The 72,089-nt window shown below is 44.7% G+C and overlaps 1 protein-coding gene across 1 annotated transcript; it reads left to right on the top strand.

Annotated features, from left to right (window-relative positions):
- The first annotated feature begins 21,687 nt into the window (after positions 1-21,687).
- On the top strand, positions 21,688-71,644 carry LOC148502735 (EP-cadherin-like). Its single transcript, XM_088449406.1, has 16 exons — positions 21,688-21,858; positions 22,265-22,379; positions 43,473-43,681; positions 44,373-44,516; positions 44,668-44,817; positions 45,382-45,526; positions 45,631-45,803; positions 45,886-46,014; positions 48,939-49,121; positions 52,123-52,367; positions 52,607-52,749; positions 53,169-53,393; positions 53,590-53,805; positions 69,257-69,387; positions 69,870-70,013; positions 70,410-71,644. The coding sequence occupies exons 1-16, from the start codon at positions 21,796-21,798 to the stop codon at positions 70,614-70,616; spliced, it is 2,622 nt and encodes an 873-aa protein (XP_088305532.1). The 5' UTR covers positions 21,688-21,795; the 3' UTR covers positions 70,617-71,644.
- The last annotated feature ends 445 nt before the right edge of the window (positions 71,645-72,089 follow it).

Below are 72,089 nucleotides of genomic sequence, written 5' to 3'. Positions count from 1 at the left end.
ATTTAAAAATTGGTGAAGAAAGTTTTAATGGCCTATTCATCAACACTAAAATAACGTTTTTAAGGACATTTTCCTTAATTACCGTTATTTTAGTATTCATGGAGAGACTTAACACAGGAGATATCACTGATCTCTCCTGGTTAAGTTCCCCTGCGTTAATTTCCACACTCCTCATACATTAGTACATTAGTATGGGGATATGGAAATTATGGTATTCATCAAATTCCAAAAAGTATGTATTTTCGGAATTTGATGGAGTTACTATCCGCCACTGTGAGGTGGCGAATAGCAGGTGACACTTTCAGCTGGGCAGGTCCCCCGGCGTCTTCCTCTGGCGCTCTGGTCCATCCTCTGGCTCCGGTGGCTGCTCGGTCACTGTGTTCTCCCAGCAGAACACAATAAGGTTTAGAAAAAAAAAAGGGGGGAAGGTATGCGGAAGGGGGGTTTGGGGGACACATAAAATTACCGCAGCTGTAGGCAGTGCTGCGCATGGGCTGGTTTTACAAATGTAACAGCGCATGCGCATCACAGATTCCAACTGCGGTAATGCAGTGTAGTGAGGGAAAAGTATCTATTTCCTGAAAAGCTGTCATCGCAAAAATGACAGCTTTTCTAAATAGTTATGGAGAGGAGGAATGATGAATTCCTCCGGTAATTAGGTAGAACTCCGTGCCAGTTCTAAACCTAATTACCTCCATCTAATTTTAAGTTATGATGAATAGGCCCCTAAATAAGCAGATGGGGCCTATTCATCATCACTTAATTTTCACAAAAGCAGGTAAAAATGCACATTATCACCTGCAATTATAAAAATTAAGTTATCTGGCCATTCATCAAGAAGGTTAAGCAGGAGATATCATAGATATCAATGGCCCATTGTCCCCATACACTAGTATCACAGATATCTCCTACTTACCTTCCTCTGGCGGAATTGCCCGCTGTCCCCATACACTAGTATCACAGATATCTCCTACTTACCTTCCTCTCCCGGAATGGCCGCTGTCCCCATACACTAGTATCACAGATATCTCCTACTTACCTTCCTCTCCGGGAATGGCCCGCTGTCCCCATACACTAGTATCACAGATATCTCCTACTTACCTTACTCTCCCGAAATGGCCGCTGTCCCTATACACTAGTATCACATATATCTCATACTTACCTTCCTTTTGCAGAAAGGCCCGCTGTCCCCATACATTAGTATCACAGATATCTCCTACAGTACTTACCTTCCCCTGGTGGAATGGCCCGCTATCCCCATACACTAGTATCACAGATATCTCCTACTTACCTTCCGTTTGCGGAATGGCCGCTGTCCCCATACACTAGTATCACAGATATCTCCTACTAACCTTCCTCTGGTGGAATGGCCCGCTGTCCCCGTACACTAGTATCACAGATATCTCCAACTTACCTTCCTCTGGTGGAATGGCCCACTGTCCCCATACACTAGTATTACAGATATCTCCTACTTACCTTCCTCTGGTGGAATGGCCCACTGTCCCCATAATACACTAGTATATATATTATGTGGGGCACACCGTGAGAAATTTAAAGTGTAGATTCATGGAACACAGGAGGAATATTCTTAATAAGTGCACAAACCACAGTGTTCCCAGGCATTTCTTGGAAAGCCATGAAAGTGATCCTTCTGGTTTGAGAGTGGTTGGGTTAGAACATACCTATTACCAATCGGGGTGGCGACAGATTTAGAACATTATGTCGCCAAGAGGCATCTTGGATATTGAAACTTCAATCATTAAAGCCACAAGGATTGAATGAAACGATTGACCTTGAATTCATTTAGAAACTATTGGGAGGTTCTCCCTCTTTCTTTTTCTGCTCTTTCCATTAAATCATCTCCTAGTATATAGAGTATATATGGTGTACTTTAGCCTTTTCTCCTTTTTTTGTTTATTGAGGTTGTTTCTCTGTTCTCTATTTTGGAAATACTTAGGTAATATAACACGTCAAGTTCTTGTTTGTTCATATTTGTGATTATTTATATATTTTTATATTTTATTTTTATATTTTTTATTAATATATTGTCCATTAATACATATATTTTTTGCATTGTAATTATTAATCATTAATTTATGTGCTGTAATGGATTGTATTTTATTACTTCATTAAGTTTGGGTGAATATGAACAATGAATTTAATCTTGCTTAATTGTCTATGTTTTCCTCCCTATTGGTGATATCATTAGATTTGAAGGGAGTAGTGGTGTTTGTTCTAACTGATTATTTAAATTCACCTGAATTTTTTGATTGGCAGCACTATAAGGTTGGGTTAAGATTGACCCTCTGAACACATCCGCCTCTTGAAAAAGCCGCCCAGTGCGGAGAAACGCGTTGAGGCCACGGTTGTGCTTGCCGGTGGTGTGACTCCATCCCCCATTGTTTGTTGCAGTACGAGACATTCGCCTGCCTTTTCCCCTCTCCAGCAGCAACATCGCTGGTCTATATACAGCCGTCTGCCGGGATACACGTGAGGGAGGCAGCTGATTTGAGCCATGAGATTATCAGTGCCAAGAAGGGCAGTCCCAATTTTATCTCTGGAGGAAGTTACAGCAGCCACTGACGCCGCATACTGTTAACCGCCGGAGCGGTACAGAGAGCAGGAGACCTTGGTGGGTTATTCGCTTCGTTTCCATCTCTGAGAGGCACTGTTGGCAGCCACGGAGGCTGTAGATTGATCACTGCCGGAGTGGCTCGTACCATTAGAGGATTGTGAGTACTGTTGAGCCTTTATACACACTGTTGCTCCAGTACTGCTCTGTTACCAGCGCTTCTTTCACTTGAAGTTCAGCTCATATGTACTGTGGTCCGACACAAGTGTTGCCATTACTGTCAATTTGTGGCTTGTCTGTAACACAGTGTTACAACCACTGGGAACATCATCCATTATACTATTGCATGCACAGTTACCATTGTGCACAGTTTCTTATCATCTGATTTGGAAAAGGACTTTGGCACCCTTTATTATAGGGGACTGGAGATCACTATCCACCGGCTGCTTTATTGATATTTACAGTCAGGTGCATAAATATTGGGATATTGACAGAATTTTCATATTTTGGCCTCTATTCACCACCACAATGGCTTTGAAATGAATCAAACAAGATGTGCTTTAACTGCAGACTTTCAGATTTAATTTGAGGGTAATTACATCCACATCAGGTGAACGGTGTAGGAATTACAATGGTTTCTATATGTGCCTCCCACTTTTTAAGGGGCCAAAAGTAATGGGACTATCAACTCAAAAGCTATTTCATGGACAGGTGTGGGCTATTCCCTCGTTATTTCATTATCAATTAAGCAGGTAAAAGGTCTGGAGTTGATTCTAGGTGTGACATTTGCATTTGGAATCAGTTGCTGTCGACTCTCAATATGAGATCCAAAGAGCTGTCACTATCAGTGAAGCAAGACATCATTAGGCTGAAAAATCAAAACAAACCCATCAGAGAGATAGCAAAAACATTAGGTGTGGCCAAATCAACTGTTTGGAACATTCTTAAAAAGAAAGAACGCATCGGAGAGCTCAGCAACACCAACATACCCGGAAGACCACGGAAAACAACTGTGGTGGATGACAAAAGAATTATTTCCCTGGTGAAGAAAAACCCCTTCACAACAGTTGGCCAAATCAAGAACACTCTCCAGGAGGTAGATGTATATGTGTCAAAGTCAACAATCAAGAGAAGACTTCACAAGAGTGAATATAGAGGGTTCACCACAAGATGTAAACTATTGGTGAGCCACAAAACAGGAAGACCAGATTAGAGTTTGCCAAACAACATCTAAAAAAGCCATTACAGTTCTGGAACAACATCCTATGGACAGATGAGACAAAGATCAACTTGTACCAGAGTGATGGGAAGAGAAGAGTATGGAGAAGGAAAGGAACTGCTCATGATCCAAAACATACCACCTCATCAGTGAAGCATGGTGGTGGTAGTGTCATGGCGTGGGCATGTATGGCTGCCAATGGAACTGATTCCCTTGTATTTATTGATGATGTGACTGCTGACAAAAGCAGCAGAATGAATTCTGAAGTGTTTCGGGCAATATTATATGCTCATATTCAGTCAAATGCTTCAGAACTCATTGGACGGCACTTCACAGTGCAGATGGACAATGACCCGAAGTATACTGCAAAAGCAACCAAAGTGTTTTTTAAGGCTAAGAAGTGGAATGTTATGCAACGGCCAAGTCAATCCCCTGACCTGAATCCGATTGAGCATGCATTTCACTTGATGAAGATAAAACCGAAGGGAAAATGCCCCAAGAACAAGCAGGAACTGAAGACATTTGCAGTAGAGGCCTGGCAGAGCATCACCAGGGATGAAACCCAGCGTCTGGTGATGTCTATGCGTTCCAGACTTCAGGCTGTAATTGCCTGCAAAGGATTTGCAACAAAGTATTAAAAAGTGAAAGTTAGATTTAGGATTGTTTAGTTTGTCCCATTATTTTTGGCCTCTTAAAAAGTGGGAGGCACATATAGAAACCGTTGTAATTCCTACACCGTTCACCTGATTTGGATGTAATTACCCTCAAATTAAATCTGAAAGTCTACAGTTAAAGCACATCTTGTTTGTCTCATTTCAAAGCCATTGTGGTGGTGACTAGAGGCCAAAATATGAAAATTCTGTCAATGTCCCAATATTTATGCACCTGACTGTATATGCATTATTGTTATTCTGTACATTATATGTGTTTTAGGATTGTATTTCTTTTTAGGAATCCCACTTAGGGATAATCTATTTATTATATTCATTATATGTGCATATTATACAATTAAAAACATTTTTATTCTCTATCTGGTGTGAGATATTAGCGCCATCTATCAATTGTTTGTGTGTAGTTCAGATTGTTGGTGGTGTGGCAGACCCCTATGTGTGCAGCTTTTTGGAACAGCAGATATAGCACACGTTGTACCCACACTGGCGTTAGCTACTATATCAGTTACTAGTATCACAGATATCTCCTACTTACCTTCCTCTGGCGGAATGGCCAGCTGTCCCCATACACTAGTATAAGGACAAAATTGATCAAGCCCTGAAAATATAATATTTTCGGAGCTTAACTGCGGGAGCATTTCGCCATCTCCAGATGGCGAATGCTCCTGCCCCGGCATCGCAGCCTGCTCTTTCCCTATGGGAAGGAGGTCCGCTGGATGTGGGGGCTCTTGTGCGCATGCGTGACCTGTAGGTCACACATGCGCAGTCCCATCACTAGTGAAGCGGCTTGCGGGGACAGCTGATTTTGCATCAGCGGTCACCGCGCCGGAGCGATGATGAATTGCTCCAGTAGTCGCGGCGAGTCAGAATGTCAATTATCGGGGCCTGTTCGAACCCCGATAATTAACATCATGAATAGGCCCCTTATACCTGAATGTATTCTGTGTTCTTATATTATTTATGTGGCACAATTAGGGTGATCTGAGATAGATAGGGGGACAGTAAGAGGAGTAGCTGCAGGTGATGAAAGGACTAATGAAATCATGTCGGCAACATCGTCTATGGTGTACTCTTAATGTCACTGACGATGCACACTCCTGTCATAGTCAGCGACCTCGCCCATCGCTTCCTGCATCGGTAACTGTGTCCTAATCACCGCACTCTTCAGCTGGGAGGTTGTTGCGTGTTGCAAAGTTTTTTTTTATGAGGGGCAACTTGCAAACACCCAATGCAACTGGTAATTGTCATCTGTACATATAACCTATCCCTTACTGGTGCTGCTGGCTGCAGTTCCTGCTTTTGTCCGTAGCTCCAAGACTCAGAGCATCTCTGGTAAAAACGTGTTCTCTCTCATCAGGGGAACTGTACAGTCCGCTCTGATTGACTGGGCAGTGGCCAGCCAAAGACCCTGCTACCATTGGCTCTACTGAGTGGCTAGGGACCTGGGACCTCATTCAGAGCTGGTCGCACAGAGCGTGCGGTCGGTCTGAATGAGGGGAGGACGTCTTGAATTTTCAAGACGTCCTCCTTTGAGGTGGTAAGGCTGTGGGTTAACACCCACAGCCTTACGACCGCCTAAGGTGATGGTCGCGATGGTCAAGACCATCGCGACGATCGGGGCTTACGACGAGACCCTAGGGTAGGGTCTCCCTTGTCGTAAGCCCCGGAGAGCTTTCGGCTCTGTCTGAGCCGGAAGCTCTCCACTGACATCACTAGTGATGTCAGTGGGGCCGCCCCCAAACGGTAGGCGTTCCCGTGGGAACGCCTCCGTTTGGGCTGCCACCCCCCCGGCCCGCCTTCCAAACGGGGCGAGCTGTCAATCAACATCGACAGCTCGCCCCCTTTGGTTCGAGACCCGCTATGACCGGCGCTGTCGGTCGTAGCGGGTCTCACGCATGCGCACGACGGCACTGGCGCCGTCGTGCGCATGCTCTGTGGGGGGCCATCGACCCGGTCCGAGCGCATCGGCGCTAACGACCGGGTCTGAATGACCCCCCTGGTGCTTTCAGCATGAGCCTGTCTTTTCCTAGGAGTGGTAGCAAGCATTTTTCTCTGCAGGTCTGATACTCCTAGGGAATTGGGACCTATGCTGACCTGCAAGGGTTGGTTGCCAATACTGGTGGAAAACCCCACCCTGTGTGTCTCTGCTATAATGCCACCAGCCCTGGCATCTGCATTTTTGGGAGAACCCAATGCTTTTCATCTCCTAAAATTTATTTATAACAGCTTTGATAGCTGCACTTTTTGGATTTTCATTGCAGGCAAATCTGATTGATCCCGAAATCCTATAAAAGGGGATAACCCGCGTCATATACCACAGAATGCTGAAAAACTGCAGCCAGAAGCTGGAAAGACCTAGGAGCCTATTTGTCAAGACTTGTCTGGACTTAAAATATATGAGGACTGCCGTTACCACATGTTTAGGGGCAGGATTGTGTCGCTGGAATGTAACGAGATGGATATCGGAAACATCTTGTGCTTTCTGGTCAACATCAGCCATCTCCATAGTTTTCTATGGGGACGGTATGTAATAAGATCTGCAAAGCCTGACTTTCCAAATCTTGCATACATGAGCTAACGCCATCCAGAGCCATAACTAGGGTAGTGCGACCAGTGCCATGGCACAGGGCACCGCAGGACAGGGGGCGCTGTTTGGGCCTGTCAATTTTCCTGTTTTTTATCATTCTCACTTGTAGCTTCCTCTTCTTTTATCCCCAGCATCTCCTGGCCTCCCCTATCTCTTCCCTGGCCCTTGCCCATGATGCCATGGCCCTAACCCTCCCCTAGTGACTGAGGTACTATTTAAGTCACCTGTGCTTAAGCATGGATATCCTTAAAACCTGAACTGTTAGGGTGCCTTGAGGACCGAGTTTGGGAACCACTGTACTAGGGGATCCACTGATAATCCTTAAAGCATTTTTGACACAGGACAAACTATACTGGTTTCTCTCAGATATGTCAGTCATTAAGCAGCTATAGAGCATTGTGTACTTAGGAGTCATTTCCAGTAGCCACCAGCAGGGGCATATTAAGAGGAGGGGGCCCGTGTGCATTCTCAGTCCAGGGACCCTCCTCTCTCCCAGGCAGTTGGCAGCAGACTAGTCTTTGTTCAGAGTCTACTGCGCATGCGCAGGCCATCGGGAAAATGGCGCAGTATCCCCACTGTGCATGCGAAAAACACCAGGAAAAATGGCCAACGTGGCCATTTTTCAGGAATTATGTTCAGCGCTGCGACACCCGACGCCAGACTTCCGAGAGGGAAGCATTAGAAAATATGGGTGCAGGGTGTGTGGTGCGGGCCCCCCCTTGACCCAGGGACCCGTGTGCACCGCACACCCTGCACCCATTATAGATACACCCCTGGCCACCCACCAGCCAGCTCACAGTGCGGCCATATGCCACATTTACGGTAGCGCCAGACTCAGAATTTTTTTTCTTCGGGGCCCCATAGGGCTACATACAAGGATCCGTGAGAGCAGCGTGAGATGGGATGAGATGACTATCGCACTGTTGCACTTCACCCCACTCAACGCTAATTTAATTGACCCCTTTATTATTTTTTTCAACTCTGCAGTGAAACTTTTTTAACAGACCCTGCACAACATTATCTGCTCATTTACCATTGCACATACCTGTGTAGAGCCAAGTTATTGATCACAAGTGTGGTTTGTTAAATGTTAATTCAGGCAAATAACAGGTGTAATGGGTCAGGTTGCAGGGTCTGTAATAACCGGATTTACTGGTGAGAAATGTATACCCCAGCCTGATACTGGTGACTTATATTTCATCACTTGTTTAGTAATACTTCATATGAACACTTTTCATGCCAGCTTCCTCCAGCGAATATTATGTTGTAATTTAAATACATCTCTATTCTAAAATGCAAATAACTTTGTGTGACTGATCAACTTGTGACTAACAATGCAAGTCATTAAATCCCATGTGTGCAGAGTCTTTCCCTCCATACTGCTTGTGCAACCGGGGGAGTACAGACCTGTGTGATTATACAATATATTGCACAGATCATAATAGCACAGGGTGATTCTTAGCTGCTATTGGGGTACCCCGGGTGTTGGTATGGGCACTGATAAGTTAGGTTTGAATGGTAACTTACAGCTGAGACACAGCTCCAGCAGACCTTCCCAGAGATGGATTAAAGCTTTGGGGGGCCCGGGGCACCCCTAAAGATCACAACTTGGGACGCAGGAATTGGGTCCTCGTGTGCTAGCCTTTGGTACGTACATGAAAAGAAGCGTGATCACACATCATGTCATGCAGGGTGCGTGTATAGCGCTTCTCCACCTGCTGGGCTGCCCCCTCCCTTGGGCACACATACAGTCACACACATATACACATACTGTACATATATACACAGATATATACACATACAGTCACACACATATACACATACTGTACATATATACACATAGATATATACACATACAGTCACACACATATACACATACAGCCACACACATATACACATACTGTAACATGTATACATATACAGTCACACACATACATAGTCATATATATATATATATATATATACACATAGTCACACACACACACATATATATATATATATATGACTATATATACACATACATAGTCATAACTATACACATATACACACACATACAGTCACACACATACATGCATACATAGTCATAACTATACACAATACACATACATAGTTATAACTACACAATACACATACAGTCACACACATATACACATCAGGCTTGCCTACCCTCCCGATTCGGGCAGGAGCCTCCCGATAAATGGGTGCAGCTCCCGCCCCCCCCGGAAAGGCAGGCAAGCCTCCCACCTGCCTCCAATCCCCCCGGCACCACCGCCAATATCTATTAAACGCCCGCAGCGGGGGGGGGGGGCGCTGACGCGATTCACGCTGAGTCATGTCATTTTGGCCCCGCCCCCTGCTTCACAATGCCAGTTTTTTCGGCATTGTGTAGCGAGGCCATAATGATGCGATGGCATGGCCCCGCCCCCTGTCACGCCCGCAAATCATCTGCTCATCTGGCCACACCCCCTTTTGCCGCCTGCGCCCCCTGTCCTGCTGATCTGGTTGCTCCCTCCCAGAAGGAGCAGTCAGATAGTCGGCAAATATGATACACATACATAGTCATAACTGTACACAGTATACATACATAGTCATAACTATACACATACATACATATACACATACAGTTACACACATATACACATACATAGTCATAACTATACACAATACACATAGTCACACACATATACACATACAGTCATAACTATACACAATACACCTACATATATACACATAGTCACACACATACATTCATAGTTATACATACATACAGTGCCCCCTCCCTAAGCTAGCTTACCATTATAAACTTGCTGTTAGATATTCAAGTCTCCTCCCCTCCTTTCTCCCATGCTGCAGGCACTGAAAGTACAATGCTGTGTAGCCCCGCCCCCTGCTCAGACTCCTCCTCCCTCCTGCTCCACAGCTGCCAGTATACTCCTACGTTGCACTGCAGTTGATTAAAGTATTGTGGGGGAGGGGGCTGGTTTAACTTGCCCCCCTCTTAATCTGGCTCTGGGTCTTCCTTCTTCTCTGACAATGACCCCACAAGATTATCCACCTCAGGCTGTAGCAGAGAGGCCAGCCCCATATACACAGTAAAATGACATAACGTGACAGCCCTGATAAGTTGAATAATCAAGTAGAATTATTAAAGAGGGTGTAAGAGTATAAAAGTTCAGGGCAAGTCACTGCATGAAGAGAATTATAATCACCATACAAATGACAGGCGATGCAGCACAAATGGAATGTAGCAAATCTAAAGCGGTAGTTTGCAATAGGCAAAAACTCTATGGAATAGTGAAATAGGCTTCTTTAACTAAAATGCTGCAGCATCTCTGTGGTTATAGCTAGGGAAAATCAGTTTCTCAATTGTTTCAATGCACTAGATCAGGCCTAGTCAACCTGTGGCTCTCCAGCTGTTGTGAAAGTACAAGTCCCAGCATGCCCTGCTACAGTTTTGCTATTAGGGAATGCTAAAATTGTTGCAGGGCATGCTGGGACTTGTAGTTTCACAACAGCTGGAGAGCCACAGGTTGGCCAGGCCTGCACTAGATCATAGAAACATGACGGCAGATAAGAACCACTTGGCCCATCTAGTCTGCCCCATTTTTAAACATATTGTTACCTCAACCCTTATTGACCCTTACTTCTTCTGAAGGATATCCTTATGTCTATCCCATGCATGTTTAACTTGCTCTACTGTCTTAGCCTCTACCACCTCTGATGGGGTTATTCCACTTGTCCACTACCCGTTCTGTGAAGTAATTTTTCCTCAAATTTCCCCTGAACCTACCACCCTCCAGTTTCAGAACATGTCCTCTTGTTCTAATACTTCTCTTCCTATGAAGAATGTCTCCTTCTTTTACCTAGTTATAAAACCCTTTATATATTTGAACGTTCTATCATGTCCCCCCTGTCCCTTCTCTGCTCCAAACTGTACATATTAAGATCTGTTAGTCTTTCCTGGTACGTTTTGTGGTGTAGACCTTGCACCATGTTAGTTGCCCTTCTTTGTACAGTCTCTAATGTATTAATATCCTTCTGGAGATATGGCCTCCAGAACTGAACACAGTATTGGAGATGTGGAAGTACCAATGACCTATACAGTGGTATTATCACTTCTTTCTTTCTGCTACTGATTCCTCTCCCTATGCAACCAAGCATCTGACTTGCCTTCCTCATTGCTTTGTTACACTGTTTGCTTGCCTTTAAGTCACCTGAAATAGTGATAGAAAATCAGTGGTTCTCAAACTCAGTCCTCAGGACCCCACACAGGTCATGTTTTCCAGGTCGCCCAGCAGGTGCACCGGTGTAGTCATTACTCATGCTGGGCATACACTATACAATTATCTGCCAGATCATAGGCAAAAGCAGGGGGGGGGGGTCCATCTGCCTGGAAACCCCCCTCCCCAGCACACACATTACCACAGTAGAAATAATAATATAATTGAAATTTGCTAGTGTTGCATGTTCTTCTCAGTATGACAAAATAAATAATTTTAACATGTATCAGACTGTAATAAATAACCTGTGCACCAACTAGGAAATCTGGAAAACATGCACTATTAGGGATGCACTGCTATAGAGCCCAATATGTACATATATGTCCAGGGCAGTGCTAGGTTCTTCTGCTGCTCCTCCAAGCTCCCGGACTAGCTCCAATAGTCTGGAATGGTGCCCACATCTAACATAAAAACATCCAGCTCAGGAAGGATGGCCCTACTGCCGCATCTAATGGCTTATTGTGATCGCTGGTCCTGTATATGCTGGGATTATGCTACACAATACACTTTGTATGACGCATAATAAAACTGATTGAGTATTAATTCTGCCCTATTCATGGACTGGCCACATTCGCTCTAAAATCGAGCATTTGGAAACCCCCCTCTAGAAATCCTGTGTTTGCTACTGCAGATATCTGTCCAATCTGGCTGGTTGGAATGAAAACCTGGTAATGTATGGGAGCAAATGACAGTCGCTCATATGGTATTAAACACTGGTAAACGGACAAAAAAAAATTGTTCAAATTGGTTACATTTGTGTTTAACCAATTTGTCTGAACAACCATTTTTGGCTGTTTTCCAGTGTTTGTGAGCAAAAGGTCGATTGTCATTGGCACCCATACATTACCAGGTTTTCATTCCAACCAGCCAGATTGGACAGATATCTGACAGGTAATTGTGTAGTGTATACCCAGCGTGAGTAATGACTACAACGGTGCACCTGCTGGGCGACCTGGAAAATATGACCTGTGTATGATCCTGAGGACCGAGTTTGAGATCCTGTGCGCTAGATCATAAACACACAATAACCTTCACAAAGCACACATATAAGGACATAGCAAAACAGATTATTACTCAGCAAACTAGCAAAACCCCAGTCTGATCAGTCACTTAGTGAACACAAAGTTCTGTCATTGGAGCATTCTCTTTCGTGCAAATTACGTCATTAAATCACGCAGAGGGGGCGTGACCGGCAGCTTCGATAAGTGCAGGACTGACCCGGTGTTCTGAGCTGCCGGTCCAATTGGAGCCCTCTCAGGGAACAATGTAGAGAAAAGCCCATAGGCTTCTCTTATGCAACACCATCAATAGAGGGCGTTGCCTTTCGGGACCAAGCTACGGGAAAGTTTTGCTTTTAGGCTTTCCACTTACTTTCAAAAACTTTCAATATGTTCTCAATTTGCTCTCAATAGGGACATATCCAGAGGCGTATTAAGAGAGGAGGGGGCCCATGGTCACTCCCTGTCTGGAGCCCCCTCCTCTCTCCCAGGCGGCCGTCAGCGAACTGACAGCAGAAGTAGACATCAGGCACTAGAGTGTGCCCGGAGTCTACTATGCATGCTCAGGTCTCCGGAAAAATGGTGCGGCAGCCATTTTCCTGGTGATTTCCAATTGCGCATGCGGAAAATGCAGGGAAATGGCAGCGGTGGCCATTTTCTAGGTGTTTTCTGTATCGCTACTCAATGGGACTTCGGGGAGGTAAGTATACAAAAAAAAAGTATGGGTGCAGGGCATCCATTATAAATATGCCCCTGGACATATCCCTTTAACAACTTGAACTTGATCTCTGCTGCGGCTCCCAGCGCTGTCACACTATCTCCAGATGTCAGACTCACTCTGCTGGTGTTTCTGCAGCTGTCCCCAGTGCATCATCAGCGGGTATTCAGTGGTCCTTGGCACCGCCCGACTAGTCTCACTCCTCTTACCTGCGGCATCTCACCCTGCTCTGCTTCTCTGCGTCTCTCAGACTCAACTGCGCATGTGCAACCACTGAATTCATTTTTGTTGCTGGCTTGTCCCTTTTTTGGCGCATTGTGGCACCCCCTAGTGGTTTGTCCATGTCCTTGCTAGCGATGTTAGAGTACATTTTACACATATGGTTTACAGGACATTGCCCGCCAAGAGCCGCCACAGGCCTGGGTACTGATGGGGGGGCTAATTGCAGGAGGCACAGCCACACCCCCTTAGGAAAAAAACCCTATTTGCAACATCGCGGAGGGGGGCACTGTGAGCCTCTCAGCTCGATGCAAATCCAGGGGAGGCACGATCAGTGTGATCGCTCCCCCCCCCCACAGGCAGAGGAGAGGAGACTGCTGCTCAGCGGCAGCAAGCAATCTCCCTGCTCCCAGATAAGAGGGAGGGGGGAGGCAGCGTCGGACCCAGGCCGCTGCCAAGGCCCCTTCAGCAAGCCCTCTCGGCAGGTGGATTAAGGGGCTGCTTCATGGTATGTTATTTGTGCAATTCGTATGTACATAAAATGAAGCCGGTTTTCCCTCATGATTTGCACGTTGTCTGTTACGTAACCAGTTGGTTTGGGTTGGGAGGGTATAAATATAAGTTATCAGTACTCTATATCAACGTTTCCATAACCAGACCTCACCCTCAGCTCATATTATCAGGATTTCTTTCTGTCTGTGGAACAGCTATGACAATTACTGACCCAAGTAGACTAAAGCTGGGTACACACCAATGACATGGGGTGAGGTGAGGCAGAGCCTTTCCTGTCATACTTGGGTATACTCCAAAGTTTTGATTATAAAAATTATAAGAAAAATGTAAAGAAAATATTATAAATATCTTCTTTGTATTATTCTAATCATTTTTATAATCAAAACTCTGGAGTAAAAAGTGTATGGCAGGTGAGGCACTGATTCCCCTGTCTACCTTTTCCACACTTCCGTGTTCAAAACTCACCAAATTTCCGGCACTATATACTGTTGCACCTTTGTATAATGCCCACATGTACCCTCGGGTTCATATATTTATGTGTAAATCTGGCCCTGATACTAGCCAGTGCCTCCCCAGCCATTTACCTCACCACACGTCACTGGTACACACCATACCACGGTGCGACCCAGCAATGCGATGTATCAATACAAAGCGACGCTGCACACACTGCACGAACTGCCGTATGATGGCGCTATGTAACACCGCGTCACACAGCCAATGGGACGATTCGATGAACGTCGGATATGGTGCACACACTGGGCCTGATTCAGAGCCGGACGCTCTGACAGAGCGCTCGCTCTGAATTAGGGGCTGGCCTTCTGTTTTTTTAGAGCGGCCTCCTGGCCGCTCGCATAGTTGTGGGCGACCACCCACAGCTATAGCGAGCGGCCAAGAAGATGGTCGCGATGGTCAAGACCATCACGACCATCGGGCTTGCGACAAGACCCTTGTAGTAGGGTCTCGTTGCCGCAAGCCCTAGAGTGCTTTCGGCTCTACCAGAGCTGAAAGCACTCCCACTGACATCACTTGTGATGTCAGTGGGGCCGGTCCCAGACGGTAGGCGTTCCCATGGGAACGCCTCCGTCTGGGCAGCCTCACCCCCTGCCCACCCACCAAAGGGGGCGTGCTGTCACTCAACATCGACAGCACGCCCCCTTTGGTACGAGACCCGGGGCAACGGCTTGCCCGTCTCTATCCGGGTCACGCGCATGCACACGACGGAGCCGGCTCCGTCGTGTGCATGCGCACTGGGCCACCATCGACCCGCTTGCGAGCGCTCGCGAGCGGGTCTGAATCAGGCCCACTATACGATGAACAACATCGTACGATGCATCATATACATATTTGCCTACCCTCCCGATTTGGTCGGGAGCCTCCCGAAAATCGGGTGCCGCTCCCGACCTCCCGGGAAGGCAGGCAATCCTCCCGGCTGCCGGCCACCCCTCCTATCCCCTCCGCAATAACACCGGCAAAACCCGCAGCGGGGGGGGGGCGGTGACGCGATTCGCATCCTTTTGGCCGCGTCCCCTGCTTCACAATACCAATATTATCGGCATTGTGTAGCGGGGGTGGGGCCAAACTGACGTGATAATGTGGCCCCGCCCCCATCACGCCCACCAGTGCCTGTCACCCTCCCAGCCACTCCCCTTTGTCCCAGCCACGCCCCCCCGTCCTGCCGATCTGGATGCTCCCTCCCGGAAGGAGCAGCCAGAAATTCGGCAGGTATGATCATATAGTGTGTGCACAGCTTTAGCTGCCTATTTAACATTGGTTGTTCCATAACTGCGTTCAAGGCGCTATTCTGCATTGTGCCGGCCCCACCCCACAAAATAGTGACATCACGATAATGCTCTGCGGCAGAGACCGGTAGTGTGCATAGGCAAACGCAGGGGGGGTTTCCGTCTGCCTGGAAACCCCCCTCCCGGGCACACACCATGACCACAATAGAAATAGTAATATAATAGAAGGTTACTAGTGTTGCATGTTCTTCTCAGTATCACAAATGAAATGATTAGCAACACCTGTGGATCTTTTAAAATGTGTCAGCCAATAATAAATACACTTCTGCACCAACTAGGAGATGTGGAAAACATGCACTGTTAGGGGTGCACTGCTATAGACCATCAATAGGGTTAATTATTAATACTGTATAATAATACACTATCCAGTACATAAGGAGACCAATATGTACATATATGTCCAGGGCAGTGCTGGGTTCTTCTGCTGCTCCCTCAGACTCCCGGACTTGCTCCAATGCTCTGTAATGTTGCCACATCTGATAAAAAAACATTTATCTCAGACAGGATGGCCCTACTGCTGCATCTAATGGCTTACTGTGATTGCTAGTCCTGCATATGCTGGGATTATGCAACACAATATATTAAAGCTGGATAAGTGCTAATTATGCCCTCCTCATGGACTGGTCACACTCGCTCTAAAATCAAGCATTTGGAAACCCCCCTCTAGAAATCCTGCGTTTGCCACTGGTGTGGCTCACAACATTGCCACACCCTGCGACTTGGGTGGTTGGTAACCACCCTTAGTGACGGCCCTGGCTGCAATAATAATCATTAGCGGGCAGCAAAAAATAAAAAATTATATAGGGCTGAAATTTCATATTTCGGGCCTCTTCTTGGAGCTTTGGTGATAAACCTGCACCATACTTGCCGACTCTCCCAGAATGATCAGGAGGCTCCCGAATATCGTGTGGGGCTCCCAGCCGCCCAGAAGAGTGGGCAAGTCTCAATAAACCTACTGCTAGACTAATTGGACTGATAAATTGGACCCTAATGTTAATGCGTGTTGACTGTAAGCTCAACTGGGGCACAGACTGATGTTAATGACTAAATATTACTTGTAATATGCGAGTACTGTATAACAACACCCCCTGATTTTATTATTAATATGTGGCTTACGTGGATGCGTGGCTAATGTCCACGTATGTGCATTGTTATATGCCCTGGATGGGAGCCAGCAAAACTCCAGCGAACGCCAATCTGAGATCACGTTGGAAAGCAGCAAACAGCTTGGATTTTAGCTGCTTATTACAGTGGCAAACACAGGATTTCTAGAGGGGGGTTTCCAAATGCTTGATTTTAGAGTGAGTGTGGCCAGTCCATGAAGAGGGTATAATTAGCACTTAACCAGCTTTAATATGCATCATACAAAGTGTATTGTGTGTCATAATTCCAGCATATACAGGACCAGTGATCACAGTAAGCCATTAGATGCGTCAGTAGGCCATCCTCCCTGAGCTGAATGTATTTAGTTTAGATGTGGGCACCATTCCAGAGCAAGTCTAGGATACCGGAGAAGCAGCAGAAGAACCTAGCACTGCGCTGGACATATATGTACATATTGTACTCTATAGCAGTGCATCCCTAACAGTGCATGTTTTCCAGATCCCCTAGTTGGTGCACTATTTATCACTGGCTGATACATGTTAAAAGATCCACAGGTGGTGCTAATTAGTTCCTTTGTGATACTGAGAAGAACATGCAGCACTAGTAAAATTCTATTACATTACTATTTCTACTGTGGTCACGGTGTGGGCTGGAGAGGGGGGTTTCCAGGCAGCCGGAAACCCCTCTTGCGTTTGCCTATGTGTTAAATGGAACAAGGCCGTCGTCCTCATAGAGAACTGTGGGGACGGCGGTAAGGGGTACAAAATAATCTTTCACAAGAAAGAAGACAAATATCTGATGAAAATACCAGAAATTTGCCTTATCTCCGCTCCTGAAGACTCGACTCACCTGTGCACAGCTGAAGAAACCCTGCAACCATGAACTGATGGGGGTGCATGAGGAATGGATTTGAGAACCATCGTTCTGTATTGTGGAATGGTGCTATTATCAGACACTAACCCACTAGTATAGTGCAGGGGTTTAAAGTTCCAACCCTCATATACCCCCCCCCCCCCCCCTAACAGGATTCCCCTATGTGGAAACAGGTGGGATAATTACTGATAGCACACAAAGAAAAGCCAACTCCACGTGACGCACTGATCATTATATATATAACAGCATATTTTTTTACTTATACGTTTCAACAAACAGGAGTGATAATCCAAATATTTTATGGGACAAAATACATTAAAAGTTTTTTTATAAACAATACACATCACACCGGGTGTAATTTACAAGCAGCTTTCAAGTTTCTTTCTGCTTTGTGTACTAATAGCTGATGAGCTGTTAGGACTGCATCTCCCGCAGATAATTAAATCATTGGGGGGAATTCAATTCAACGTGCTATTGAATAGCGATGGGAGGGACTCCCGAAGCTATTCAATACACCGCGCTGTTTGGGCGCGCTAAGGATTTCTTCTTGCACCCCCCTTAGGATGCAAAGAGAAATCAGACCTAAGTGCCGGGTGCGCGGCTGTTTTTCTACATAGCGCGGCACTAACAGCCGCGCGGCCGGCACTTTGGTCAAAGAATGGCGGTTACCGCGCCTTAACACCCTTGTTAAGGCACGATGACCGCGATAACCGGCATTCTCCGACCACACAGCGCACTGATTTGAAAAGCTCTGGGAGCTCACTCCCGGCGCTATTCAATTCGCGTTCAATTGAATCGCCCCCATTATGTTGGATTGGTTGCCTTCTCTCCACTAATCGGGGACAAGGGGAGAGTGCTGTATATCACCAAGTCAGAATTGCAAGCAGTGTCAGAGCCGTAACTAGACATTTTGGTGCCCTGTGCCAGAGAGAGCACTGGCACCCTACATTTTTCAAACATGGACATAAGATAGTGCCCCGAAAAAGTGCCATGGCCTCATCGGGAAGGGCCAGGGAGGAGATAGAGGAGGCCAGGAAATGCTGGGGATAAAAGAAGAGGAAGCTACAAGTGAGAGTGATAATAAACAGGAAAATGGACACGCCCAAACAGCGCCCCCTGCCCTGCGGTGCCCTAGTTACGGTCCTGAGCAGTGTCGTAGCAGTTAGGCTGTGTGCCCTGGTTCGGTGCTACCTGCGCACATGGGGGGTCATTCAGACCCGCTCGCGAGCGAAGGACGCTCGGTAGCGGGTTGATGTTACCCCAATGTGCATGCGCATGACGGAGGGAGCTCCATCGTAAGCATGCGCGAGACGCGGACTGCCACAGCCAAGCTGTCGCTTCGGGTCTCGCACCAAAGGGGGAGTGCTGTCGATGGTGACTGACAGCGCGCCTCCTTTGGTGGGCGTGCCGGGGGTGTGGCTGCCAGACGGAGGCGTTCCCATGGGAACGCCTACCGTCTGAAGCCGGCTCCACTGACATCAGTAATGATGTCAGTGGGAGTGATTTTGGCTCTGATAGAGCCAAAATCACTCCTGGGTTTGCGGCAGCAAGACCCTACCGCAGGGTCTCGTCGCAAGCCTGATGGTCGCGATGGTCAAAGACCATCGTGACCATCTTTTTGGCCGCTCGCATATGCTGTGGGTGGTCACCCACAGCGATATACGAGCGGCCAGGAGGCCGCTCCATTTTCAGGTAGGAGGGCACTGATTCAGAGCGAGCGCTCTGGTCAGAGCGTTCAGCTCTGAATCAGGCCCATGGTGTTAGAAAGTCACACAGTAAGTGCCGGGGGAGCAGGAGGGTGGCTTCTGGGCATGTCCTAATGAGGCACCCTACGTCTTTCTTTGCAGAGCGGTGCCTCTCCAGGAACCCCGCAAAGTAAAATAGTGTGCCATTGGGTTAGTGACCACGCTGCACTCTCTGCCGTGCGGTTTTTCGGGCCCCAGGTTTTTTAGGGTGTGGCCTAATGGCAGTAGGCATGGCCTAGCCACTTTAAAAAATATATAAAAAGGGCGCCGTTTGCCCCTTAGCCACGAGTAAAAAATCAGGGGGGGGGTGTGTGCAATAAATGTGATCTTTCCCCCACACATCAGCGTGTGCTAGGCTGAGGAGTGAGACTGCCGGCCGCTGACAGGTAAGAGGGGGGAGGGGGCAGCAGACTCATGTCCCCACTGGACCACTCCATCAAGCCCGGGCAATTAGTACCCACACCCTCCTCTAATTGTGAGTATAGCGCTGTTCCACTCACTATCTTTTGGGATAAATACTGACCCAGTAAATTAGATTAGCTCATCTGAGTGTGATTAAAGAAAGCTCAGATATATGACCGGATACTGGTGCTTGCAGATTGCAGTTGAGAACCCCAGATATAGTGGCAGAGCTCTCTGGGCGGCACTATTGCTGCCCAGCGGCCTTTGCTCTTCTTTATCAGGGTTCCTGGAACAGTAGGTGAAAAGCGCTGCTCAAACATACATAAAATCAAGCAAGTAATAGATAAATAAATAAATCACTTTTTAATACACAATAAAACACAATGATGTGTCTCCAACATACTGATGCTATAAGGTAAATGTACAGGATAACATGATAAGCCACTAGTAAAAATATGTATGGTATCACATGAGTAGGTCACCTCAAAGGAATGGATTGACCGGCTGTTCACAGCTAAAGAGGCTTGTATGTGCGGCTCCACGCGGGATCCTGCCTTTATGATAAAGCCGCTGCTGGCGGTGAAACGCGTTCAAGGGAACACGATTGCTCCACCTGTGCACTCCCACATCTCTGGAGCCATTACCTGCTGCCCCGTGGAGCCGCACATACAAGCCTCTTTAGCTATGAACAGCCGGTCAATCCATTTTTTTGAGGTGACCTACTCGCCCCGTGTGGTGCAGGATTTCCCCTCCACAACTCACCAGACTTCAGTTGCGAGGACACGGCTCACATTGGTGCGGCACGGGCACATCCATGGCAGAGGACGGGCTCTACAGATGACCGCAAGGTCACTTTTCAGCTGGTGCGAACAGCGATCCCACTGTGCTGCCGGAGGATGCACCAAGCGCGGCAGTGGCAGACCTGTCCACCTGGGGAAGTGTTGCGGGTGTGTGCATTACATGCGGACACTGTATCAGCCAACAATTAGCCAACATTTTTGTTTTGGCATATCCATCTAGCAGAGCTATTATACGCTTTAGTTACACAGCATTTATAAAAAAAATTCCTATGGACAGACTCAACGGTCCCAATAGTGACTTTATTCTTGTGTAGGAGGGATTAACGAGTCATCTTATTAACCACAGTGGTATTGTGATACCATACATATTTTTACTAGTGGCTTATCATGTTATCCTGGGCATTTACCTTATAGCATCAGTATGCTGGAGACACATCATTGTGTTTTATTGCGTATTAAAAAATAATTTATCTATCTATTACTTGCTTGATTTTATGTATGTTTGAGCAGCGCTTTTCACCTACTTTTTGTAATTTTTACTGTTGGGAAGATTGGCATTATTCCCAGGTGGCAAGCAGCGACCTACATTACATATATATTTTCACCTGATTAGTGACTGTTTGGCGCCTGATATATCGTATTTGTTTATCATTCCTGGAACAGTACCATGTAGCCAGTAGCGCCTGGCGTGTACAGCTGTCAGCCTTCCGGGTGCTGGCAGTCTACATGTGTGCGTGATGTGATGAATCACGCACAAAGGAGGCGGGGCAGGCAGAGGGCGCTGTTAAGCCCTGATTCGGCTCTGTTAGTAATGTAGATTACTTGACACAAAACCTGACCTGTTGGGAGTACTTGAGGACTGGAGTTGAAAACCCCTGTGTAAAACACAAACACATACATAAAATGGGTTCATGAAGTTCAGCAAGAAAATCAAATAATAGTCAATTGATAAATTACAGAACCACAAAAACCAACACATGATCAGAGAAGACATAAAAAAAAACATGAGTCAGTGACTACACTCTTCATCTTGCAACATCTGACATGAAACTATAACACATCCCACAGTCATCATGGGTCCCTTGGACGTCACGTGGTCCTCACACCCAGGGGCGGGACCACGCCGGACGAGGTGAGTGACACGCCTCCCGGCCAATAGCAGCAGGTACCTGACTACGTCACGCTGTGCCGGGCTCACCTGGGCTCAGTCAGTGCAAACAGAGTTTCTGAGAGCAGCGGACTGTGTGCTACTTACTGCGGGCTGAGGATCGGGCCTGACTACAGCACCCACACTCATGGGGAGTCTCAAGCTTATACTGCCCACCCTGTGGCTGTGCGGAGTACTGTGCATTTTACAGGTGAGGGCTCTTTATATGCATAATCCTAGCGGGGGCTGTTGCAGTTTTATATCTGCAGAATTTGTTACTTGGTCTTAGTTTCTTCATGTGCAGCTAGTTTTCTTTCATTAGAGTGTAACTTTGTGTGCATGGTGTCACTTTGCCCACCACATGGGTAGTGCAGTTTGTGCCCTATGCAAGGTTTGGGGGGTGCCCAACCCTCATCTCTCTACTAAGAAAATACCAATGGAATTTGACTAATTCTGTATATGGAGTAAATATGTGCTATTTACCATGTTTGATTAAAGTTCTCTAAATGTGGGTTCCTCTTGTAATATGGATGCATATGTAACATCAGTATCTAATCTCCTGGGGTATTCTAGTGTACCCCTTGGCCCCCTTTGTAATTCTACAACTCTCTTTCTAGGTGGTGCCCTCTGTAAGTGAGGATCCATCAGCATGTCGCCCTGGCTTCTCTTCCAACGAATATATCTTGGCTGTAGACCGCAGGGAGATAAAGAAAGACAAGAAGCTGGGAAAAAGTATGTTTTTTTTATTTTTTGTTGTATTAACTGTATACTGTGCATTCTATTCTGTGGTCACCCATGCCTGTAGCTTCCTATGTTGTTTCTAATGGGTTAATGTGTACTCATGCCTTTGGCTCTTCTGGCTTAATTGCACAATTCTACCTGGCAGCTTTGATGTTAATATTTGTTTGGATTTAACCTTTTATGTGCCAGAGCAATTCCAAACCTGTTGCTTTGTACTTTTATCAAGGTGACAGGTTTGCTAATTATTGTTTAGTACTTTTTTTATTTTTTATTTTTTGCCTTTTAATCATGTTCAGGCTGGTATGCCCTTCATGGTTCAATGAGGTTGGGATAGCTACACTCTCCTCCTAACTTGCATTGCTGTTCCATCAGTGTGATGCTTGTAGAGATCCCATTATAAAATATCCATATACATTGTTGCTATATGTAATGTGTGGTTGAAGGGCAATGAACTATGACCATTTATTTATATGCATCCTGGTTGTAGTTTTTAGTACACAGACGTCCATTTGTCATGTCCTCAATCTATAATTATTTCCGTCCATATTCCATAAACTAACGTAGCAAGCACGCATGCTGTATCAGATGTTACTTGTAGACCAGTTGTGGTTGTGCAAGGTAAACTAGTTGCTGTACTTGTGATGTGAACTTCTTATGGTGCGTACACACTGGGCGATTAAAGTGGACGACTGAACGATAACGTTATCGTTCAGTCGTCCACTTTATCGTCCATTTTTAACACAAAAAAGATGAACGATGACGACGACGCGCGTTCCCGCGGGTCGTTCGTCATCCTCGTTCATCGGGCTGACATGCAGGCCAACCTGACGACCTCGTCAGGTTGCTGCATGTCAGGGAATGGGTGAGAGAGCCCGGCGCTGAACGATATCGCTAATGATATCGTTCAGCGGCTGTGCTCAATGTCATGAACGACATTGAGCACAGCCTGCCGGGGACACACTAGACGATATCGCTCAGGGAGCATATCGTCTAGTGTGTATGCACCTTTACATTGTCTTGTGTATAATCACACGTTAGTGTCTTCTGTGCTCCAAAAGATGCCTTTCCCCCCTCCCCCTTCCCAGCGCTTCTAGGTATAGTGTGGGTTTTTTTTACATTTAAAAATCCACAATGCAATGTTCCTCTGTGAGAATAAAGGATCCCAACCTGCATGGGTCTCTCCCCACCCCCAATCTCGCATTCCAAGGCTCAGGTTACCTGTGAGGTTTTTCTCTCTCCTAAACAGATGTCTTGTCACCTAGTTTCTGTTGTGTCTTATTCCCTGGTGTGATACTCTATCCCAGGGCTGCGGTCTACCATCCAGGTTGTGACATTTTGCTCTCTGGGGGTGTCTTACCTCTGTAAACTTGATTATTTTTAAATAAAAAGCTTCCACTGTATGTATTGCTGGCTGTATGTGTGGGACGACCGGGAAGGGGGGCCTGGACTGTCCTTGTGAGTGTTTGCAGAGTCTTCCTTATCATCGTTTGGGAATGTCCTCCAACTTATTTGAACTGCCAGACTTCTGCTTGTAACATGGCTTCATTCAACACATTAAAAATGTGTAACGAATGCAGGTCTAATGTGGGAACCGGTTTGTCAAAATGTATTGCACTGCGACATGCCATGTGCTCTTCCTGGTTGTTATAAACTGATTATGCTAAAATTGTGACCCTGTTTGACACCCTCACCCCGGCTAACGCTGTTATGAATCTCATTACTGGTCAGGGCTGCCCTGTAAATCCATTGAATGAGCCTGTTCTTTGAAGTGTTAATATGGGAGCGGTGTGGACAGTTCCAGGCAATCTTTATAGGTGGTATTGTCTTGTACTCCTGCCCCTTTCCCTGGCTACAGGATCTCCTGGTGTGAATAGTCTGCAGTGGCCAATACCCTGATATTCTAGGCTCTCCTTTGTGTTTGTACAGGGATCTTGTGCTGGTAATGGGTCCTGGTGTAATTGAAACTTGACTGAAACTCCTTCAGATTTTTTTTGTTGTCTCTAGTACTTGACTCTTCAATGTGGCCTAACAAAAGGGTAATTGTATATTTTGCTCCAGGTGCATGCTGAGAGCAGTGTAAACCACACCTATTGCCCGTATAGGCTGCGTCGTATTAGAATGTCTATTTCCTGACATCAAACTATATGCTCTCAAGGTTTTTCAGTTTCGCCCAACTGACTGCTGATGGCTACAAAATAAAAATAATGAAAGCTGCAGTATATTAAATAGTTGTGTCCATTTGAAGTCTCTGGAGTTTTGTTATGAAAAGTTCTCGAACTGCACACAGCAAAGCATCACTTGCATTAGTCAAACATCAATCATCGTATTGACAGTAGTCCTAGATAGGAAATAATGGTTATCGGAATTCTGTACTGGACTCTTCCGTTTCCAATGTTTAGCTCGTATGTCTGTAACTACTTTGTTACTGAAAGGTGAAGTGTACTTTAATTGGCTTTTAAAAAAAAAAAAAAGAATTCTGCCCTTGGTTATTAAAAAGCCTTGTTGTCTAATTGCAGCTAGGGGTTACTGGAGTATTGTGGTTGTGTGTTGCTAATTTACCATACATCTTTCTCTGGTATCTTAAGTGTTCCGCACAATCCCTGAGCTGGCTTAATGACCCGTGAGTACACATTTCCTTATCTAACAAACATTTATTTAGAAATATTGCTGGCTAGGAACAATGGTAAGTGTTATCTGCACCGATATTGTGCATATGTACAATCTCTGCGGCTTTAAGCTGCAGGTTTCCCATGCATCCAGGAGCGCAGGCCTTTTGCTGTGCTTGGTCTGCTGCTGGGATCCGAGGTGCTTGTTACTCCATATTGTGTTGTTCCTCCTCCCTTCCCTGCAGACTCACCTGTTCAGATAGGCCTCTGCCCTCAAGGGGGGAGTCCTATATTGAATATCGGTTTACATGCACAAGAGAAAAAAGTGTCCGCACAGACCTACAGGTTATTCGTATCTTAAATGCTCATCCAATCCATTTAATGTCGAGTTACAAAGGACTCATTCCGTCCAATTCTAAATCAGGTGGAGGTACACCCAGGAATATAATCAGTCAATACATATAGAAAAAAGTATTCCTATAAGGGGCACTTAATGGATGAGTTTATATTTATGATTCACTTGGTTATATTAGAGGTCCAGATACATAAAATATAACCTTTTTAAATCACTTTATTTCACACAGACACAATCAACACATTGGATTACGATACTTCGCTGGCTTTTTTTTTTTTTTTTTTAAATTTAAAACGAATAAAACTAAATATAAAAAAAACCAAATTAAATAACAAATATAAAAAAAAAAACCTGAATATGAATGAATAGTGTTTACTGATAATAATAAAGGTTATATTTTGTGTATCTGGATCTCCTAATATAACCAAGTGAATCATAAATAAAACTCATGAGTGCCCCTTATAGGAATACTTCTTTTTTTTCTATATGTATTGAATATGTTAACAGCTCATGTCACTAGTTGTTTATCAGGGTATAGTAGATTGATTGGTCCTCTCTTCACTGTATATTGTCAGATAATCCCTGATTTTATAGTTGATAGATTTGTTACATAATTATTAAACAATCAATCAAAATAGCCAAACCCATTAATAATCCCTTTTTAATCCGGAACAATTTTCCCTTCATTCTGAATAAGTGTAATAATCTTACATATGTGCCACTAATTATTTTTCACTGTCGGATCATTTTAAGTGTGTCCATTTAATATAGCTAATTATACAAAAGTATATTTCACAAACAAGTAAAGTGAAGCTCACGGCCATTTTTATGGTTCACTATCTGTTCTGGGCATGCTAGTATTTGCAGTTCACATTGGCTGGGAGTCTAGTCTACTTCATGCAAGGTGCTGGAGTTGATCCTCTCCTCTGCTGGCTAATGTAACACTCGTCAACCAAATGTGTTTTAACAGTTGCCATTTGTTACCCATAAACAATCGTGGAGTCCCTCGTTACAGCTGGTGACCCCCGATCTTTGCCCACTTAAAAGAAGCTTAGCGTTGACAACCGATCAAAACAGACTATCTGTGGCATCTCTCTTCCTGCGGGATGCAAATGATTCTAGTCAAGGAAATGATTCTCTGCTTAAAACAAATGCCATGGCACTAAGGCTATCCAGCTTTTCACACACTGCGTTAACGTCTGTTTCGTGTGGCCGGGATATGTGGATTTGAGAGCTGGAATTTGTTTCAGTGGAAATTACACCATGATTATCAAAATGGTGATTAGGAAGCCATAACTAGCCTCAATATGCCACATAGGTCAACTTGCCTGGCGTGAGTGAGCCGACAGGTCTCGTACTACTCTGCTAGCGTCGGGCGTTTATTTATTTCTATTTTGTTGCCGAAACTGCATCTAATTGCGATGTGACTAGGATGTACCAGCAGACTGTGCTGATTAATCCCGTATGTGACAGTCTGTATATGAAACACAACAGAATTTGAAATTGAAAAAAGCCGCAGTATTTATACAGACTCAATCACACACAGATATACAAGTGTCGCATATCAATGAGTCTGCAGTGTCTGCTGGTGCGTCCTAGTCACATCGTATCGCAACTTGGACGCATCTTCTGCAAAGAAAGACGCCTGGCGCTAGCAGAGTCTCGTGGACCTCGCGTTGCCGAGAGGGGCTTTTTAGCGTGACCGCAGCAGAGATGTAAGGACACATCTGTATATGCGATGCTACATATACATAGTGTTGCCTTACAATGCTCAAAAGACCGCCACGGTAATGGCACACATGACTTGTCTTGCGTATCCATGAATACAATTTATATGTACATGTATAAATTGTGTGCATGCTGGCAATCGCTGGGTTATGTTTCTTAGGGCCATATTCAATTAGGCTGCGAAAACAGGTTATTGGCGATAATTTATCGCCGATGTCATTTTCACTTATCCCCATATTCAATTTCAAAGACTTTGTCAAAAACCGGGGATAAGTTTCCACCAATGAATAGGTTTGCGCAAAAAAAAGTGCAGAATTGGGGTTTTGGGGTGCAGACTTTAAAAAAAAAAAAAAGTACCCTGCACCACTTGGAATGTCCCCTAAAAAAATTTTTTTTTTATTTTTTTTAAAAAGGTCATTAGTGCACCCCAAAAGTGGTTTCGTTTTGGGAGCGAAAAAAAAGTTGGGGGACAAACTAAAAAACTAGCGAAATACTCAGGGGTGGTCACCAAGTAGGCGGCAGGTGTTTTTTAGAATGCGCTTGGTTGTGGCAGGTGGATTTTTAAATTTTAAAAAAAAAATCACTTTCTGGACTTAAATATGCTTGCACCCATTTTCATGTACCCCAAATTTGATGGGACTAGTTATTTAAATAAAAACAAAATGAAGCTAAATACTATTCTTCACCACTTCTTTCAAGACTCATTAAAGCACCCGTTTAAAAACCCCAAATACCTTTTTTAGCAGGCTAATTTGGGGGAACCCATAGTGATCCCCCGTGTCAGACCATCTTTTGGGGGGTGACAGGCTGATTTCCCCAAAAGTGACAGGAGTTTGATACTTGCCTTTCCGCCGGGTCCCGTTTTTGCTGAATCCTAAATGAATATGGGCATACGCGGGCACGTGCCCGATACTTTATCCCCAGGAAAACCTCCGATGATTGCGAAAAGTCCGGCAACTGACTTTTCGCTTCTAATTGAGTATGGCCCAAAGGCTACAAGCAAACTTTGTCCTGGTGTTAAACGTTCTGTTTTTTAAAAAAAAATAAAAAATAAATACCCTTGAAAGCCTATTTGTTTGGATGTTCAGATACTAAGGGCTTAATTCAATTCAGCACAATGCTGAATAGCCCCGGGAAGGAGCTCCCAGAGCGATTCACTTCAGCGCGCTGTTTGGTCAGATAGCTGAACCTGGTTGTTTACTTGCGAGAACCGGCATTCTCCGACTAAAGTGCCGACTGTGAGGCTGTTAGTGCTGCGCTAAGCCGGAAAACAGCCTCGCGCCCAGCACTCTTGTCTGATTTCTCCTCGCACGCTCAGAGAGAAGAAATCATTTTAGAGCGCCAAATGGAATCGAGCCCTAAGTGGTAAAACACAACTTTCTAGGCTTTTTTTTTCTTCCCCCCCCCCCCCCCCCCCCCCCCCCCCCCCAAAGTCCAGTCTTATGATGTGCTGATGATTATGTACATTAAGACACAAGACTAGACTGGTACAGATGGTGTCATGTGCTCATAACAGGGAACTACAGTACTAATGTGAAGATGGCTTACAGAAGTGTAATAAACTTTGTAGTCTGTATCAGCGAATGTCGTGCTTGTCCTGTTGAAGGCAAATGTTGTATGCGGGGGAGACTTTGCATTTCTGACAGACCGATAATTACTGTTCAGTTATCGTCACGATCAGCTGATTGGGCCAATAATTGGACAGTGTATGCCTAACCAAGTAAAAAGCAGCAGGTTTTATGGGTGGCCGGGGCTCCGTGCGCAATTACTCAGACGGGCTTACGACCTAATGAAAAAGGTGAAGGGCCTCGCCGTAAGCTAGGCATGGGGATCAAATACCGTATTATCATTAATAACGGTCTCTACGCAGTATCGACCAATTGCAGCAGGGACCACATTGTGCTCTACATGTAGTCCTATCCTGGGGGTGCATTTGGGTTGAGCATACTTCATTTAAAGATTAGTAAACGTTCCTAGAACTGCAGGTGCCAGAATCTCCTGTGTCGTTGCCCTATTGGTCTCATCGGCGCCAGCTGTTTCTTGCTTTTATAGTCTGATTATAGATGCGTTGGTGTAATTTTTCCATGCATTGTGGTTGTCCGCGGGGTTTCCCATTCACTTTCAGCTGTAATTTCTGCTGCTGGTGACTAACGTCACTAATCTGTTGGCACCTGCAAGTTCTCTGCTGTCTAAACACTGCTTATTTTACTATTATAGGAACTGAACTGCATTTTTTTTTTTACTGGTATTGCTTATTTTTCCTCTAGGTTATGGTATCAGACTTGTTTGTTTCATATTTCCTAAAGCTACACCCTATATACGATGTGTTGTACGATATATCATTCCGTTGTGCATCAGATTGATACACAATGTGTATGATATGTCATATCTGTCCATCTCTTCGTCCCATCTGGTGGTCTGCACAGCAGATGGGACAGTGTAATGAACGACGCTGTTAAACTAGGTACACGTCATACAATGTTGCGACACACCGATACATTGTGTGTGCTGTATACTCCACAATCCAGCGTGTCGTTACATGCTGCGTGTAACCGCACCGTTCATTGCATCGTCCAGTCAGCTGTGCAGGTCAGCAGATGGGCGATACGATGAATGACTGATCAGACGTACACTCTATCCCAGGGGTGGAGAACCTTTTTTCTGCAGAGGGCCATTTTTATATATATATATATATATATATATATATATATATATATATATATATATATATATTATATATTTTTCATTATTTGTGGGCCCAATGCAGGCCACGCCCCCTACATGTGACATCACCAGGGGTGGGGCCACATTCGCAGGTGATTACAGCAATACTCGGAGCATCCTGAAGATGCTCCGGGCAGCTGTAAGGGCAGCGGTGTGACCATCTGAAGCTTCCTAAGGACGCTCCAGGCGGTACTTCTGCATAGATTCCGGCTGTAGGGTGCCGTTCTAGGCACCCTGCTAGCCAGATGAGACTAGCAGAAAAAAGCTTTTGAGGGTCAGACCAAATGATTCCGTGGGCCTTATACGGCCCCCGGGCAGGAGGTTCCCCATCCCTGCTCTATACGATGTGCACGATATATATCGTTCGGTGTGTACCCAGCTTTACTTGCAGCAGGTAACCATAAATTGCATTGGTGTACGCTGGAACGCGCAGTGAGTACGGCGTGCGCAATGTATAGTTACATCACATCGCATGGTGTGTACCCGGCAGAGATTTAAATGAGGTTCCTAAATGCGTTCCTTAAAGCACCCCAACAGTTCAGGTTTCAGAGATATCCATGGTTGAGCACAGATGGTGAAATCAAATTGACTGAGGTACTAATTAAGTCACCTGTGCTCAACATGGATATCTCTAACACCTGAACTGTTTGGGAGCCTTGAGGAATGTGTTTGGGAATCTGATTAGACCTGGTGAATGCTTGGTTTAGATCAAAGGTCATTGACCCTTCAGAACAAAGACTCTTGTAGCTATGTCAGCCACTTGTCAGCTAATATTTATTAACATTTATGTATATGGCGCCACAAGTGTTCCGAAGCGCCTTACAAAGTACATGAACAAATAGGTTGACCAGTGACTTACAGTACTGTACAATACAGGACAAGGAACATAATATACATTGCTACATTAGCAACCATAACACCCAGATGAGCAACAAAGCAAAGTAACTAAGTGTTAGGTGCCCTAGTGGGGAGTAAAGCTGCATACACACACGATTTTATGAACGATTTTGTCAGATTATCTGTCAGATTTGTTAAAGTGTAATGAACGATTTTTTTGAACTACAAACTATTGTTGCATATTCCCTTACTGAAAATCGTTGAGTTGACGAGTCTCGCTAAACTATAAACATGAACGCGCATGAATGATCATCGTTTGACTCAAAGTGAACAATTTTTTTCAAACGATATCATTTAACGATGATCGTTCAAAAAAATCGTGTGTGTATATGCAGCTTTAGAAGTAGATGAAGGAGAAGCACAAGAGGGTAGAGAGCCCTGCTCGTAAGAGCTTACATTCTAAAGGAGGAGCTATACGCTAGACCATGGGTGGGGAACCTCTTCCCTTTTTTTTTTTTTTTTTTTTTCTGCTGAGGGCCATTTTGCTAACATTATTTTCAGGCCTCACCCCTCATTGTGATGTCCCACATGGGCGGGGCCACAGTCGCCAGTGATTACAGCAATGCCCTAAGCATCCTGAGGATACTCCGTGGAGCTGTAAGGGCAGCGGTGTGACTGTCTGCAGCGGGGGCAGTACTAATGTCACGGGCTTGCTGGGGGGGCCCGGGTCCGGCACCGCTCAAGTTCCCCCCCCCCCTTCTGACATCACAGCAGCCCAGCACACGCTGCTGCACAGGGAGACTGATCGCGGCTGCTGAGAATCGGCCACAGCAGTCTCCTATGCTTGTGGGGGAGCGATCAAGCTGATTGTGCCCCCCACTGGTTATGCGACGGGCTAGGGGGCTTACAGTGCCCCCCTAGCCAGCGCGAAGTGGCGCTGCAAAACTTTTAACTAAGGGGGCATGGCCATGCATCCCATGATTAGGTCATGCCCCCTTTTACCCGGTTCCGCCGCTGCTCTTGGCAGGCCTGACCGCCTGAAGCATCCTAAAGACTCTCCAGGTGGCACTGCTGCATAGATTCTGGTTGCAGGGCACCATTATAGGCACCATGCTTGCCAGTTGAGGCTAGCAGAAAAAAGCTGAGGGCCAGTCCAAATGATTCCGGGGGACTTATACGGCCCCCGGTCCTGAGGTTCCCCATCCCTGCACTAGACATAACGTGCCCAGCTTTAGGTGCTGCAGCTACTGGCCTTAATACCATTGCGCCTGGCAGCTCTTCTATAGGATACAGGCAGCTTGTAAATGGCTACTGGAGAGTAGCAGCTCAATCATTAGTCTCCGTCATCACTCTAACTTGCAGGAAGCTGTAATGTTTTCTTTGTTCGTGTTTAGTTGGTGCTAAATGGTAATTGCCACAGGTTCAAACCAGTCTGTGTGCAATGGATTTTAATGCACTGGAAGGATCATTACCGGCACAATGGGGTCTGCCTGTATGCGCCTTACTCTGACGCAGATTGTTGAAATTTACTTTTCTTTTCTCTGGATATATTCTAAGCCACGTAGCCTTGGGAATTGACATAACGAGCGCAGTCTATTAACCTTGACCAGCCTAATGAGTGCTGGCGGAAATGTTATCTGATGACCATGTAACCTAATTTCAGTAGCAGAAGGCTGCTGTAATGTAGGCTACACTTTACACATACTGTATATACCAATTAATGTGACTTGAATCTTGCGTGTAGAAGAAGTTGAAGCCATCGGTTTTATTAAACCGTACAGGGGAAGTATAACTTGTTTGTGATTACACTGAATTGTGTGTGTGTGCGCACTTTTGATTTTAAAAAGTGGGTGGAATGTTGTAAAACCTGGGCAGCAACCTGTGAACCAGGAGCATGTATAGTCCAGTTTCTCTGACATTCTAAAGCCACTCGTCCTTGTCTTCAGGGTAGCGATTTATTTTTTCTTTTACATCAGCATGTATGCCAACCGGTGGCACATGCTTGGTGGTAGCTGAAAATGCCTTACTTTACAACTTCTAGTGTGCTTAGTGTGGCAATTATGGTTTTTTTTGTTTTGTTTTTTAAACAATTGTCAGCGCTTGTTTCCACCACTGCAAATCTATGTATCTAGCAAATAAAAGCCTGAGGAATATAAGCTTGCAGCCTGTCAAGGCATCCTCAACCGCTGTGAGTCCCTAAACTATCAGATATGCTTCACACCAGTGGCGTATTAAGAGAGGAGGGGGCCAGTGTTCACTGACCGTCTGGGGCCCCCTCCTCTCTCCCCAGCTGCTGTCAGCGGCCTGACAGCAGCAGTAGACTCCGGGCACTGGGAAAATGGTGCGGCAGCCATTTTCCCTGATTTCTTACTGCACATGCGCAAAACGACGGGAATATGGCAACGGCGGCTGTTTTCAGCAGCGCTACTCTGTGGGACATCAGAGGGAAGTTTGAAAGTGTGGGTGCAGGGTGTGCGGGGGCCCCCTGCACATATGCACCCATTCTAAATACACCCCTACGTCACATACCCTAAAACATATCAGCTAGAATGTACTTCCATCCCAGATGCTCACCTACAGACAGGGGCTGCCTTGTGAGCAAAGTGGCCTTGTATAGCCTTTATGGGCGGCAGCCATGGGCACGCTAGGCACTATTTTGAAATGGACAAAAGAAATGTCTGCGCTCATTTACCCATATTATACATGGTACCAGCCGCATGGCAGTGTTAATGCCATGTATGTATACAAAACATTAAGACGATTGTTGCGGGGTTGGCACTTGTCGGCACCATATTGTTGTGGGGTTGGCATTTGCATAATATGAGCCACAGAGCGCTGGCAAATTTTATGTTAAGTTTTCGTAGTAATTAACTGGTGACCTGGAAAATGCATTGTTGCGCAAGTGGACACATTCCAGTCTCTGCAGCCAGGACTAGTGATCCATGTCCTTGTGTTCCTGGTCTGCCAGGCTTGCGCTCAGTCACAGATAACCTTTCAGCAGTTATTCAGGCACCCAAGGTATTTGGCAGGTATGATCTAGGGTCTCTCCTTCTAGAACTTCTCATTTCAGCTCCCCTGCTTGCATTGACTGCGAACCTTAAATAAGGCGCATATAACATATGGAACATAATAATGATCTTTCACTCTTCTGTCCCTACTTTAAAATACACTTTTTTTTTTTTTCTTCAGTTAGAATTCAGTCTAGACTTTCGCTTCCTCTGCTTGTACACAGATCCTGAGCCCTGATTTGGAAACCAATGCATATGAAATATTGATCAGGAGCAACAACAAACAGCAGATTCGATGTATTTTAAAATATTCCTGTTTAGTTGGTTTGCCAGAAGCCCAGACCCACACTAACCTGGCCATTAGCCAGTCCCTGCTGCCTGTTGTGTTACTAGTGTACGTTGTTCTACTTGACTGGGGGATGTGTTGATTCAGAAATAGATGTTTCTTTCCCGTAAGCGGTATCCATTGCGTAAAAGACCCTGACATCGCTAAATAACCCTTTGGCTGTCAGGGAAACTAATGCAGCAGTTAAAAAGCTCTTAAGGCCATGTAGAAGCAGGTTTATGAATATTAAACTCCAGCTTCTATCCACCTTCCACAGGCTGCATGTCTCCCTTCCTTCAGCCGCTGGGCGCGCCTGCATTTTGCCCGCAAAAGGCATTTGTGTAAGGTGTGGCAGCCTAATGGATGGTGTGCAGGCAGGAGATGACCACTTCATAGCAGAAGGTGCTCAGACCTTACTCGCAGGTTGTCAGAGTTTTCAGAGCAACAGATAAGTTGTCAGCGAAGATGGGGCGGGGGAATGACCTGATGTGAGGAGGGGAATGGAGGCAGCGGGAAGCCACATACTGAAGGAGATTCTATTAAGCCCATGGCCACAATGTGCCATTCCGGAAAAAGCTGCTATATCATCGCCTTACCTTTCGCCTCCCACCCCATAGGCTGAATTGTGCACAGTTGAGTATTATGGCGATGCTCAGTCACTGTGACAAATCACATTGGATTAACTCCTAAGAGTTATAGTGGGAGAGCAGGGACCCCAATCATCTAGCTATGTGGCTTCAGTCCCACAGACTTATGGATAAATTGAAAAGTGCTAAACTACCAACCACTTAGCTCCTAACTGTCATGTTGCAGGCTGTTTGAAAAATTAGAGGAGCTGATTGGAAGTTTATCACTTTCCAGAGCTTGATACACCTGCCCTGTATAGAGGTGCAATTGACGCCACAATCTTCCTTTATCAAAACTGTGGTTGTATGTATGTATGTATGTATATAATATAATTTACATTTTTTTTTTTTTTTTTTTTTTTACTGTTTAACACCCTGTTTTCAGGGATACCTGCAAATTAAGTATCCCCCAGATGTATTATGGAGGGATAGCAGCAGATATCTCGCAGCACATTGCAGTGACTGCTGATGCAGTTACTTCACTCCCGGCACAGTGCAGGGACGTGCTCTTTCCAGAGCCCCTGATCACATCCTGCAATGCTATCATGGGCGCTAATGTCCCGTTGCAAATGCAATCATTAATAAATGGGCCTCTAAATCCGGCTTGCCGACAATCTGGCTGCCTCTTCCAGGAGGAGGCAGCCAGCTCGGCACAGCAGTGGGGGGAGTAGGGGGCGTGACTCTATTTCGAGGACGGGGAGTGGCTGCGTCATTGCGCACCCGCTGCACAACGCGAAGATTACCGGCATTGTGTAGCCAGGGCCACGATGATGCGATTCAGCACAAATCGCGTCATCGGTTCTCCCGACCCATCCAGCCACTTTGACCAGGTAAGAGCGGACGCCGGCAGGGGGGGTTACGCCAGCCGGAAGACTTGCCCTCTCTTCCGGGGGTTCGGGAGAGACGCCTGATTTTTCGGGATGCTCCCGACCATTTCAGGAGGGTAGGAAAGTATGCTCTAAATGGGTTGGCCTCCAAAAAAGGTGGTGGCAGAAAGTGGTGGTAAGTACTGCATGCATCCTCACTGTTCAGATTGTGGCTGGTGAGGGTCATTGTCCTGACTACACTCTTGTGAGTTGGAAGATGTTGGAAATTGGACTTTATTTTCGATTACGAGAAGAACTTTTTTGCATTAATTATGAGTAATGGAAACTAATCAAACAGCAGAACCTTTATTGCAGGTGCTTGCTTTGTGCAGGATTCAGATGCTATGGCTGATGTAACCAGGCTACTGGCAGCTTTGTGATGTCACAGGGGAGCGAGCGGGATTAGTACGCTTATAAAATGCTTCTGTTTAATGGCTGCTGCCAATCATTCATTGCCCAGAGTTCTGTGGTGACACTGCAGGCTGTTCCTCCTCCATCCTCTCGCTAGGACTGCATTCTAATAGTATGGGAAATTGGGTACTAGGATTGATAAAAGCTCAGTGCCATTGTGGTTAGAGTAGCTGCCTCTTGGTGTTTGGGCTATGAGTTCTAATCACACCAGGGTACCATCTGTATGGAGTTTGCATGGGTTCCATGCTAGTGCTCTACTTCCTGCGGTGTTTAGCGTGGTAGAGAGAACTTAGGGCGGTATTCAATTGTTTCGCCCCCTTACTCACCCGATAGGAGCTGTTCAATTGTTGCACCTGTCAGGTGCGATCAGCTGCCGGCATACCATGTCAGCTCCCAGGGGGCTGAAAGCTGAAATGGGCGGAGAGAGACCTGTTTGGGCGCCCAAACAGCACTTTTTCACGATCGTGCCCAGCACTTTGGTCGGAGGTAGCCGTTTTATGCGGCTAAACCCGACCACTATGGACACTATCAGCGCATCAATTGAATAGCGACCTGTGATCTACTATCACTTTAGATGGGAGATTCGGACCGCGAAAACAATTGAATACCACCCTAAGAGTAAGCTCTTTTTGGTGCAGTTACTGATGCGAATGTTTAAAAACTTTCCGTAAAGCCCCGGATCCCTTCTCTGAGCTATAAAAAATAAATAGGCTCCCATTTTCCCTATGAAACACACTGTTAGAGTAAATATATTTAACTTTTTTATTAAATTATAGTTTTCTTAAATATTGAACTGTGATAGCCAAAAGGGTGGATTCTGCAACAAGGACGGCGTATGTGCTCACTATTGGGAAAAGCGGAAATGCCTGGTCTCCGCTCATATAACATGTGGCTGATGGTAATTGGGCAGCGTAAAGGCCCCCATACACGGTGCGATTGCACCGTGCAGGGCGACAGGGGATCCGTCGTCCCACATATCGGGTGGTCCGCACACACGGTGCGATCGGGTGTCCGACCTCCCGATATGCCGGCTCCCCCCTCCCTCACCTGCATAGCAATCCATGGGATCGCACATCGCATGCCCTGATTGGTCCTGAAGATCAGGGGGTGCGATGTACGACCCCATGGGAGTGCGCTCGGCCCGACATCAGGGCCATACACTATGATATAGCAGGCAAATCGCACCAATCGGCTGGATCGCCTGCTATATCGCCCCGTGTATGGTTGCCATAAGCCAATAGCCTAGTTATACTGTGTAACGGAGTCCCACTGTCCTCTTATAAAGATTGGAGACCTTTAGCATAACATACTGGTTATTAGACTAATCTTCTCAAAACTAAAGAAATGTTATATACAGCAGGGGCATGCCATTTATATGGTGCACTCACAGTACACACCGCTTTACAGGGAATATTTGGCCCCTCAGTCCCATAGCCAATGACTCTTGCAATCTATATTCCCGAACACATGTACATGTACTAAAGATACATTTTATTTTTTATTTTTTTGGTTGAGGGCTAATTAACCTAATATATTTCTGAATTGTGGGGTAAAACCAGAGTGCCAGGAGGAAAGCCGCACAAGCACGGGTGACACGGAGATGCTCTGAGGCACATTTGATCGGATGCTTGTGTTGCATGTCTACTTTGGCCACTAGACATCTGTTCACCAGTCCCTCTATCTTCTGAGCGTTAATGGTTCTATAGACTGATGCTTTGCGTGTTTTACACCTGGACGCTAGTCACCTGTAAGGACTTGCTTCTCAGCACCTAAAGCAAAGTTACCGGTTTTGCAGGAAGAAATCTGTGATCTTGCCTATCAAAACTGGGCGAATGTTTGCAAGCTGCTCCTGTGAGAATCTTGCATGCACGTCGCTGACTAATTGCATGGAGCAAAGGCTTAGGGGTATATTTACTAAAGTGTGGGTTTTTAGATGTGGAGATGTTGCCCATAGCAACCATTAAATTCTAGCTATAATCTTCTAGAACAGGGGTAGCCAACCCTGGTCCTCCAGAGCTACCAACCGTGCATGTTTTCCAGGTCTCCTCACGTAAGTGAAATAATTGGCTCCACCTGTTTTTTTTTTTTTTGTTTGTTTTGTTTTTTTTTCTTCTTCAAATGTTAGTGAGTATTGAATACACCTGTGGACCTGCTGGGTGGTCTGGAAAACGTGAACTGTTAGTAGCTCTCGAGGACCGAGGTTGGCTACCCCTCTTCTAGAAGGTGCTAGATAAATGAGTAGTAGAATCTGGTTGCTATGGGCAACACATCCACGTCCACCCTTAGTAAATATACCCCTTAGTGTGAGTATATGGTGCATGTGAGCAATACAGAGTTCTGGCCTAGTAGTATTGTATGCCAATGACACATGCACTGCGGCAAGGAGTCAATGCACCACGTCTGTGTGTGTCTGTGTGTGTCTGTGTGTGTTTATCGTGGCTCTCTAATTGCACATTGCTAGGCTGTTCCCCCAGCTCCTACCAATGCTATGTGACCATTAGAAAAACTGTTTTTGCTTGCTTCCATGCCTCCTGGTGTCTTAAGCTTTCTTCTTGTCTGGATCCTGAATCAGCGGGAGCTAATAAGGGGACTCTAGGCCTCGCTCCAATCGGCCCTGACATTAAGTTAATATAAATTGGATAAATAGGCCAGTTTTTCCATCACCCAGCCCAAACATACACTGGAATTACCCACATTTCCTAAACACCCACAATAATTCAGTGTAACTGGGAAAATATACTAACACACCCTCCTACCCTACATTACAATAGTAGCCCCCCTACACTATAACACTCATGAAAGTTGTGTACCCCCAGCACCTCTAGTATCTGCAGCAACCCCTCTGTGTGGTGAGAAGGGGCAGACAGGGAACAATGTGAAGGGGGAATGGACTCCTGAAGTGCATTTATTGTCTTATACTGAGAGTGGAGCCAGCTGGATATTGGTGAACAGTTCTCCTTGGTTTAAACCATCCTCTCTGTGTCCCGGCTGTTGCTGTCTTTCATTCTGTGCTACTGGCTTTGTTTCTCTGGATGAAGTGCCCAATGTAAATAGAAGGCTGTGCTCTCAGTGTGCAATGTGAATGGCCAGGTCAACAGTCTGTCCTGGCAGTGGGCTGGGCAGTGAGGTGTAATCTGTTTTATTGAATAGACTGTTTCTCTTCCTGGGAACTTTGTGGGCAGGAAGCTATTGACACTGAATTACACTGATGTTTGAACTGGTCATTGGTGGAACAGACAGGGCTTCTGTTGTACCTTGTAACCTTTATAATGCCTTTTACAATAATATGGTTCTTGTTGGGTGACCTTTATATGGTTATACAAACTGTCTCTACTGATACTATACATGGTATGTAGTCAGGAAGCCAGCAGTTGAAATGCCGAACGCCTGCTTCCTGACTGTGAAATCCCGGCATGGGATGACTAATAGGAGTCTAAATACCAACACCTATAATCGGCCCCACGCCGAAAGCCCAACGCACCGAACATAGGTAAGCCGGGCGTCAGGACCTGTTAGTTGCGGGAGGGGGGCTTAGGTTTAGGGACTCCCAGGGGATTTATTATTAGGCATGGGGAAGGGGGGGGGGGGGTTTAGGGTCAGGCCGGTCTAGAAGGTGCTATTTAAATGTTAAATTGAATCTGGTTGATACGGACAACATCTCCACCTGTAAGAACTCACTTTAGTAAATATACCTCTAAAGGTGCGCTGTCCTGTGCAGCTAGTGATGTCACATGTTCCATTTTCAGATTTTAAAAAATGATGCTACCCAATTGGCAACAAGTTCTATTGGCTTGTCTAACAGACGTTCGAGCATAATCTGCTGCATTCCATATGTCCCCCCTGCAATGGTGCAGCAATTTGCTGTTGGTGAGCCTGCAGAAAGGTTCCCCATAAAAAATGTGCGCGCTGTACCGTAATCTTCAAACATTGATCTCGCTAATAGGAGGGAATTGCTGCTGCTGGAAGTGCTGCTATATGGAGACTGCCTTATTGTCATTGGTGACCAGCCCAGTCTTGTGGCATGTCAGGGAGGCACCAAATAAATGTTTCTTTGTGCCCTGTTTTCCTGATGCACAGCGGTGGTCACATGTCAGCCCGCAGGGAAGTGGTCAGCAGATTTTCTCTTGTAGTCTGAAGATAGATCAAACACTTGCAGTTGCGTTACTGAGTGTCGTGTTTATAAGACTGTGGTTCTTCACCTCTTCTGTAAGTTCTAGTAAAGCTGATGTATTAATGTTACTGGCGGCGTTAAAGTGAATTTTTGTGTTGGGTAGGCACCTCTTGCATTGGTTACAGTAGCATGCTAGGCCACTTGTAACTTTGCTTCGAGTCATGAAAGCGTTAAATTGCGTGTAGATATGGCGCACAAGGCTCCTCATGCTCCAGAATTCTCTCAAATAAAACTCGCTCTATGAAGAGCAAACATTGTGCGCACTTCAAAGTCACAGCCTTGGGGTAAAATTCTGGTCGTCCTCTCCAAATGTTCCTTTTTTTTATTTTTATTATTTATATGTATATGAGGATGACCTGCTGGCAATCGTCTCTATTCAGATCCTGTATTGCCAACTTATTGTGTAACAGGAGCATGTTGTGTATTTGCCACGCTCCTAATGGTGCCCAGACAATAAAACCTTTTGTGCGCATCTGCATTTACGGTAACCTTGTGGCGTTTTTCAGGTATGCGCCCATGTTTAACCTGTTCAGCTGTACACCATGCGATAACAATGGCTCGTTCTATACCTATTTAAAGGTAAAGCAGCAGTCTTGTGGGTGAAATAAACCTAGGAAGTGCATGGGTGAATATTCTGGTGCCTGCAGGAGTCCTGTCCGTTATGGTACTAGGCTTGTACCTGCCACGGAGGTAGTTGGCTGTACTAAGATGGTTTTCGGTAGTTGAAGCCTAGGACCGAGCGAGTTAAAGTGCCATGTTCAAAAACACGCCAAGGCAAAAATAGCTTTGATGAAGGAGCTGCTGTCCTTCCCGCAGACCTGCACAATGTGACCGTCTGTTTACGGTGAGCACAAAGCTGCTACTGTTTACCTGTTTTCCCCACACCTCCCATAGAGATCTCCTTCTCTTACAATGAGACCTGTGGGATATCTCGCTGGATGATCTCAAATGTCTCTTCCTGTCCTTTAAGTAGCTAATTAGTTGGGGCACGAGTTTAATCAATTGGTCACGTGGTGGTTTGGAGGGGAAGGTTATAGGTTTATTCCCATGGGACATTACATAGCTTTAGCTATTACATACACTTTACTGTTTTTCCCCTGATTTAAAATCATTATTTTATGGCCTACTATAGAAGAGTCCTATGTACTTGTGTCCATTGCCTGTGGTCTTCAGGACTTGCGTCTGGACACTCATTAAGACTTGAACAATTGTTAGTGATCCTTTGCTGACGGATATAATTTACAATTACAGCAGATCTGAACAGCCACAGAAACTGCAAGTCCACAAGCTGCGTATGCGATCGCAGTGGCTTATTTTATGCACGTCCATGCAACGGCGTTCAAACTGACGCCTGCGTTTCTCTAAACACCTCCACCCGTCGCCACCCCCGAAACGCTGACCAACTGTCACTCGCTCTGCGATGGATTGCAGTACCGCACAATCGGCCAATCTGCGTACGTAGTTGCAATTGCCTACGCTGCTGAATCGGGCCCCATGTCCATAGAGGGCCATGCAGCTTCCCATATAGGGCTTTTGACATGGTTAGTATTCAGGTGTTTGGGTTTCTTTCTTCTGTCTCATGCCTACACTAGTCTGTTACAACATATTTTCCAAACAACTATGCATCAACGTTAAGGTATTTCTAGAGACTTCCTGTAGGAACTTGGTGGATTTTTGCAACCTCAGTATCTAATGGCATCTGTGTTATAGGCTTTGGGCAGTCGGCACGTCAAATGTGGATGTTGACAGGTGAAATGCCGACCTTTTGCGAAAAGCTGACGATAGGGACATAGGGGGTCTATTTACTACACCTTGGATGAAGATAAAGTACCAGCCAATCGGCTCCTAACTGCCATGTCACAGGCTGTGTTTGAAAAATGACAGTTAGGAGCTGACTGGGTTGGTAAGTTATCTCCAGTCACTTTCTCTCCCTCCAAGGCTTAGTAAATAGACCCCATACTGCGTTGCTGCTTTAGTAAAACTGTGACCTTAGCTGCGGGGTTAGGGTACTTACTGCCAGAACAGCCGAATCACAGCACCGCCAGTTGTTGACCTCTTATCAGTGTCCACATGCTGAACATGTAGACTTTGAGCCTACCAACATTTTAATAGTTGACAAAATACTGAACCCGTTTTTAAATGTTTTTACAGATTCCGCGTTGTCATCCTGTAAATGTATCTCACTTGTAGAATGATGGACCCCAAATTGTTAGGGAAAGGCCTTATAACATGCCTCCCCAACTGTCTCGTGGATGGGGCAGTCCCAATGCCAGGGCTCTAGCCCACCTCCCTGCCCACTTCTGCGTTGTCCCAATCATTTAGGCGAGTTAAGTTCTGTTCCCTGGTACTCTGCATAGCGGTGAACGGGTGAAACACGCACATTCTTATTGTGTGCGACAAAATCTTCAAAGCGAACAAAATGGGTCAGGAAAGCAATTGGCAGACACCCAGCGTGTTTAGACTTAGTGGTGGTATAAATGCCAGAGCCATAACTAGACTTTTTGGTGCCCTGTGCCAGAGAGAGCATTGGCGCCCCAACCCCTCCAATTTTTAAATAGGGACATAAGATAGTGCACCTGAAAAAGGGCCATGGCCTCATTGGGAAGGGCCAGGGAAGATAAAGGGGTACTCCTGGGGCAGCCAGGAGATGCTGGGGATAAAAAAAGAAGCTACAAGTAAGAATGATAATAAACAGGAAAATTGACAGGCCCAAACAGCTCCCCCTGCCCTGCGATGCCCTGTGCCATTGCACTGGTCTCACTACCCTAGTTACGGCCCTGATAAATGCACATCTGATATGAGTGGGAAGTTGGGTAATAGGATGTGTGCGGGATCAACACTGGCTTTATGATACTAGTTTCCCATTAAATGTGCAATGAGCAACATCCGGTTGCACAATTAATTTGATACGTCGACATTTTACCTTTTTTGTCGGCTTGAGACTGCTCCAGGCCCATTACTGTGAGCCTGGCTCTTATTACAGGCTATGCAGACGATTGGATATACACCTGCATGCTGTACACATCTAATGGACGAGTCAGACTTGGCAAATACTCAAGCGTGAATAGGTGGTGGTTTGATTTCCTGCCTATCCTGCAGCGTTACCGATACTGACGCCTATGCTCCACTTATCTCCGCACAGAAGCCGTTGAATTTTGAAAAATCCCCCTTGCTTGGCTTAGTGGCCGTATCCAAGCCAGTCCCATGTGCACTTCTCATGCATTTTGCTGCGAGGAGGCACTGGTAACAAGCCGCTATGTAGGGTAGTGCTTGCGTGTTGCCGCAAAGTGCTTTGATCTCATGATGTGCCTGCTGCAGATTTATAGGGGGTAATACAGCTAATGTGGTTCTTTAAACCTCCCACTACTGGAACACCATTGACCGTCAGATTGTCTCATGTGTTTTTATTTCTTTCTCTACTTTCTAGTACATTTTGTTGACTGTACTGCACGAAAACACGTCAAATACGATGTCGGTGATCCCCGCTTCCTGGTGCTGACAGATGGCAGTTTGAAGGCAAAACGTCACGTGAAGCTTCATGACCCAGACATCAAGTTTTCAGTCACTACGTGGGATGCGCAGGGGAACAAGTTTTCTACCACAGTCGTTATAAAGAGATTAAAGCGATCTAAACAGGTATGAGTTGCTGGGGATCTTGCACTCATCTCCCCTAATCGCACATTTGTAAGGCCATGGGATGACTCCTTACTGGTGCCCTCAGCTTGTGGTTGTATATCAGAGGCTCCATGTAATAGAATATCCAGTGTTGAGATCTTTGTTATTACGACAATCTCCACACTGGATATTCTGACATGGAGCCCTGTACAGTATCGTCTGTTTGCTTGTTCCGTTGCCTCTACCCGAGGACTCCAGTCCTACTACCCTACTTCCCTACACACTAGTTCTGCAAGACCTGGTTCGCACTAGTACATTCTCCATTTGCATGTACTGGGAAGTACACAATTGTGGGGGCCATAAAAACTATTGCTGGCTGATTGAGGTAGTTCAATGTTGGTGTATAGAAAAAGCAGCGTGTGATCAGCAGGCAGACTGGGCAACTGAGTCATCGGGTATGTAAGAGGATTGTACGTTGGCACAATGCGTACCACCCAATGCTAGATTTTGCGCTTTGGCAGTTCACTATAGCAGTAGGGAGCGACTTGATTTGCACAAAGCCATATCCATTCAGCAACATGAGATGGAGCAGGGTAGTCGTATGAATGACAGAAGTTGTCATCTACTTCTACGTTCTCTACTACTACAGTCACTGGGGTTCTGTGCATGGAGTAAACTCTGACGGGGTCTTGCGTTCTCTTCCCTTCTGCAGAAAGTGCCACACAAAGGCAGGCTACCCTTGCTGGCCTTCCCAGAGAAACAGACTGGTCTAAAGAGGAAGAAAAGGGAATGGGTTATCCCACCCATCACTGTGACTGAGAATCAGAGGGGTGATTTCCCTAAGAGGCTTGTACAGGTAAGAACAGGATTTCCTGTAGCATCCATCATTCTTCTGGGGTGGCTGGTGTTGGGGGGGGGTGGTGGGGGGGGGCGTGCATGCATGCGGTTTTTTGTGTGTTCTTAATTTTCTCAAGCAAAAAAATAGACTTCTGTTTTTATATTACCAGATCAAATCCAATAAAAAACCAGAGATTTACTACAGCATTACTGGGCAAGGCGCAGACACCCCTCCCGTGGGAGTCTTTACTATAGAGAAGGCAACTGGCTGGATGCTGGTGAACAAGCCTTTGGACCGTGAGAAATTTTCTATGTATAAGGTGAGTATCTTCACTGCATCTCTCCTCTGCTTGGGATAAACTTCTGATGGTGCCTGAAGCCCTTGACTTCTCAGGCTTCCGGTGCGCTTGTAAATTGTCGATGACTAAACGTGGACCAAAAACTACCACCAATTCCACAGAGTGCCTTACAAGGCTCCATAAGATGTCTATTGGAACAGTTGCCGGTTCCAGCGAATGACTTGTCTGAATTGTCCTGTCGGAGTCCGTCTCCTATCTCTATAATTGGTGTTGTGCACGCAGTGCACATGGTTCTTTGAGTCAAGCGACCGGCACCTGACCAAGAGCTGCAGGTGCCCTATTTCCGGTGCTCTTCTGAGACCTGGTACAGAATATATCAAATAGTCTGACACAGTGCCAGAGTATTTGCCATCATCTGGTGCTGTATTGCCAGGGGGTGGATTTACAAGGGTCCTCGTGCTCTAAAACACCACCCCTGCCCTAGAATTTACAGTGCCCCTGGATCTGCCAGTGTGTAGGTTAGGCCCAACCTCAAAACCCTTAAATTTAATTTAATCATTTAATCACATTTTGTTTTCAATGCAGCTCCAATCTCATGCAGTGTCTGTGAACGGCGATTCTGTGGAAGAGCCAATGGATATAATAGTTGAAGTTCTTGATCAGAATGATAACAAACCCCTCTTCACAGAGCAAGTGTTCCGAGGTTATGTCAGAGAAGGTGTTCTGCCAGGTGAGACTGGATTGGCTGACCGAAGCTCAGTCTGTGTTTCCTTTTTGAAAGTCATAATTTCAGATGCTGGTTTATCACTTGCTGCTAACACTGTTCTCCCACAGGTACATCTGTGATGACTGTATCTGCTACAGACGACGACGACCCTGAGACGGACAATGCCTATCTTGGGTATTCTATTCTAAAGCAGGAGCCAGAAGACCCTGCTCCAGGACTCTTTACCATCAATAGTGTAACTGGAGTTATCAGTGTGATTGGAACGGGTCTGGACCGAGAGGTGGGTCCTCCTTTTAGAGTACATACAATGAATGAAGATCGGTCTATGATCCAGCTAACCTTGTGTCTGTCTCCTCCTGTAGAAAATTCCGCAGTACAAACTGACTCTGCAGGTTGCTGACATGGGAGGCAAGGGACTGGCCTCAACCGGAACAGCGATCATCCAAATCACAGACTCTAATGATAATGCTCCAGTGTTTGACCCGCTGACTGTAAGTTATTCTGCATGATTTTATTTATTTTTATTTCTTATTGTCAATTCTGTAAAACCCTAGTGACTGTGCATGTATGCATCTCATTGCCTATATGGAATATATTGATATCTGTCTAATGTTGCAGCCCGATATTAATATGCAATTTTCATACATTTAACTAGTGATTCCAAAGTTCAGAGAAAATATCTGCTATGAACTCATTTTTATTTACAGGAGAGACCAATTCACAGAATAGAGGATGCACAGTAGTGATAAATTATTCTAATTATATTTATTCTTCGCTAATTACATCACAAAACTCTTACAAATGTAAACAATTAATACACTTGCAGGAATGAGTGTTTATGCATAGCCACCTTTTTTTCTTGATGTTTTAGGGGCATATTCCATTGCAGGCACAATTTTGACTCAGGATTTTTCCTATTAAATAGCCGGGGAGTAATTCAAGCTGCAGTCATTTCTATAGGGATTACTGCAACTTTTTTTATTATTATATATTTTTTTCTCTTCTCTGCTCCCCTCGCAGGTGCACGGTCAGGGAAAATCCCTGTTACCTTAAATGTAAGACATTTATTCCAACCCATTGCAAATTCCCCCCCCCCCCCCCCCCCCCTAATGACTACATGACTAATTAGGCAATTGGAACTTTCCAATCGGCTTAATTAGGCCAAGTATTACATGTCCTTATGGCTTGTTACTAAAATATGGCCTGAAATTGCCCCCAAATTCACGATTATATTTACGCACCCCCAAATTGAATGCCCCAATTTAATTTTTTTTTTTTTTTTATCCATTCTTGGTTTTAAAATAGCCTAATATTACCCCAAAATCTTCCCAATATTTTTTTTTTTTTTTTTTTTTTTACTTTTTTTTTTTCATTGCCTGCTGGTATTTTTGGTAAAATGTACTTCAACCATTGTTTTCAATTGAACAGCGCAAGAATCTGGAGCGCACATACCCATGTTACTGCTGTCATCGTGACCATTTCTCATTAATTGTTACAGCAAAAATCTTGTACCTAATTGGATAAGCTGGGTCCTTCCTCCTGTGTTTGTTTTTTTTTTTGTGTCCTTCTGAACTTTTTTTTTTTTTTTTTACTACAACTTCTACTGCTGTAATTGCAGACTGACCCCTCATATTTATACCCCTAATCTTGATCCACCTGACTGAGCTGCCCCAATAGTTCCTTCTAGATCAGGCATGTCAAACATGTGGGCCGCATGCAGCCCATATAAACATTTTATGCGGCCCACACACCTGCCGATCGGGCAGTGTTTACTTTACTTTATTTAAAGCTGGCAATGCTGGTCTCTGAAGCGAACAGAAGCCTCTGATCACTACAGAGGCCAGCGTTACCAGTGATGCAGCGCTCCCAGTGATGCAGCGCGCGGTTGATGTCATGACTTCACCCGCGTCTCCTGCAATGAGAGAAACCTGTGCCTGCCGCTCTGGATCTAATTACATCCAGTCAGTGGCAGCGTCTACACGGGATGGTGGGAGTGTCGACTGCGTGGACTGGAGCGGTGCCCAGCGGCCCTAATTAAGAAAGGTAAGGAGCATTACTGGGGGCACAACATAAGGGGCTCTGCATAATGGGCACTACACAAGGGGTATTGCATAATGGGTACAAATTCAGGGGGCATTGAAAAAGGGGCACTACTACATGGGCCACTGCATTGGTTTTTATTAATAAACCTTTCAAAATAGCATATAAGACTATTTTTTATTTTATTTGTTGCGGCCCACACACTCGTAAGACCTTGAATATTCAGCCCGGTTGGCAGTTTGAGTTTGACATGCCTGTTCTAGATCAATTAATCAATCTCTTTGCATTTTGTTTAGTCTCTTGTTATAATTTAACATCTTGTATTTTAAATTGTAATAAGACCTTGACAGAAATCTCATTGCACCTCATTGCCCACACTTGTAACAAATGACGCCCCCCAATGTACAGACAGAAAACCAGTTCTGATTAATGTACATATTCTGACTTCCATTAATAATCTCAATACCTAATAATAATTTATGCAGAGACAACCTGTTTCAGGATACTTAGTCTTAAAACATCATATATGCAGCTATATGCACACCTATACAAACCTAGTGTACTCTATTAATTTCATTTGTACGATGAAAAACTACATTGACTGACTTTACCTGTAAATATATAAACTGTTAACTGGTTAAAATCATTTAATCATTAATGATATTCAAAAATATTCCCTTAAATGCTAATATTGTCTACAAAATTATATCTGAACAAGTACCGCCTCCAAGACTTCTCCCGTGCTGCACCCTTTCTATGGAATGCTCTGCTTTGGTCTATAGCTCTCCCACCCAACATCCATTGCTTCAAACATTCCCTAAAACCACTTATTCACCCTAGTTTACCGGAATTCTTCCTAATCTGGTCTCCCACATCCTTATCCTTGTATCTGCCAATGCTCCCACTCCTTTCCCCTCCTATTAAAATGTAAGCTCTCGCAATAAATGGTCCTCCCTCCTAGTGTATCTTCCCTTCCCCTAGATCTACTACCTCAGCCTACTAGTATAATTACATGTTCTGTTTTGGCCAGTTTTATATCTGTCTATACAGTGGCATGGATATCTACGCTGCCTTATAAATAAAGGATAATACTTATGTTCTCTGGAAGCTCGTCAGAAGTCTCGTTTTAAAGCTAAAAGCTTAGTTCTAGACTGAAGCAAATGGAGGTCAGAATGATTGCTGGATTGTAAAGCGACTCTTCTTATACATGTGCACTACTGCAGCAGAACTAATATTTCCAAAGCTAGTTAGTCCAGACAAAGCTTATTCTAGAGTGCTTCCACTTGCTGGCGACTCATCAATTTATTGTACTAATAATAGCTGCAAAAACACTATTGTCTAATTCCAAGAATGCGTCTTGTGTTCTCTATAATAGTACACTGCTCTGGTGCCAGAAAACGAAAAGGGATTTGAAGTTCAGAGACTGTCTGTTACGGACAACGACGAGCTGAATTCTGCCGCCTGGCGGGCTGTCTATAAGATAAGGGGCAACGAAGGAGGCTTTTTCTCTATCCGCACAGACCCAGATACAAACGACGGTATCCTCACTACAGAAAAGGTGAGTGCCCGCCAGTTCTTCTGCACAGAGGCTGTAGCATTTCATTGTCAAGTTCCTTATTTTGAGGGATGCATCCAAAAATCCGTAATCTGCTTACAGGATCTTCTCTCCCGTTCCTTGCCCATGGCTGTCTTAATGCACAGAAGAGTATTGTGTAGTTTCTAGAGACTTTTCGATCTCCTGACTTCCACCTGACTATCTAATGTGCCCGTGACCTTGCTATGCTCTCCTTTGTTTCCACCACCCCCCTCCTTCCCTTCTAGGAGAGCTGGCATGCATGCTACATGCCCTAAATGTTGTTGTCCCAGCAGTCAAACTAATTGTGCAATGACACTGGCATGTTTACAGGACTTGAAGATGAAGTTCTGTTTCATGGGGACTGCCCCCCCCCCCCCCCCCCTAGTGGACTAAGTTTAAGATGGCGGCTGGCAGAAGGTGGTGTGCTAATCAGAAACACTAGTCCTTATGATTGCACCTCAGACGAACCTATCGGAAAACAGCTGCTCTCGACTTTAATGAATGGTAACCCGCATAGGGTGACGAAGGGAGAATGTGTCAGCAAGCCCAAGATTTGTTGGTGCTGTGTGGAACCAAAAGATGCTGCTATATGAGGCGCTCTTGGCTCTGTGTACCTAAATCTATTGCCCTGCGTAATGCAGAAAGCCTTCTCTGCAATCAGGGACAGTTATATTACCTAGTTCAGGTTTCTTCCTTCGCCGATTTCTCCTCCATTCTGTTGATGTGATCCGGTTGGAAGCTGCATAGTGATCCAAGTCACCAAGGACTGATATATCGGCCGCACGATAACACCCTTTACCCACCAGCAGCTACACTTGTTGTTCCAATACGTATGTATCACCCCTGTCTGCCACTCCCCTTTTAGACTGTAAGCTCTCGGGGCCCTCTTCCCTAATGTGCTTTTCCTTCCCTCACTTATACCATCCTCTCCTACAACAGCACCAAACCGTTGGGATCGCCCGCCCCGCTGCTTATTTGGGTACTATGACTTACAATATTTATAAACCATGCCTTGTAGTGTTTTGTACTGCAAAAGTCACTTTTTGTAATTTTTTTTTTTTTTTGGTCTTGATTTGATCATTTTTGTTTATGCACTCTGTAAGGCACCGCGGATCCCTTGTGGCGCCATATAAATAGTCTATCAAGAGTTTTCCCCCTGTGATCATTCGCAACGTGTACGGCTGCACAGGATGGGACCTTGCAGTAATTGGTATCTGTCTTATGTGATTTGGATTATGACCTTCCCGTTGGACAACATTGTATAATGTTGGTGCTTTATATTTAAGGGCTATGAAGCCGAAGTCTCATTTTTCTATCTGTTAGCTGCCCATTACATTGTTGCATACATTTGCTCACGCTTAGTCTGCAAATTCCTTCCCTTTTTATGTTGGCATGTGTTTGACAGCCTCAATGGCTCAGCCCAATTTGGTCAATTGGTCGTCTAGTCAAACTGTGGGTCTTTCTCTTAATGGTGAACATTGGGGTCAGGTAAGGTTGCCAGGAATTAGTTAGCCAGAACTTGGTTTAATAACCCCCCCCCCCCCCCCTTTCCCTATACACCCTCCTCAGTTTTTAGTTAAGAGCTGTAATTATCGCAGTATAGTTTGTACTTTAGTCTGAATGATTGTGGCTGCTGGATGACTGCTTTCAAGGGTAGGTGCACATTCTGGGGTTGGGAAAAGTAGACCAGGATGGTGTGGAAGAGGCGGCATGCCTTCTGGGGGCTCCTGTCCGGCGGTTATAGGAGGTGGGCCGGATTGGCTGATGCATCGCCAGCGGTGCTTGCCCTAGCTGTGGACAAGCGGCCAGCAGCAGTTGCCTCGCGAGGTAAGGAAGCAGCAGACTGACCTTTACAGACGGTCAGGCGTTTGAAGAGGGGCAAGCTCCAGCGTCTCAGCCACACTTCCTAGAAATATCCATCTTTCACCTTCAGAGGGGAGCAAAGGACTCCCAGGGCGAGAGAAACAGCCATGACTCACTAGTCAGGTTGGATTAAGTAGTCATTGTAGTTTAGCAATCAGTGTCGTGCAGCACTCCAGGCATAAAGACATCACTGCTACAATGGCATATGTCTATCCTACTCTTGTGTTTTATGTGGGTGTGTGTTTATGTATCTATACTACACACATATAATTAGAGGGTTTTCCTGCCTGGAAGAAGAGATTGCAGATCTGAGGGAGTTGGTAATGACGTTTCTGGACTCCAGGAGACTGTCTTTCCCAGAAGCTTCATGCACAACAAGACCGCCTTCGATTCTATGCAACATAGCAGACTGCACTCTGCACTTCCAAACAAGTATTCCAAGGAGTTGGTCTGGATCCTGTCGTCCTCTCTGTAACAGTTTTCATTTTCATTTACCTTCGGACACAAGACAGAGAGAGTGAGATTGGTGGTTAAATAGATTTCACCCAGGGGAAATAATCGCCCAGACTGGATTGGACAGCAGTAACAGCCGATGCAAGTCTCTTGGTCTGTGGAGCAGTAGTCTTGGGTTTTGTGATACAAGATCTTTTAGTCTTCAACAGTCAAGATTGCCCTTAAATGTTTTGGAATTCAGGGTAATTTTGTTAGCGCTAACCTCCGACATGTTCCTGTCCTAGGCTTTCTTTCAATTTTCTGTCTTCTCGAAGAGTAGAATATATTTATACAGTAGATCTTATGACTGTATCATTTTAGGCTTTATAACGAAAATCTGAGGGGGTATAGGCGTGTTATTATACAGGCATAATGAAACAAAGTGCTAGCTTTCCCGACACCTTTTCATAACCCAATGGTGTACCGTGTCCCCCCAGAAGGATTGAGATTTAACGGTGAATACGAAAAACCTTATTTTTTATTTAATTCCCCAGATACCAAAGTAGTGTGTCTTGGTGCATGTCCATGGAAGTACGAAGTCCAATTTTCTTGTTTCCCCCAATCCCACACTAAATCTAATTATGTCCTGTAATGTTGTGGTGACCGGTGACCTTTCTCCTCCTGGCAGAGTTTGGACTTTGAAACCAGAAAGCAGTTTGTGCTGCAGATCACCGTGGAGAACGAAGAACCTTTTGCTGTCAATCTGCCAACCTCAACCGCTACGGTCACTGTGAATGTGGAGGATGTGAACGAGGCTCCATTCTTCAAGCCGATTGTCAGCCTGGTGGAGGTGTCGGAGGCCCTTCGTCGCGGGGAGAAGGTCACATCGCTTGTTGCTCAGGATCCTGACAAGCAGCAGAACCAGAAGCTCAGGTAAGTCCCAAGCTGCTGGGTTTGGGGAGTGGCCAGCAATGTTCCACTAGTGCGCACATTTTTGGGGGTTTTTTCTGTTTTTTTCTTTTTATCATTGAACTTAATCAACCACATTTTCTTAAAGTAGTTTTGCGATGGGCATTTTGCTGTCTTTGCAGGCAAATTCTGGGCAATTGTTTTTTTTGTTTTTTCTTTATGGTGGGTAAGTTTGCGAATCTTTTTTTTTTTCTTCTCCCCAGGTATAAAATTGGTAATGACCCTGCGAAATGGGTTTCTGTGAACGAGGACACTGGAATTGTCACCGGAAATGGCAATCTAGATAGAGAGTCTGAATTTGTCAAGAACAACAATTACACGGTTATCGTGATGGTGACTGACGATGGTAAGGTCGGTCGCTCTTCCCAGTCACAGGGAAGTCCGCTAAATGTTCTGTTGTAGAGGGGAATCGGTTGCGTTCTGCATTTTCCTGACCTGGCAAAATGGGTCTGAGTCTCCCAGATGTACACTCATGATGCAATCTAATTAACCTGTTAATATATCTGCAAACATTGGCCCATAGCCTTTCTTTTATGAAAGTCAGTATATCGCACAGTACTGCCACATCCTTTGAAACCAAATGGTTACATGTTAAAAAATATAATTCTCCTTTTTTTAATTTTGCTCTATCCCCACATCTTAGAACTTTAGTTGTTGCTGTGATTTTGGTGCTTTCACTTAAATTCTATCCGTTCTCCATTCTCTCTGCCATGTGTCCTGCGGATATAAGTTCTACTCATCATAGCAAGTCTCTTATCTGCACAGGGATTCCATTTGCCACCGGTACTGGTACACTCGTCCTGCAGCTGAGTGACGTGAATGACAATGGTCCCATCCCTAATCCTCGTGCCTTCACCATGTGTAACCGAAATCCAGAACCCCAGGAGTTCTCAATCAGTGACGCCGACCTACCTCCGAACACCTACCCCTATAAAGTGGAGCTCTCGCACGGATCAGACTCTGCCTGGGAGGCTGAGATGAAAGGAACAGGTAACTAGCGTTGACTTATGGAAGTGCCGTGTTACTCTAGCTGGGGCCCTGGTGAACCGGTTCAGCCTTTGTGTCTGCCATCTGGTGAAAATGAATGTTGTGGGGTATACTCATTATCTGTGGAATAAGCAGTGGTTCTGGTTTTATCTGAGGCTTAGGAGGGGTAACTAGAACTTGCCTTTTGTATCTCAACCAGATGCGATGATCCTCCGACCTAAGGAAGAACTGAAGATCGGAGACTACTATGTGTATATTCGCCTGTTTGATGCTCAGAATCTGGCGCAGGTTACCGTGGTGAATGCAACTGTGTGCGGCTGTGAGGGTAGTTCCATCAGCTGTAATGAGAGGATTTCTGCGGGATTTGAACTGCCAACTATACTGATCATTCTGGGATCCGTTTTGGCTCTGCTAAGTGAGTTCTCGGCTTTTGCAATTGGTTAATTTTTGTTTTATTTTTGTGGGGGGTGGTTTAGTTGACCTGTGTGTTCGTTCAGACTTGTCCAATGTATCGATACCTAGTAAAAACCTCTGTACGATCCTGCCTATACCTTCTAGAATGCCTTTCTATACCTTCTAAATCCTGCCTATACCTTCTAGAAGTGTCGCAATTTAGCGTAATGAGTTGCACAGTAAATAAATGTCTTCAGACTTTGTGTTTCCAAAGCACAAAAAGGTATTATTCAACCTAAAAACAGATGGTTACACGCTGTGATCTAAAGACAATTAGCGCAAATAAATCATACAGACCCAAGGTACAGTTGTTACATACGCACTCGCTCTGGCCCAGATACCGGCATCAATAAGAAACCTCTGACAACAGCATCTACAATAGGACAGATTGGCATGATTCCATTGGTTCTCCGTCATGATGCTTCTGTTACAGGACAATTAACAGGTCAGTTCAAATGGACACAGGTCAGCCTCCGACAGCCTTTTGTCTCCTCTTTCCCGCTGCATGCAAATCTAAGCTGCTAACATTACAGAGTACATTTTAATGTTTTAACACCCTATAGTCCATAGTTCAGACACATGTTCCGATCTTCTCACCGATGGTACGGGAATCTGTGGGGAGACAGTGGATCAGTACAACACCAGACACTGTCTGCTTATCATGTACTAAGCCTTAGATGTCAATCTTTATTACACAACATTAATAATCACTGAATAAACCTTGAATATCATAGTTTAATACTAGGGAACCATTTATGTAAGTGTGCAGTGTGTAAGTATTTGGGAATGGGGAAAAGACGCTACTTAGTGTTGTGTGACTATGTGCTTTGTGGAGTACACTATGGTGTGTGTTTTGCAGGGATAATTAGTTTATATGTTTTAGCGACTGTCTATTTATGTGGTGAGGACTTAACTTTTCTATTGCGTGGCATCGCACAACGCTAAATAATAGCATCGCCGTATGTACTTAGTGGTGAGTTTCACTCAAAATGGCGCTGGGCGGCCAGTCGCAAAATGGCGTCTCTTTGCCATTCGCAAGATGGCGTCGCCACCCCGATCTAATTTTAAACCGATCCTGTCTCAGCCAATTGTCCGGCTTCGACAGTCCACCCTTTGATAGCAAACATGCTATCACACACTGTTCTTAAATTTAATTTTAGGCTTACATTATGACATATTATTTAATGTTATGATATGGCACAAGGTGGTTCTTAATCCATCAGTAATGTGTCTCTAAGAGGGGGCATAAAAGTACCCTTATACGCACACCACGGATCTTGGGAGATCATGGGAGAAATGTGGGGATGCATCAATCCTATAAAGGAAGCCTTGAGGGGGAATAGGGACTTACATTATTTAAGGTGTTTTAAAAATAACATTTCAATAATACATTTTATGCATGTCTAAATATAACACATTATTCGATGGTATTTCCTAGTTCAGGGTTATAATGCAGTTCTACATTTACCTCAGTAATCATATTGTCACTACTGACCACCATCATAATTTAATTCTTCTGGCTTACCTTATTTTTACATTTTCCACACTTCAACACAGTAAGAACACACCTGACCCCTATGCCAATTACTATGATGACAACCAGTATGGGGATCAGGAGTTTAAATGTGCTTGCAATCATTTCTTGGACCCATTCTCCTAGACTTGAGAACCTTCCCTGGGTTAAACCATGAAACCCATTCCTCTAACTTCTCCTCTACTTCAGCCACAGAAGCATTATGGTTCTTTTGAAATTCCCATTTTAGCTGCAGAATTTCATCCATCTTCCGGTCGATCACCTCCTTGTAGTCGCTGGTATCATAAGTACAACACTGTACTCCAAATTGGGTGGCCAAAGTTACACAATACCCTCCAGTGACAGCTGTTAAATAATTTAACACTTTAATACGTTTCATGGAACACCGTAGAAATATTTTAAAAGGTATAAAGATGCACCTACTCTCGAAACATGTCACCCAGTGTCAAAAATAAAATTTAAAAGATTTAAGAATTCAGGCGATAGAACAGATTAAAATGACATGCTGAGAAGGTGATAGATTCAGAACACTTTGTAAGAGAGAAGCCTTTTGGATATACAGTCTAAGTACATTAATACCAGGTGGTCTTAATGACACGGTTGAATTAAATAATGTACAGTGACCACATGTGATTTTGGTAGACACAATTGACTGGGTTTGATCATCTTTGAAGGTATAAAAAACAAGTACTCAAAATAAAGCACCATAACATGTATTATTAATTTTAGCAATTGATAGGGATTGAAATATATTTGGGGATAGATGCCTAGGTGACCAAAGGTCCCTTTGGACCAGAGGATTTTGCCAATTATTTATGAATCCCGTAGCTGAAGACTATATCTTTCTAACCATAATTTTTTAAGTGTGTATTTTCCCTTCATGGGCTATATATCTGGTGTCCTTTTGGATATTTGTGGGTTATGGTGAATAGAATTTATTGGCTGTTCTTTTTTCTTAATTTCCCATAATTCATCAATATCTTTAGTTTAATTTGTATTTTCTGAGATTTATTTAAGATTATATATATTTCTTTTTGTATGACAACAAAGTGGCTATTTTAGGGTACTATGGTCCCTTATAGTTTTTTCTACAGCGTCCAGATAGAATTAATGGTCCAAATAAATATTTTTATATATTTATTTTTTTGTTATTTTTTATTTTTTTTGTTATAACTATTAGATTCGCTATGATAAGCATTTTTTTTATTTTTGGGTTATATCCATCTTTATACATCATTATTTGATACTTAAAGTATTTTCCAGTATCCATGTGCATATGATTGTTGATGTGTATATATGGGTTATGGGGGGCATCCACTAGACTATTTTATCCCTGTCCCACCTCTTAACGATTTTCCCTTGAAGTTTCCCTTGAAATCTGATCTTCCACTCTGCAAATCTTTTACAAATCTTTTGCAAATTGTTCAAAGGATTTGCAAAAGATCTAACGATAAACTATGTTGTTTCAATCTGTGATTGAGAGCTTTCAGCTATAGTGGGCAGATAGTGGTTCATCGTTTGATCGTTCAGCTTGAACGATGTGTAAACGATTTGTAAGCAATCAAGTGAAATTGACCTGCATGTTCAGTCGATGGAGGAGACTATCAAACGACAAGCTAGAGCGTGCATCGTACATCGTTAGTTTGCAAATCTTGCAGTAATTGTTTCTATGTTCAAATGATGTTTGAACGATTATCGAACGATTTTTTTTCATTATCGTTCAACTTTATCGTCTAGTGGATACCCCCCTTAATGAGGATGATTATTTGTGTATGTTAAGTTTTCTTAGAGATAGATAGATAGAGATAGATAGATAATCTATCTATCTCTATCAAATGAATAGGAATTATTATTATTCTTTATTCTATAATATCCGATTAATCTCCGGGCATATGGATCTTGGCAATATATTCTAGTGTATAAGCTATGACTTCTGTCCATATTGAGATCAGCTGCCCGAAGGTAATGACATGCAAAAACAAATATCATGCTGGAACGCATGAAGTCGGTGGTATATACGAGAGGGAGCCAAATAACAATCACATGGCCCCTCTCGAAAACAAGGTTTGAATCGAGACGCACGACTCATGCGTAAGACGTCAGTGCCTGGGTGAAAAACCGGATTACTCACATAGCCCCTCTTGAAAATGAGGTTTGAATTGAGACGCACGACGCATGCGTAAGACGTCAGTGCCCGGGTTAAAAACCGGAAGACTCAGACTGAGTCTCTACACTTCTGAGGAAGCCGCTGAATCCTAAGGAGGCGGAGAAACGCGTAGACACATTTTATTCTAAAGACCAGCTGGTTTGTACTACTCTATTACCTCCCGGGTGAGTACAAGACTTTTGTTAAGCCGGGATTTCAATTTACTAAAGGGAGTGACTTTCAACTTTATTAAGGAGTGATTTATATATCTTAAGACTAAATCTTTGGCGTGTTTACAAATATCCTGGATGTATACAAACACCTTATCTGCAAGCAATATGTTATAAAACCTGGACTTATGCATGCCTGCTACTAACCACTTTTTTCCAATATAAATATATACATGGAGTTTCTATAAAGACTTTCAACTAACTTTTCGCTTTGGGCAGAAGCTAACACCATATATGCATTTATAGAGTAAGCTGACGACTCATATATGTGGGTTTGCATGCATGCCTGCAATTATTTTGGCACACTAACCAACGTTGCTTTTGCAGTATTGACTGTTGATTCTATATCTAATCTGCATTTTATATGTTTGTTTGTACTTCTGTTGGTATATTGTACCAGTGATATTCAGTGCCAGATTAAGGTCCACATGGGCCTGGAGCTGAAATTTATGAAGGGTCTATTGTGTGTCACCGCAGGGGAGTTTGATAAGCGCTGTGGTGATGTGACTAGTTATATGGGGGCAGGGACTTATCTATAATGGGTGCAGAGTGTGCAGGGTACACTGGTCCCCGAGTCCAGGGGGGGGTCCACACCGCACACCCTGCACCCATAGGTAATTATACTTGCCCCTCTGCCGATTCCCGAAGTGCTGCTCCGCAGCACCAGACCGGCGCTGTAGAGCAGCACACACTCACTGGGAAAATGAGCGACGGCCATTTTCCCAGTGATCTGCACATGCACAGAAAAGATGTCCCTGGGAAAGTAGGCGCAGGCACCATTTTTCCGGAGACTCGCACATGTGCTGTAGATTCTGGCATGAAGCCAGGATGTACAGCGCTCAGTGCCGCTGAGCCACCGTCAGAGGGGAGGGGGCCCAAACAGAGGCTGCAGACGGGCCCCCTCCTCTCTTAAAACGCCCCTGTGTGGGGGCATGCCTAGTGTGTGGGTGTGGTCTACACAGAATGTGTGGCTATCTCCATGGAGGGCATATGTGACATCTACCTTCAACCACTTTATAGTGGAGCTATAACAAGAAAATAAATTGAGTGAGAACTGTATGGTTTGCCTTTCCTTTAGATTAATAAGAGAAGAAAAAAATCCAAAATTATACACTGATTTTGGCATATTTCTATGTGTCCATCCCACATCCCTAACCACTGCAGTACATTAATAAATGAACTGTCTTTTTTGCTGCTGTTGTTTTAAAAAGGCAATGCTGGACCATGGCAGCAATGGCTAACTTTTACTGCGCCTGTAGCAAGGTAACAACCTGGTAGATTTGTGGCTCTTACCCAGGGTTGCCTACCCTCCCGATTTCGGACGGGAGCCTCCCCATAAACAGGTGCAGCTCCCCCCCCCCCCCCCCCCCCCCCCCCGGAAAGGCAGGCAAGCCTCCCACCTGTCGCCGATCCCCAGTCTCCCCCCTGCCAGTACCTGTTAAACCCCCGCGGCGGGGGGGGGCGCTGACGCGATTCGCATAATTTTGGCCCCGCCCCCTGCTTCACAATGCTTGTTTTTTCAGCATTGTGCAACGGGGGCGGGGCCAAAATGACGCGATCGCACGGCCCTGCCCCACCCGCAAACTGCCCTCAGCCCACCCGGCCACACCCCCTTTTGCCGGCCACGCCCCTGTTCTGTCGATCTGGCTGCTCCCTCCCGGAAGGAGCAGCCAGATAGTCGGCAAGTATGTTCTTGCCTTGTTACAGATGCAGTCAAAATAAGGGTGATGTGGTGGTCCATAAAAATATCTCCTCCCGGGAAGGGGTTGTGGAATACAATCTCTCTCCCTCTCCTTGTGTGCCCTCAGTGATGCATAGAATAAGTAGTAAGAACTGCGGCACTCAAAGTCTGATGCACAAGACGATCTATATTAGCATAGAAACCAACGTTTCAGAGCCTCCAGGCTTTTTTTTTTTTTTTTTTTTTTCCAAGCTTCACAAAGTATACATATAATATATACATACACACACTATATATATATATATATATATAATTTTTTATACTGTGTGTGTGTGTGTGTGTGTGTACTACACGCACTAGCTGGTGCATACATGCCTACCCTTCCGGTTTTCGCGGGAGGCTCCCGATTTTTCGGGTAACCACCCGCACCCCCGGAAGGGTAGGCATTTCTCCCGCATTCTGCCCACTTCCTAGTGAAGTGGGCAGAATTAGGAGAATACCCGTGGCAATCGTGGGTCTCCATGAAGGGGGCGGGGCTTAAGCTGTGATTCTGCATGAATCACAGCATTTGGCCCCACCCCTATGTAAATTATGCCCAATCGCGGCAATTTTACTGCGAGGGGCAGGGCTTAATGACGCAAATCGTCAAGCCCCGCCCCTGTAAGCCCCCTGCTGCTTCTCTTACCCGGGCTTCTCCCGGGAAGAGAATATTAAAGGTAGGCAACCCTGAGCTGGTGACAGCTGCCTTCCCTCCTGTGCAAGGTAGCTCAGCCTCTGCGCTCCACCTCAGCCTCATAATTTCCAGAGCCAGCTGTATCAGCCCAGTTGCGGGGGAGCTTTAGATGACCCGGGGAGTCAGGACCTGAGCTTCTGGTCACCTGGGGGACACAACTAGGGTGGGCGCTGGGCGACCCAGGCCGGGTTGTTTAAGCAGGACCTGGGAGCGGAGCTTCGGGAGCATGTGGGCGGAGGTTTGAACTGCACAGAGGATATTTGGAAAGCCAGGGGCGGAGCTTGTCTGTCCGGGGGCGCAGCTTTGGACGGCAGAGGGGGGGGGGGGGGTGAAGGGTGTGAATGGTCCGGGATTCGTATCCTAGTTCACTGACTGTATTGCAGACAGTCATGTTGTCAGGATTCAGTGCAGTGCAGACAGTGTTTACAGGGATCTTTATTTTCCCCATCAGTACTGTCTGCAGTGGATCCTGTGGGCCTATTTCCATGGTGGACTTGGAGCTGCAGCTCCACCCACCCCATTATCCGGCCCTGGTGATATTTATCAACACTGATTGCCATGTTTATCAATGACCATTTATATCAATATTTTGGTCCAACACAATTTATCTGGTAATTTTTTGAGTACATTACCGGTCGGTCTAACTCAATCTTTTTAAACTAATTGTACTTTTTATCTATTCATGTATATTTTTACACTATAATTGATTTATTATTTCATGTTGTTAAATCTTGTCCAAGTGCTGTCCAATATTTTCATAATTTAACACTAGTCTGTGTTGCACCAATTCTTTCTTGTATGCTTGCAACTCCCTACCTGTATACCTGAACGTGTCATATCCAAGATCTTGCTAAATTGATAGATAATATCACCGACATGTATGATATCTAAAATTTAGTGTACCCCGAGCGATCCTGGTGGGATCCAGTGCTACTAAAACTTGAAAGCCCGTTGTCTCACTAATTAACTGAGTGGCTTTATGCACGTCCCCAGGTATCATTTCTTTTGCCTCTGTGTTCCTATTGCGTGTGAAGATATGGTGATGGTGTGTTTTTATGAATACCAAGCATTTCAACGTGTGAGGGTCATAACCTCTGGGGCTACTCTTCCCAGGTAACACAAACCTTCGGAACTCTGAGAGAGCCACTTATACGCTTTCCTTCCACATATAAAATATAAATCATCATTATAGTATGCATCATTATCATTAAACACATTTCCCTTGCAAATAATCCAATCTCTGGTTCTCCCATCTGGTACATGCAAGTTTCTGGTTGTATTATCTTAGCACAATATCCATCTGGTACCTTACCAACCATTTCTTTGGTGGGACTTAGTGTATATTTATACCGGAAGTGTCTTCCACCTGACCTAATTTTGCGTAATAGTTCATAATTCATAGGCTCACGGTCAGCATTTTGTGAGAAGGTAATCGTCTGATTATTTCCAGTCGCCTCCCAACTTCCTGGGTCATTGAAGTTGGTGATGTTTAAGCATAAGTGTTTTATCATGCTTGGTACTGGTGGAGCTTAAAATGGGGTGGTTTGGTATTAAGAAATTTTCCGTCCAGTGTCTTCCCTTTTGGCAATTCTAAAATTTCAGAGATATTTAACGAGAAAGGCACTAATCCTAGATTATGCTGTCCTTGGGGCACGTGAGAGCACACCCAACAGTCAGTTTGGTTTAAAATTTTGCCCACCATGGTGTGATATTCCTCTAGAGGTTACCCACCCCAATACTGATTATACTTGGGTTGACATCGTTTGATGCATCTCTCATCAATTACGGACCCACAGAACTCACACATACAATAAGCCTCAGACGACAGACCTTCACACCGTCCCCGAGTATCCAAAATAGCAGATCTCTTAACAATTACAGTACTAAGATTGGTCAGACACTCCACTGATTGGCATAGAACTCCTCCTCTTGACTCCATCCCATCAGCACTGCCATCAGCTCCCATCTCCTCTATCGGTCCCCCGTCACAGAAACCAGATTCAACATCATGAGTTTGTTTCCGGCATATCATGTGACTACAATTTCAGTTTCTGCTGTTGCTGTTTTAACTGTTTATTCATTGATATAATATATCTTAGTTACCTCGTTGTTACACTTCAAGTCTTCCTGTGGACTTATAATCAAATGAGGTTGTCAAAGGGGATCAAAGATTTAGAGGGGGTGTAGGAGTGGTCCTTATGCTATGTAGGACCAACGGTAATGCTTCTGGCCATCCTAGTCCAGTCTCTGCCATGATTTTACTTAATTTGTTTTTAATAGTTCCGTTCATCCTCTCTACCTTGGCACTGGCTTGTGGTCGGTAGGGGGTGTGAAGGCGACTATTTAATACTAATCGGTTTACACACATTTTGAAAAACCTCACCTGCGAAATGAGTACCCCTATCACTCTCGATAATTTTAGGGATACCGTATCTGCACACACACTCCTGAACAATTTTCTTGGCAGTGAATGCAGCAGTAATTAGTGTGCACTGATGTGTGTTCCAATTGGGTTGAGGCATACCCAGCTGCCACTAATACATACTGAGATTCCTACCGGGTGGTAATTGGATGAAATCAATTTGTATTACCTGGAAAGGTCCGTCAGTCAGTGGGATGGTTCGGTAGGGATCGTTTTCCCAATGTTTTTCCTCAAGCAGATCAGAAAGGACATTGCTCTCTTTTCCGCTTGAGAATAAAACCCTGGGGCGCACCAGTATGCTCTCACCAATTTACACATACCTTACTTTCCCAGATGAATCAGACCATGCGCTGCCTCAGCCAGGCTGGGGTAATATGCCTTGGGAGCTACTGGCTTACCTTGTCCGTCCCTCCAGAGTCCAGAGGACTCTTGCCCACATCCCTTGTACTTCCAGACTGACATTTCCTGGATAGTACACAAATTTTGCATCTCAATTTCAGCATATCAATTGTTTGAAAAGACATAATTTGTTCCGTTGGTACATTCATTTTTAACCCTGCTGCCCATTTTGCAGCGTCTTCTGCTCTGTTGTTGCCCAGTGATACCGGATCATCTTCACATGTATGGGCTTTACACTTAATTACTGCCACTGCCTTTGGCAATTGGATTGCTGTTAATAGTCTTTTTATATGTTTGGAATGTGCAATTGGTGTGCCTGCTGCTGTTATAAATTTTCTCAGACACCATAAGGCACCGAAATAGTGTACTACTCCGAAGGCGTTTCTAGAGTCAGTATAGATATTAGCAGATTTTCCTTTCGCTAATTCACACGCTCTCTTTAGTGCCACCAGTTCCGCCACTTGGGCCGAGTGTGGTGGTCCTAAAGGTTCGGCTTCTATGATGTCTTCGTCATTTACCACATCATAACCTGTACATAACTCTCCAGTGTCAGTCTGTCTATGACCACTCCCATCCGTGTAAAATATCACATCTACATTTTCTAAGGGTGTATCCCATATGTCAGGTCTTGCAGTAAAGGTCTGATTCAGATATTCCATACAATCATGTACATCAATATACCTGCAGAACTCACCTGTTGCCAGCGGCTCACCTCTCTCCACCCTTTGTGCATCATGTTGCACATATGGTAAATAAGTAGCTGGATTTAACGTGCTGCACATTTTGATGGTGATGTTTGCAGGTGCTATTAAGGCTAGTTCCCATTTTGTGAACCTAGCTGAGGAGACATGTCTGGTTTGGGCAGAGTTTAGCAAAGCAGATACAGCATGGGGAGTATAGACAATCCTATCATGGCCTAGTAACACATCCTCACTCTTACTGACCAATAAAGCAGTTGCTGCTACACTGTACTGTAGTATGCTACGGGCCTACTGGCATCACCATGTTTTTGTGTGAGGATGCCTGCTGCACACCCATCAGCTTCCGTACAATAAAAATCAAAAGGTTTTTCATAATCAGGTATTCCCAATTCAGGTGCTTTTGTCAGGCTCTCCTTAAGATTAAGGAAAGCCTGCTCTGATTCCTGTGTGTGTGTGTGTGTGTGTGTGTGTGTGTGTATGACACGATCAGACTTTGAGGAAGAGACTAAGTCCTGTAATGGCAAGGCCAAAATAGAAAAACCTAGGATCCACATTCTGCAGTATCCACACATTCCCAAGAAGGTACGAATTTGCTGTTGGTTCTGCGGCAGTGCCATGTTCTGTGTGGCCTAGATTCTGTCGTTTGTGAGATGTCGTAACCCCTGAGTTAGGCAGTGTCCCAAATATTTAACCCTGGACTGGTATGGCTGTAGTTTGTCCTTAGCAACCTTGTGTCCTGTTTGCGAGAGATGAAGCAACAAAAGTTTAGTATCATTTAAACATGACATAAACGAATCAGAACATAACAATAAATCGTCCACATATTGTATTAGAACAGATCCATTGGCAGGTTGAAAAGATTGTAAACAGTCGTGTAAGGCCTGGGAAAAGATACTGGGGCTGTCTATGAAACCTTGGGGCAATCGTGTCCATGTGTATTGTACACCCCTGTATGTGAAAGCGAATAGGTACTGACAGTCAGGATGAAGAGGCACAGAGAAGAAAGCAGAACAGAGGTCAATGACAGTGAAATGGGTTGCATTTGGTGGGATTTGCATAAGAATGACAGCTGGATTTGGCACTATGGGAAATTGGCTCTCTACCACCTTATTAACACCTCCTAAGGTCTTGTACCAGCCTATAACCCCTCCCACCACTCTTCTTTACAGGAAAGATGGGACTGTTGGCTACACTAGCTGTACGAACTAAAATTCCCTGTTGTAAGAATCGCTCAATTATGGGATAAACACCTAATTCTACCTCCTGTTTTAATGGGTACTGGGGAATTTTTGGAGCTTGCCTACCGCTTTTTAAATATACCATTACGGGACTTACGTCTGCCATTAATCCAGTGTCCTGTCCATCCTTGGTCCAAAGTGAATCTGAAATTTGGGACAACATTTGATCTACCTGAGACGGATTCTCACTTAAACTGGTAAAGTGATACATTATCCTTTGGGGAGTGTCCAGCATATCCCTTACCTCGTGCGCAACTCTCTCTGGGATATCTAAAAATACACGATCAGGGGTACAATATGACACATCCCATTTTACATAACAAATCCCTTCCCAGTAGGTTAATGGGGGCTGCCGCTGCCAGGGGAAATTAATGCCTGGTATGCAATGGCCCGATAGTGACCTCTGTGGATTTTGTTAAAGGATAATGTTGCACTTTACCAGTTACACCCATTACTGGTACTGTCTCGTTGGTTACCTGTAAATTAATGGAAGATTTTATCACTGACCTGGTCGCCCCTGCGTCTACAAGAAAAGGATATTTAGTACCCGCTATATCAACCATCATTACCGGTTCTTCCCTAGTACTTCCCGTTAACCTGACTATCTGTAGACTACAGGTATGACCTGACCCCTAGCGTTGGCCCCCACTCTCCAATAAAGCATTAACGTCCACAATTGGAGCTGGTGTCTTTGGGACATTTGATGGTCTGTGTATATCCCTTATCCCCATAAGGGCATATCTGGGTACTCCCCTGGTTAGGGGGTCCTACCCTCTTCGCCGTACAATTCCTACTTATGTGTCCTGGCTGGTTGCAATTAAAGCACTTCCGTGGGTGGGGAGGATGAAAGGATTGCTGTGTGGGTTGAACAGGAGGGAAAGGTGGTGGGTAAGGGTATTGAGGGAGATATGGGGGTTGTGGATAGTATTGGAGTTGTGGCTGTGTGTGATAAGAGGGGTAGGGCTGTGTTTGCGGTGGTGTAGGATTAGTGAGGACGTGTAGCTGTTCAGGTGCAGGTGTGTCTGCTGGCTGTGATGTTAGTCATTCCTTCTAGAGCTTGAATACTAACAGCCATTAGTTTCTCGCTCTGGAGCTCTCTTTTTAGAGATGTTCTTGTCATGTTCAATAGCGGATTCTATGAGGGTGTCTACAGTGACTCCCCTCCAGCAAGGCTGCGAGGTCTGAACCCGTGTCTTTAGGTTCTCTTTAAGACCATCCATGAGTACAGTGACAATCATTCCCCTGTGGTGAGTGCTATCTTTAATATCTTCTAACTCAGTGTACTGGGTGATAGCCTGCAGAGCCTGGTTACAATAATCTTCTGCAGATTCACTTTGTTTTATGGTGAAAATTTTGCTTCAGTTAACTACTACTGGAAAATATACACCCAATTGAGTTACAATGCGGGAGATGTTGCCTTGATTAATTTAGTCTGTTAAGGGAACAACTCCATCCAATACACAATCTGTGATAAATTTTGTCACGTCGGTATTTCGAAGAAAACAAGCCCTTAACACCATTCCCCTATCTTTGTTGGTTGTCTCGTGAGAACTACCCAAATTTTTCAAAAATCTTTGACATTTGGCTAATTCCTTTTTGGGATCGGGGAAATAATTCATTATGGAATTTAGCTCCGCTCTTGTCCAAGGACAATGCATTGCTACCTCCCTTGTGGGCACTACACTGTTTGCATCCGCATTCCTATTCGGAACAGTTATTGTCCGGATGGGATGCAGACCGGCCAAACTGCTACTTTTGACCTTATTACCTGGCTGGGGGTTTAGTCTATTACTGCTATGTATAGGGTTGACAAATTCCTCTACGGGTGCAGTGGATATTAACACTTCCTGTACGATCACTGATGAAGATGGCGGCACCACTTGTGCTTGCCGTGGTGGAGCATCTAACGTGTACAGCATGGGAAATGGCAGACATAACAATAGGCTCATCATCCACATCATAAACATTTTCCTTATGGTTACTTAAGGGAGGGTACAAATTACTTGTTACATTTTTATGTTTTTTTTTTCAACAACTGTACCTGCACCCCCATCAGCATAGGGCGGTGGTGGTGCGCGTGAACCACTGACAATACCTTCAACAACGCTACCTTGCTGCACGTGCGCGCTATCTCGTGGCTCGCACGCATTGCAATTTAGCGGTGCGGGTGTACTTTCGGGTAACGTGCTAGCAACGGTAGTTTGCGCCACTTACACACCTTTTAACCCACACGTCTCCCTCATGCTGCCATAATTTTAAACATTCGTTATATTTTACGTTTTTCACTCGAACGCACCAGACTGATGTAATCTCGGACATTGTTCAATACATCCTTATCAAAGCTACCAATTCTGGGAAACTGTGTAACACTCTTTATCGTCATCTTAAACTATACATCACAGTACCTAATTGCATAAGCACCATACTTCGTATGCATAATACGGCGTGCCGATCCAAGTGGCGCTTCCATTAGCAGCACATCATTGTCTAACATCTCTACTGTTTGCTTGGCTCCCATCCTGGGACAACTCCTACATTTTTCAATAAAGATTTAAACCGGTGAAAGACAGTCAAGATACTTTCACTTACCTGTGGACGTCTTTGAAAAAGGGTGTATCCACAAACCCTATGGAAGACCTCTAGACGCCTCCACTCACCTTGTGTATAGTAAACTGTAAGCTGCTACCGAGTCACTAGGCCGCTCGTTACGCCTAGCACTTAGGGGTCCTACAATACCCTTAACATTTAGGAACCGTGTTACACCCTAAACAAACACTCACTGTTACACACTTCTTTCCTGCGCAGAAAAATACACGTTAACCCAGTTATTGTCAACACTTGATGATGTATTCTCAACGGCTTTGTTTAAAACGCGTGGCAGCAAGACTGGAAGTACGTATACGCTATAGTGAGACTAGTCGCATACACAATATTGCGACTACTACACAACACGTATTATGACTTGCGCTATACTGCAACTTAGCCGCATACACAATAATGCGACTTCCCCACAAAAAAAACAAAATACAAACAAAGAAACCTATCGACGAAGGAAAAAAAACTTTTTTCCTCCCTCGTTCCTGGTTTCCCAATCAGCGCTCCTAAAGTCACAGTAACAGGTAGCGCACTCTCAGCAACAACGGTGGTAACAGATTCCAAAAGCACAATGTGTTCTCCTGCTAGGCGCCTCCACCCTTTTGCTGAGAGTTCGATGCCGAGTGACCGGTGGCGTGATTCACACTGCGAGCCCCCAACTATCGATACCTAATAAAAACATCTGTACGATCCTGCCTGTACCTTCTAGAATTCCTGCCTTATATCATACAGACCCAAGGTACAGTTGTTACATACGCACGCGCTCTGGCCCAGATACCGGCATCAATAAGAAACCTCTGTCAACAGCATCAGCAGGAAGACTCTCGATTGGGGTCAAAGCGCGCACATATATGCTCTTACAGGAATAGGCAATACAATAGGACAGATTGGCATGATTCCATTGGTTCTCCGTCACAATGCTTCTGTTACAGGACAGTTAACAGGTCCGTTCAAATGGACACAGGTCAGCCTCCGACAGCCTTTTGTCTCCTTTTTCCCGCTGCATGCAAATCTACTAAGCTGCTAATATTACATAGTACATGTTAATGTTTTAACTCCCTATAGTCCATAGTTCGCAGATGCATGTTCCAATCTTCTCACCAATGGTACTGGGAATCTGTGGAGACACAGTGGATCAGTACAACACTAGACACGGTCTGCTTATCATGTACTAAGCCTTAGATGTCAAATAATCTTTATTACACAACATTAATAATCACTGAATAAACCTTGAATATCATACTTTTAATACTAGGGAACCTTTTATGTAAGTGTGCAGTGTGTAAGTATTTGGGAATGGGGAAAAGACGCTAGTTAGTCACACAACGCTATGTGCTTCGTGGAGTACGCTATGGTGCGTGTCTTGCAGGGATAATAAGTTTGTTTTAGAGACTGTATATATGTGGTGAGGACTTAACTTTTCTAATGCGTGGGAATCGCACGACACTAAATAGCATCGCCGTTTGTACTTATAGTGGCGAGTTTCACTCAAAATGGCACTGGGCGGCCAGTCGCAAATGGCATCTCATTGCCATTCACAAGATGGCGTCGCCCCGATCTAATTTTAAACAGATCCTGTCTCAGCCAATTGTCCGGCTTCGACAAATGTTTTAATGCCGCCTTGGTGCTAGAAGAACACTCTTTGAAAATGTGTCCAGCATTCTGCTGGCTGGTGAGTCCTATAACTCCGCAGTTGCCGGATAGTCTCCCTGATTCTCTAATGTTCTCTTGCAGTTCTCATCCTGCTACTGTTACTGTTCTTGAAACGGAAGAGAGTAGTTAAAGAACCATTGCTGCTGCCAGAGGATGATACAAGGGACAACATATTCTATTATGGTGAAGAGGGTGGTGGAGAAGAAGACCAGGTGAGTTTGATGGATCCTTGTTTTGAGTGTAAAATAGAGGCTAATGTAATCTAGTATTGGATGTATTATACCATATTGCACTGGTGCCCAAACTCTGTCCTCAAGGCACGCTAACAGTCCAGGTTTTAAGGATATCCATGCTTACGCACTTGAGACTTAATTAGTACCTCAGTCACTGATTGTATTGTGCACAAGCATGGATATCCTTAACACCAGGACCGTTTGAGAATCTAGGGCAGGGTTTCCCAAACTCTGTCCTCAAGGCACCCTCTCTGTCTCCAGTACCCCAATCTCCCCACAGAATAACAAGTGGAATAATTAGCTCCACCGGTAGATCTTTTAAAATGGTGTCTGAGTAATGAGTCCACCTGTGCACCTGCTGGGTGACCTTGGAAACGCGAACTGTTTGGGGTCCTGAGGACCGAGTTGGAGAACGACTGTATTTTACGGAAGTTCCAATAACAAAACTCCTATCTCTCCAGGACTATGACCTGAGCCAGCTGCATCGTGGCCTAGATGCCCGACCTGATGTCATGAGGAACGACGTGGTACCCACGCTAATGCCTGCGCCACAGTACAGACCACGGCCATCGAACCCTGATGAGATTGGGAACTTCATTGAAGAGGTGAGTTTATACTGTACATGGTAGACTGTGTGGAGGTCGAAACTGTTTGTTTTTTTTGTTTTTTTTTAAACCCACTCTTGTGTGAAGATGTCCTAGACTTAAGGAATTTTTAGTTTTACTTGTAAGAGTTAAAATGCCACAAGTCTATTTCCTGTGCGTGGACATCAGTGCACAGTCCTGGGCGGCCTATTACAGGAAACTGCTTAATGGATTCTCAGACTCATTAAAAGCAGAAACTACAGCTAAAGAAGCTGCCATGTCCTGTCTCCTGCGTTTTTCTGTGTGTGTACTATGTGCTGTTTAAATATCTGTAGGTTTTCCACAAACATTGGCCTTGATCTATTACAGCTATTTTAAGGCATGTTTCTTTCTTTTTTTTTTTAATTTTCTTTCTAGAACCTCCATGCCGCTGACAATGATCCGACGGCACCGCCATATGACTCTCTTCTAGTCTTTGATTACGAAGGTAGCGGGTCCGAGGCCGCTTCCCTCAGCTCCCTGAACTCCTCCAGTTCCGATGGAGACCAAGACTATAACTGTCTGAATGACTGGGGACCCCGCTTCCGGAAGCTGGCAGACATGTACGGAGGTGATGAAGACTAGTTTGTTGGAGGGGTCAGCTGCCAACATTGTCCAAACTAGAACTTCTGCCGCATCGCCTTAAACAATGGTTATAAGTTTGGTTTTTTTTGTTTTTTTTCCGGGACTGGAGAATCTGCCTTATATTATCTTACATGGCATGTGGGGATCTTCTCCCAGTTCATGTTACCCAGTCCTTAACCTCTTACCGGCACCAAGCAACCATACTAGAACACTGAAGTTGCCAAGCCAAAGACTTGAAAATAACTTTAATAGTTTGACTATAGTGCCCACTATAACTAGGAAACACAGCAAGAAGGGTTGGGGCTATGCCTTCCTCTGCAGAAACTCTGTTTGTAGTCTTGGTTTCTGGAGTGGTTGCCCTGTTTGTTTTAAAAAAAAAAAAACTGATCTACCACGCTAATCAACATGTAGACTTAAACGTTGCACCAATAAGCCTTTATACCACTCCGCTGTGTAATAAAGTTTTTATTTTAAGGATTGATTTGCTCACATCAAACATCAACTTGCTCTTGGAGGATCATAGAGCGTGCTACTCATCTACCACTGGATTGATATTTGGACTGCAAAGGCGTAACGCCACAAGTTTTCTGGAGGGTTCTCTACTTTGGGGTGTTACCACAATCATAGAATATTTTTAGAGTTCTGTGTACATTGAAGGCTAACAGGGAGGGGATTTAAGGGTGTATTGAGGTCACACAAACCATGTTGGCCTAAGATAAGTTTATATACCCTAATGCGTAAAGATTCCCAGACGGGATGAGCATGGCTAGTTGACTAATGGTTAAAATTTTGTTACCATGTATCTGGCCTATGAGAATCCATCCGTTCTCCTAATTCATAATTTGGGCCTTACAATTGCTTTTTTTATATTTGGTTATTTTTCCTCTGGTTTTTTATTTACTATTTATAGGAATAAATTGTTTTTGTATCAAACGTCAAAAAAAAAAATTTAATGTAAACCACCCAAATACATTTTATTAAAGGCTTGTTTTTGTGTTTTCTTTTTTTATTTAAAGTTCTTTAACGAAGCCGTGTGGTTTTTATTTTTAGCTTTTTTTTTTTTCTCCTCCTACTATGAATGCAGAGCACGTGGAAATCTACTTGAACTAAAAAAAAAATTCCAGTGTAATGTTATAATATACTTGTACCAGTTTCTGTTTAATCAGCGATGAATTGGGCCAATTTCTCGATTCCCCAAACGCCAGGGTTGGGGCATTGGTGAAATCCAACATGTTGGATTTCCCTGATTTTACCGTTCACTATCAATATGATCGGTACCAGCAAATCTGGGATTTTTTTTACATGAAGAATTTCAGATTCCCAGACTGGTGATCATCAATGGTGGTTCTGGTAGGATCGGAGAGTCTGTGAAACTGCTGCCTGATGTATGGGGTGCCTAAGGTAGTTTCATTAGGGTCCTGGCTTAAATCACTGAATGTGTTTCTTTATTTTGGGAATCTGGTAGTTTTTGTG

The sequence above is a fragment of the Taudactylus pleione genome, unplaced genomic scaffold (assembly GCF_031769625.1).
Source record: "Taudactylus pleione unplaced genomic scaffold, aTauple2 ptg000484l, whole genome shotgun sequence".
Classification (NCBI taxonomy): Eukaryota; Metazoa; Chordata; class Amphibia; order Anura; family Myobatrachidae; genus Taudactylus; species Taudactylus pleione.
The sequence above is the reverse complement of the archived record's forward strand: the minus strand, read 5'-3'. Positions and strand labels throughout refer to the sequence as shown.

Coding starts and splice junctions, on each gene's coding strand:
- LOC148502735 (XM_088449406.1), top strand. CDS start 21,796: ATGGGGAGTCTCAAGCTTATACTGCCCACCCTGTGGCTGTGCGGAGTA. Junction 43,682..44,372: donor GATTAAAGCGATCTAAACAG/GTATGAGTTGCT, acceptor TCCCTTCTGCAG/AAAGTGCCACACAAAGGCAG. Junction 49,122..52,122: donor GTATCCTCACTACAGAAAAG/GTGAGTGCCCGC, acceptor TCCTCCTGGCAG/AGTTTGGACTTTGAAACCAG.